The sequence below is a fragment of the Arachis hypogaea genome, chromosome 11 (assembly GCF_003086295.3).
Source record: "Arachis hypogaea cultivar Tifrunner chromosome 11, arahy.Tifrunner.gnm2.J5K5, whole genome shotgun sequence".
NCBI lineage: Eukaryota > Viridiplantae > Streptophyta > Magnoliopsida > Fabales > Fabaceae > Arachis > Arachis hypogaea.
This window is the reverse complement of record NC_092046.1, coordinates 85,556,106-85,628,194: the sequence shown is the minus strand read 5'-3', so window position 1 is coordinate 85,628,194 and position 72,089 is coordinate 85,556,106. Positions and strand designations below refer to the sequence as shown.

The following is a 72,089-nucleotide window of genomic DNA, read 5'->3' as shown; positions in this document are numbered from 1 at the left end:
GGGTTTTGTTGATTGTATGGTTGATTTTGTAAGTTGTATGGTCGATTTTGTGAGAAATTTTGCGAGTTGTTGTTCCATCTTTGACCTCCTCCATTGTTGTTGTTATCCCTATTCCCTTGTTGATGATTGTCTTTCCAATTTTGATTATTGTGTCCACTTCCTTGGTTGTAGCCTCCTCCTTGATAAGGGTGCCCTTGGTTAGGATTACCTCCTTGGTAGTACCCTTGATTGGGGCGGTCATAGAAATTATGGGTGGCCGCCAAAGTGTTGTCTTCTTGAAGGTTTGGGCACTCATCCGTGTAGTGAGAGTAGCAAGAGCAAATGCCACATACTCTTTGAGGGACCAATTGTTGTTGGTTGTGTTGTTGAGATGGTGGAGGGTGTTGTTGATATGATTGAGGTTGTTGTGGTTGTTGTTGATTCAATTGGAGTTGCCTCAAGACGGATGTCATCTCATTCAAGGATTGAGTTAGAGCGGTGGCTTCACTACTAGTTGATACCTCGTTCACGGTCCTTGGACGGTTGACTCTTCGCCTCATATGTTGATTGGATTCGGCTAAGTCAATAATAAGTTGCCATGCCTCCTCCGCGGTTTTATATTTGGACAAAGAACCATTGCTAGAAGTGTCCAAGAGGGTTCTATCTTGCTCTCGCATCCCTTGACATATGTATCCAAGCAATACTTGAGTGTCGAGCATGTGATTAGGGCACGCATCTAGTAGTTTGCGAAACCGTTCCCAATACTCATATAGTGGTTCCGTCTCACCTTGCACAATACAAGACATTTCTTTCCTTAGCCTATCCATCTTTTCCGGGGGCAAGAATTTATCCAAGAACCCTCTTCTAAGTAGGTCCCAATCGGAGGTAACTTCACTAGAGAGAGTGTAGAACCATTCTTTGGCCTTGTCCTCAAGAGAGAAAGGGAAAGCAAACAACCATATAGCAACTTCATCGGAACCTTCCCGTCTAGTGGTCGAGCATATGCGGTGGAAGTCCTTGAGATGTCGAATAGGGTCTTGTGCGGGAAGTCCGTGAAACTTGGGTAGGAGATTGATCAAAGCGGTCTTCAATTCAAAGTTCGCATTCAAATTGGGGTGAGTTACATGAAGGGGTTGAAGGACATAATCCGGTGCACCCGCTTCCTTGATGGTAACTCTCCTTGGAGCGTCCATGGTATTAGTACCTAAAACAAAAGAAGAATTGTTAGTGAGATTGATGGGAGTATGATTAATGCCTTCTTTGAGTGACGGTTCAATGTTCACTTGTAGTAAGGTGGTTGAGGTGGTGAAAACCTCTTCACCCTTTCCAAATCTTAGCCGCCTCCGAGCTTGCCTAATATGAAACAAAGTTCGTTCTATTTCCGGATCAAAAGGGGCTAAGCTCGGATTCGGTTGTGAGCGCGTCATGCAATGAAGGGGAAATGGAATTCATTGTAACGATGAGGAGTTAATCAATTGAGCAATTTACAATGAAGTGCAACTATGTACATATATACATACTTAATCCAAAACAATAACATGGCACACTAAGCAAATTCCCCGGCAACGGCGCCATTTTGACAATTGAATTTTTGCCGGTATAGAAATTATCAAATGATCAATCGTAGTATAGTCTAAACCGACGCAAAATCATTCATCAAACAAATCTACAATCTATATCCGAGAGTACTAGTCCCCCGAGTCGTTCTCCCTTGGAATTGCCAAAGTGTGCATCTTATTGATTTAGTAAGCCTTGTTGGAATTCTTTGAAGGTTTTAGCAAGTAATGAGAAACAAACAATCAATTATCAAAAGACTTGGCTTAGGGTTGGCATTAGAATTTCTATCCTTATAGTCCATTCAATATTGACAACAATTAGGCCTTACTTCATTTAGTTATCCCCTAGGTATAGAGGGAAGTCAAATGAAAGCAATCAACTTGAGTCACAAGTCCTAGCTTCACCTTATGGGAATCTAGCTTTAGTGCACTCCAAGCCAATTAGCAATCCCTAATTCCAAATCAACTATTGATACAACTATTCAACTTCTTCCAAGGAACAAACCCTATGCCAAGTGTGAACAATCTACTCCATAACTAGTGTTGTCATTTTATCAAACATGTGGTGAGCAAGAAGGAAAGTCATAGTAAAATGAGAAGAAAAGTTGAATTGAAAGTATTGCAACACAAAGATCTAACAACAAGTCTCAAAGAGTAGCAATGAAAATCTAAAATAGAGATGAAATCCAAAATTACAAAGTTGAATTCTAGATCTATGAGAATTGATCAATTGTATCTACTACTTGAAATTGGAGAAGAAAATCTATGACATGAACAAAGTGGAGTGAGAATTGTAATGGATCTCACCCAAAAAGTCATTGAAAATTCAGAAATTAGAAGAGGATGAACCCTAGTGAAGCTTGGAATCTCCCTCTTCTTCCTCCCAAAAGTGTAACTAACTTTCCTTTCTCCCCAAAAAAATCTAGATCTAGAAAATGAACTAAAAAATGTCCTTAACCCTTGTTCCTTTGGTCTTCTTAAGCTTTTCCCGCCAAGGTGTTTCTCCAAGAGTGGAATCCTTAACTGCCTCCACGCCTAAGTCACGTGACTTCTTAAAAAATCATATTCGCAAATCGGCGCGCACGCGCAAGGCACGCGCACGCGCCGTTGAGACGTCTTGTAATGTGCGCGGAGGCGTGATGTACGCGTGCGCGCCCATGAAGATCCTGGCTTAGCCGCTTCTCAAGCCGGCTCTTGGCTTCGGCTCCACGTTGCCCTATCCACGCGGGCGCGCAAGGTGCGCGCACGCGCCCGTGTGGAAATCTCCAAAGCTTAATCCTCATGCTTCCTTCCTTTGTACCCGTCTTCCTTCTCTCTTTCGGTCCATTCCTACTCTATATCCTGAAACCACTTAACACACAAGTCACGGCATCGAATGGCATCAAGAGAAGATTGGAAATGTATCTATTTTAGTGCGAAATAAGCATGTTTTCATTCATGAGGCGAAACTAGGAAAGGAATGCAAAATCTTGTATTTTCATATAGAAAGTGTGTGGAATCATTGATAAAACCCCTGAAATCAGCACAAGATAAATCAATTTTCATATTGACCCAGTTTTACTAGCCTTTTTCTTTATTTTTATTTAGTTTTATACACTTTCTTGCATCCTAAGAAATCAATTTGGAATGAAAATGCATAACTTCTCTTAATCAAACAACCACTATATAATTGATGCTAAATCATGAGGTTTAGGCCAAATTTAATTGCAGTTTTATGATTTGTAAACCTTGTGAATTTGGTGATACTTTGATTGGTTGTTTTGATTAATTGTAGGTGAAGAAAAGAAGAAAAGAAGAAAGCGTGGCCTAAGAAGTATGGCTCAAAGAAGAAAAAGCGTGGCCAAGAAAAGAGGAAGTATGGTGCAACAAAACCATGAAGCTCCCTCCAAAGCTCACTAAGTGAGCGCTACACTCACTACCAGGAGACCAAAGCATAAAGCTCAGCTCACTTTGTGAGCTGAGCACAACATGGGGTCAAGAGACAAGAAGAGAAGAACCAAGCTCTGCTCACTTTGTGAGCTGAGCACAACACAAGGCCAAGAAATAAGGAAATGAGGAACCAAGCTCAGCTCACTAAGTGAGCATTATCGAGAGCGCTAGAGGAAAAATTCAAAGGAAATGATTTGCAAATGCATGCTCCAAGGCTTTAACTCATGACCAAGGGGGATGGGGGAGGCGCTACTCACAAAGGAAAATAAGCAAAAAAATGGCCAAATGCACTCCTCAAGGTTCGAACTCACCACCATGAGGAAGCAAGGAAGCAAGGCATCACAAGAAAACCAAGGAAAAGCTCCAGCACATGCTTCCCATGGGTTTCGAACCAAGGACCTTTCCTTGGATGCCCCAAAGCTCAGCTCACTTTGTGAGCTGAGCGCTATCCATGGGCACATGAAGCACACCTTGACACGGTCCTGGGCAGCACAAGGCGCAACAAATTGGCACCAAGGCACTAGCGCTCAGCTCACAAAGTGAGCTGAGCTCTCCCCTGATGCATCCCAAGCAGCAAAGCAAGCAACAAAGGCCTCCCCACACTAAGTCTCCAAGCTCAGCTCACTTTGTGAGCTGAGCATCCCCCTGGAAGCAAATTTCTTCATGGGCTAAAATTCAAATTAAAAATCCAACTTAATTCATTTCTTCACCAAATCAAAAGCCCATCCAAATTCCAATATCCAAGAATAGAAAGTGTATAAATAGGACTTAGTTTGCTGTAATTAGAAACTTTTCTCTTGGACATTTTTTTGAGAATTCCCTTTTGAGCTGTAATTTTTGAATTGATTTCCTTAGAGAATTGGGAAGGAGAATTGATCTCTCTTCTTCCTTGTTCCTTGTTCTTACTTGAGCACTCTTTAATTTTCTTGCTTTGGATCTTGGGTGAAGAATTGAAGAACTTCTGTTTCAATCTCACCTTGAGATCTCTTGTTTACGTTTCTGCATAATTGAATTTGAATTTCACTCTCTGGTCATTGCATCTTCTTCTACTCTTCTGCAATCTATTTCTGCAATTTACTTTTCTTCATTTCTTTTGCAATTGTTCTTGTTGGATCAAGGAAGGATTTGAGATCTAGACTTGTTATCTAGTCTCTTCCACTCCTGAGATCTTGAACCATTTTTCATTTGCTGCAACTTAAGCATTGCTTTCTGTTTTAATTTCTCAAGCATTTCTACTTTGCTGTTTAGATCTACTTTGCTTTAATTCATCTTTCACTATTCTGTTTTGTTGCAATTTACTTCTGCTTGTTTAATTTCTGCAATCCCACTTCCTAATTCCCTTTTATCATTCAAGCAATTTACATTTCTTGCACTTTAAGATTCAGTCATTTACATTTCTTGCAATCTAAGTTTCTGCAATTTAATTTACTTGTTCTTTAAGATTTAGCACATTTACTTTCCTGCTCTTTAATTTACTGCACTTTACCCTTCTCCCTTTACGTTTCAAGCAATTTAGTTTCTGTTAATCACAAACCACTCAACCAACACTTGATTCGCTAGACTAAATCAACCACTAAACTAAAATTGCTCAATCCTTCAATCCCTGTGGGATCGACCTCACTCACGTGAGTTTTTATTACTTGATACGACCCGGTATACTTGCCGGTTATACATGAAAGAAATTTTTCGCGCATCAAGTTTTTGGCGCCGTTGCCGGGGATTGATTAGATTGACAATGATTAAGTGAAGTGGTGATCTAGATCTAGCATTTTTATTTTCTGTTCCTTTAATTTTTGACTAACCCACTAACTATTTGAATTTTTGCCTGAGATGACTGAAATTTTGCTTTAGCAACAAAGTAAAGTTTTTCGGGAAATTTCTGGCTCTATGCAATGCTCTTGCTTACACAAGAGAAGCAATTTCTGCCACTAATCTCCCAAGTCCATCAACTGTTTGATGCTTTGTGCCAGCTAACCTTCTGAATCACATTCTAAGCTTAAAAATATTCCATCATCACTTGAATTGGTTGTGACTGTGCAGATCATGGAAGGGAACTCAACAAATTCTAGCAATCATGAGAGTAATATCCCCACCTTGGATGATAATGTAACCCATAGTTCAAAGCAACTATCCATAGCCATGAATGATGTTGCCCAATGGTTTGAAGCTTTTCCACAAGGAAGCATTATCGGATGGGAAGAACTGATGAATGGACTCCTAGTCAAATTTAACCCATCACAGAGAGTTGTTAAGCAAGAGGCAGAAGTGCATCCATTAGAGAAAGAAATTGAAGGTGCTCGTGCAGTAATAAGCCAAAACAAGCAGATGCATCAGCAGACTCTACAACAACTAGATATGATGGCTAGAAAAATCACTGAGTTGAGACATGCTGTAGTACATACATACAACCTGACTCAAAGCTCATATGGGTGTAATCAAGCTGAACACAGCTTTGGGGCCATTAACCATGAGCAACAAAGCTATGAGCAATTACAAGCTCCAAGCAATCACTCTAGCATGCTCCAGCACAGGCCTCAGAATGATGTGTACAATCCACCTTGGAGAACTCATTCTAATGGGAGGGGGGTTGAGAACCAAAACCAAAGACCAAGGGACTTCAACTGCAACAATCCCAACTTCAAAAATCAACTTAAAACACACCCCCACAACAACAATCACATACACTTCCAACCCCGTCCTACCTCACCATTCGCTCAAAATGACCTTCATCAACCACCACAATTGACACAGCCACAACCACTTCCAACCTTTCAAAGAATCTATATTCTAGAAATGCTGATGGAGAGGTCCATAAAAATTCAAGAAATGATGGCAATAGAGCGGGAAGAAATAAAGAAACATCAAGAGATGATAAGCAAGAACCAGGAGGCTTCACTCAGAAGACTTGAAAGGCAGGTGGAACAATTAGTGCAAAACCTTGCTGAATTAGGTGAGAAAAAGGGGACTCTGAACCCAAAGAGCCATGAAAAGGATGCTGTGTTGAAAGAGAAGGGAGTCATGGAGGAAAATAAGAAGGCTATGGAAAGAGAAACAGAGGGAAGGAAGCCCATAGCAAGAGGAGGAAACCTAAGGCAACAGAAGCCTCAACTTCTATGAGCACAGAGTGAAGGATGTCAAGCTAGTGACAATAAAAGAGCGCTTGTTGGGAGGCAACCCAACCTGAGGTAGTTTTATTTTCATGACTATTTCAATAAAAAGGTCAATTAGTTTTGTCTACATTGCAAGAAGCTAAGTTTGGTGTTGCACACCAAAACAATCTAAGGGAGAGTGAAGGATTCTAAGTTTGGTGTCCCACCAAAGTCTCATCATAAAACGCATTCTCACTTTCTACATAATGCTAGCTTCAAGCATTTAGATAAACTAGTTAACTATTTACTGTTTCATAGTTTTTAGTTTTATTACCTTTAGCATGAAAAAAAAAAGATTTCACAGATAATTAATTTGCTGCATGAGAGACATTGGCAAGGAACTAAGTTTGGTGTTCACACACCAAAGTAAGTTCAAAAGCCCACAAATAAGCTTTGCATATTAACCGGGTACATTAAGGGCTTGAGAGGCAAGCCACTTTTGAGGATTATGCAGGAAATAGCCAACAAATTAAAGAACACTTGCATTATGACTCAGAAGGAGCAAACAGAAGGAAGAATGAAAAGCTGCAACCCAACAGGTTGTATTTATACTTGATCCTTGTTGTTATATAATGATTTAATTCAGAGATTCCTTTATGTCTGGCTGGAATGATTATTTAGTTGCAAGTGGAAGTACATGTTGAAAAAGAAAGCTATCTGCATAATTTTTGCTTGAAAGTTATCTGCATAATAATTGTCATCACTCATTAACTTGAATACTTTGTTTTGTTCCCCCTTGCTGTTTGAATAAAAGAGAGATGTTTGGTTTAGAAAAGTAATTGTTCAATGTCACAGAAGTTAGAATGAAAGTTAGTGGTAGTGTGTGTTTGATTAATTGTTAGCTCATAAAATAAAAGCTGCAAAATGACATGTTTCTTAAAGCCTAAGCTAGTTTGCTGCTATGATGTCTCAATCAATGAAAGTACCTTGAAAGTAAACCAAAATAGAAGAAGAAAAAGAAAGAAGAAAAGCCAAAAGTTGGCAAAGAAAAAAACAATAAGGCTAGACACCAATAGCTTGGACCCTAGGACATATGCCTGTGGTGTTTGTGTACTAGGATATGCTTGGACAAGTAAGTTCTAAGGAGTATTTTGAAACTTGGCAACTTAGATCAACTGATCTGGGATTGCCAACTGAAAGTCCACAATAAAGAGCAGCCTAGCTACAAAACATTTAGTGATCCAAAGAGATGTTGGGCATCAATGATCCTAGGAAGAACAAAGTGAGCCATGTGTCTGTGGTGAAGAAATGTTGAGTAAAATAAGGCCAAAGGCCACTGCAACATTTGACACCAAGCCTTCAATAAGAAATAAGTTCTGTAATGCAAAAGAAAGAAGAAAAGCGGACAAGGGAAATGAGCAAAAAGTGAGGATTCATAGCAGCAACCTTAATGAACCCTTAAAGGAACATTGTTTGTTTTGACAGCAAGTAATAAATGAGCTACTTTTGATCTGCATAAAGCCCCATAGACCAAGTTCAACTATCTGCTTAATAAGAACATATATACTTATCTATTTCATTCTATCTTCTCTTATGTTTGATGCTTGCTTGGGGACAAGCAAGTTTTAAGTTTGGTGTTGTGATGACAAGTCATATTGACCCAGTTTTACTAGCCTTTTTCTTTATTTTTATTTAGTTTTATACACTTTCTTGCATCCTAAGAAATCAATTTGGAATGAAAATGCATAACTTCTCTTAATCAAACAACCACTATATAATTGATGCTAAATCATGAGGTTTAGGCCAAATTTAATTGCAGTTTTATGATTTGTAAACCTTGTGAATTTGGTGATACTTTGATTGGTTGTTTTGATTAATTGTAGGTGAAGAAAAGAAGAAAAGAAGAAAGCGTGGCCTAAGAAGTATGGCTCAAAGAAGAAAAAGCGTGGCCAAGAAAAGAGGAAGTGTGGTGCAACAAAACCATGAAGCTCCCTCCAAAGCTCACTAAGTGAGCGCTACACTCACTACCAGGAGACCAAAGCATAAAGCTCAGCTCACTTTGTGAGCTGAGCACAACATGGGGTCAAGAGACAAGAAGAGAAGAACCAAGCTCTGCTCACTTTGTGAGCTGAGCACAACACAAGGCCAAGAAATAAGGAAATGAGGAACCAAGCTCAGCTCACTAAGTGAGCATTATCGAGAGCGCTAGAGGAAAAATTCAAAGGAAATGATTTGCAAATGCATGCTCCAAGGCTTTAACTCATGACCAAGGGGGATGGGGGAGGCGCTACTCACAAAGGAAAATAAGTAAAAAAATGGCCAAATGCACTCCTCAAGGTTCGAACTCACCACCATGAGGAAGAAAGGAAGCAAGGCATCACAAGAAAACCAAGGAAAAGCTCCAGCACATGCTTCCCATGGGTTTCGAACCAAGGACCTTTCCTTGGATGCCCCAAAGCTCAGCTCACTTTGTGAGCTGAGCGCTATCCATGGGCACATGAAGCAACAAATTGGCACCAAGGCACTAGCGCTCAGCTCACAAAGTGAGCTGAGCTCTCCCCTGATGCATCCCAAGCAGCAAAGCAAGCAATTAGAAAAATAGGACTTAGTTTGCTGTAATTAGAAACTTTTCTCTTGGACATTTTTTTGAGAATTCCCTTTTGAGCTGTAATTTTTGAATTGATTTCCTTAGAGAATTGGGAAGGAGAATTGATCTCTCTTCTTCCTTGTTCCTTGTTCTTACTTGAGCACTCTTTAATTTTCTTGCTTTGGATCTTGGGTGAAGAATTGAAGAACTTCTGTTTCAATCTCACCTTGAGATCTCTTGTTTACGTTTCTGCATAATTGAATTTGAATTTCACTCTCTGGTCATTGCATCTTCTTCTACTTTTCTGCAATCTATTTCTGCAATTTACTTTTCTTCATTTCTTTTGCAATTGTTCTTGTTGGATCAAGGAAGGATTTAAGATCTAGACTTGTTATCTAGTCTCTTCCACTCCTGAGATCTTGAACCATTTTTCATTTGCTGCAACTTAAGCATTGCTTTCTGTTTTAATTTCTCAAGCATTTCTACTTTGCTGTTTAGATCTACTTTGCTTTAATTCATCTTTCACTATTCTGTTTTGTTGCAATTTACTTCTGCTTGTTTAATTTCTGCAATCCCACTTCCTAATTCCCTTTTATCATTCAAGCAATTTACATTTCTTGCACTTTAAGATTCAGTCATTTACATTTCTTGCAATCTAAGTTTCTGCAATTTAATTTACTTGTTCTTTAAGATTTAGCACATTTACTTTCCTGCTCTTTAATTTACTGCACTTTACCCTTCTCCCTTTACGTTTCAAGCAATTTAGTTTCTGTTAATCACAAACCACTCAACCAACACTTGATTTGCTAGACTAAATCAACCACTAAACTAAAATTGCTCAATCCTTCAATCCCTGTGGGATCGACCTCACTCACGTGAGTTTTTATTACTTGATACGACCCGGTATACTTGCCGGTTATACGTGAAAGAAATTTTTCGCGCATCATTTTCCGACTCGGAAAAATTCACTGAATCCAAATATCATATTTGAATTATCAAATTCCAATTGCCAAATCTTCCAACCATATTCGCTCTTATTTAACTTATTATTTAATTAATTTTGGTTAGACCGGGTATTACATTCTACCCCCCTAACAGAAATTTTCGCCCTCGAAAATTCCATCCATCATTGCGAGTACGCGAGCGTAGTCTGCCTCTATATCCAACGCATAACAGTCCCAAGGTCCTTTTATTCTGCACGCTTCCGTTGCCGCGCTCTGATTTCTCTATATTCGAGGTTCTCGGTCATTTGTCCAACGCCGACCAATAGTCTCGTTCCTTACTTTTATCGTCTCATCAACTCACCCTATTAAATCTCAAATCATGTCATCAATAATATCACCATCGTCGTTAATCACAGCCATCGTCCCCCATCACTATAATCAATCAAAGATCATCACCACATCTTAATGATACTCCATCACTATCCTCTCTCTCTGCCAAGCCAATTACCACTAATCACAGCTCAACTCCAAGCATAAACTCCAAACTTACTTTCTTATTCTCAAACCCTCGAATTTCCACATGACTTGCTGTTATAAGGCCTCCGACTCATCAATCAAAAATCCCTTTCATTTCTGGAAAGCAAATGAGTTTGAAATAACAATTTAACAAAATTATAAGAATCCGCTTTCCTTTAATAATCTATAAAAGCATTCGAGACACATCTCTTTTGTTAACGTTACTCATATCAAAAATCATCCTCAAAACTATAACCAACGCTCTTTCAATTTCTTGGGAAAAATTTTCAACAGTACCTCCCCAAAAATTGGAGTTTACCACCCGTCACGGATTCCCTTAAACCAATCTCAGTACCGCATCAGCATTCCAATTTAGTGGTTTTCACATTCGTCTTTCAAAACCAATCATTATAAATCTCAATCTAATTCCAAGGTCACTATGACCAAACATCATGGTACTCATCTCTCAAACACGACAACTTGCACTCTCTCATCATCTAAATCCAATTATGCATCAATGATAATTTCCTCATCCGCTTTAGAACCATCAAAGCTCGCAGCCGCAATCAATTCCAACTATTGGGGATCATTACTTGCAGTAACCCGCTTAACCCTTCTAGTATTCAAACATAAGATACTATAGTAAACTTTTACAGCTCTTATTCGTAGCTATCCTGTGTTACTACTTCAACAAGTTTCCGCTGCTTTATTCTGATCTCTCGTCTAGTACGAGTTCTATCACTTACTTCCTCACAACCACAACTTAGCATGACTGGCATTCACTAGATTTCTATCTATGATAGCCAAAACCACATACCAACTTAATCATACTTTTAACACGTTGTTACCGATCTTTCGCTTACCAATTCCCAAACCGTCGGATCTAACGGTATCACCCGTTGTTGTAGTGAACACACGACCTTGTTGTTGGCCCTTGGTAGTATTCCGGTTGACCTTCTTAGGACATTTCCAGGACACGTGTCCAACTCCTCTACAACCATAGCAAAGTCCCAATCCACCTCGACACGGAGTTCCCGGATGATGGCTTTGACATCGCCCACCAGTCATTCCACTCTGAGGTTGCTTTCCGTTAAAGGCCTACCTAATCACTTATACTCACCAAACCTTCTATTAAGATAACTTAGGGTTATCTAGAACAGATCATAATTTTTCATTCGACCATGTATTATGAGTGAATACCAGCCTTCAGCATTATCTAAAGTGGTAAAGAATTAAGTTATCAGTTTTCTTATTACCTCAGGTACGAAAATCAGACCTGGCAGTCTCCCGGTCCTTCCGATGTGGGCAATCTCTGACCAAATGTCCTAGCTTTCCGCAATTGTAACACAAACCCGAACCATAACGACACGGTCTATTTGGGTGATGACCTCCACATCTCTGACAGCTCAAAACATCTGAAACAACCACTATTTGCTTTTCCCTACCTTTTCCTTGGGAATTCTTATTTGTCGCAAGGTCATTTCGCCTTTGGGGAAGACGTTGTGGGTATCCTCTTCTCTTAAACTCTTGACCCCTTGTTGAGTATTCCTGATTGTGCTCTCTGCGGTGGGACTCCTGACGGTCATTCTTCGTCTCAACGGCCTTCCTCACACATTCTTCAGCAATATGGCTCTTGTTCACAAGTTCGGAGAAGACCCTAATCTCCATCGGTCCAACGGAGCTCAGGATTTCACTTCGAAGTCCTCCCTCATACTTAATACACTTCCATTCCTCGAAGTCTCCCGAGATTCCTTGACACATACGAGAAAACCTGAATAACTCCTCAAATTTATTCGTATACTCAGATACGGACATTGTACCCTGCTTCACCTGCAGTAATTCAAGTTCCTTGACCGTTCTAGCAGAATTCGGGAAGTACTTCTTATAAAATTCCACTTGGAAGGTACCCCAGGTGATAGGATCATTCCCCTGCTGCAGGAGACGTCGGGCCCCTTGCCACCAATGCGATGCTTCCCCCGTGAGCAGATAGGTAGCAAATTCAACACACTGTTCTTCAGGCACCAACTGCGCTTGCAGTGCTCGCTCCATGGCCTGAAACCAGGTGTCAGCTTCAGTCGGATTAGTGGTTCCCTTGAACTTAGGTGGATTAACCTTTAAGAAAGTTGCCAGTGTCATCGGGCCCTGAGCTCCACTTCCGCCATTGCCATTATTGTTTATCTGTTGCCCAAGAGCCTCCGCAGTGGCCTGCATAGTAGCAGCCATATTCTCCAACACCGCCATAAAGTTTACCGGGTTATTCGGGTTGATTTCCGGTTCCTGAGTACTAGTACAATCTCTCTCACATCCCCGACCAGGTCCACGAGGCGCCATCTGGTTCCTATACACACCAAACAATCGATATCAAGTTGATCAGTCTCAATATCGGAAGTATAGTGCTTCAAAGTACCAAAAGTACACTCATGGACTTCATGCTAGTTGTATCGGTTAGATACCCTAACTAGCACAGGCACAGACTCAGAGTATGCATTGAAGCATAAGCAGTTCCATCCCTCAGGCTCACGAGGACGAACTGCTCTGATACCATAATGTAACACCCTAATATTCAAATCCTTATGCTCGAGTCATAAGTCAATGATATTACGGTGGTACGACTCTCAGGTAGATTTTTAATATATAAATATAGGTAATTTCGAAAAGTGTATTAATCGAGAAGCCTGAAAAGAGTAGAAATAAAATCGCAAAGACGTATCACTCACGTTTCGACAACAAAAGATAAACCGTGAAGCCGAAAATGATATACGGACAAGGCGTAGAGGAGATTAAGAGATAGATAACAGATAGATATATATAACATAAGTAAATAGCCACTAGTCGCGACCTGCGAAGTTTAGGCCGGCTAGGGTACAGTATGAAAGTAGATGACAACAGTATATCCTAATCTCTCCCAAAGGAAACATAAGAGCCTCTATAGGCAAGTTCCAAAAGAGTTCAATACATAATATAATCTTTTCAAAACATAGGTGGAGAGATTCTAATCAAACACAAAGTAGAGGAAATAAAGATCTTCGCCGTCTCTCAGATGACCCACAACTCACTTCTGAGCACCTGGACCTGTATCTGAAAAATAAGAGATATATACGGAATGAGAACCCCGGGCCCATGGGTTCCCAGTACGGTAAAAGTGCCAAATAAATACAATGCACTGCAATAAAAACTCACCAAGCATCCTAAACTCCTTTTCACCAAGTATCCAGCCTAGATTCTCACTAATCTATAAATAGGCATCTGTCGTAAGGGGATACTAAATCTAGATCACATCTCATATGACTCCCAACTCGCTGACTCTCCCACGAATCAGATTTCAGAATCATAAACAAACCCATCATCAGTCGTGCTGTCTCAGCAATTCTATATCAATATATCATGCCCTCCCTGGAACTAGTGAAACCACATCACTGCGTCTACCCAGGGAGCTCAAATCATCTCAACTAATGATCACCATCATCATGCAATCGCATCATCAATTCATCTCATCAAGAACAGCCCTCAACCTCCACCGACACCAACATGAGGGGTCTCTCAGTTGTACAAACACAAGCAATACAGGCAAGTAATACACAATTAGGGTACAAGTAGAACAAGTAGCACATAATCAGGTAACTTAGCATATATAATGTAGAAATCCAAAACAAATAGGCAAACCCAAACAATTCAAACATATGCAAATGATGAATGCCTGCCCTATGGCTGATGATATCATCTGTCGGTTATCAAGCCAACCCGACATGTCCCGTAGCTAACCCGGGCACAGTCTCTCTGTTGCGTATTAATATAATTAGAGGGAATATGTGCCCTGTCACCATTAGAGGGTATCTGTGCCCTGTCGCCATTAGAGGGTATCTGCGCCCTGTCGCCATTAGAGGGTATCGGTGCCCTGTCACCCTTACAACCAGAGAGAAAACACAAGCATGCTTACATTCAATATTTTTCATCATTATTCATTTATCATATTCGTTAATTTATCATATATGCCTTTATACTCAGCCATAATCCATAATGGCTTTGCCGTAACTCGGCAATAACTCAGCCACCCGGCTCACAATTCAATCCAGAACTAGCCAATTTATCAACATGGCTCCGCCGTATCCGGCAAGAACTCAGCCATCCGGCTCATGGTCCAATCAAGAACCAACCATTTATTAATAAATATAGCCCTTCGGCTCATGGCATACACGGTACTTCCACCGCCATCCTCCATATCTCATATAATCATATCTGATCATCATTGATCATAACCTTTTCCTTTGCTTCACTCGCAAGTTACCACATCCCCTAGCTCCTTCCTCATTGCTAGGCATACCATAATGATTTGATACATAAGGGGTGAGATCGGAGGCTTAAAAGTATGAGGTTTGGCTTTAAAAACTCAAAAATCAACTTTGGCATGAAAACAGGGCCACGCGTACGCGCACTCCACGCGCACGCGTGGATGGCCAAAAACTCATCGACGCGCAAGCGTCATACGCGCGAACGCGCGGGTTGAAAAATATCCAAACGGCGCGCAAGCGTCAGCCACGCGTACGCGTGGGTGCTCTTGCGCCCAGGCACAAAACTGGCACGACCCTGGCACAACTCTCTGGAAAATAGCTGGGCATTTGGTACAGCGCATCGACGCGCCCGTGCACACCACGAGCACGCGTGGATGGTGCTTTCTGGAAGAACGGCGTGCACGCGCCAGGTGCACCTACGCGCGTAGGGTCGTTCTGCTAAAAATTTTCTAAGTTAAAAGCTGCAGAATTTACAGATTCAACCCCCAATCTTCCGACGGACATAACTCTCTCATTTTAAATCGTTTTTCACCCGTCCTTCGAACGGCATGGACATCCCGGATCCAATTTTATTTCTAAACAGATTTGGCAGAAAACAGAGATCTGTAGTCCAGGTTATGTCCCGTCAAAGTATGCCCTAAAACCATGTTTCCATACAAAACCACAAAGTGCCATTTTCAAAACAAGCCATTTTCAACTCTTTTCAAAATCAATCAAAACATGCCAATTTCAGCCTTTTCTTTGAAATCAATCAAAATATACCAAAATCAACATCAAGCCTCCTCAACTCGCACGTTGACACTTTCTCAAACTCAAACACATTTACATATCATATACTCTTTCTCATGCCAAATTTCAACAACACTATTTCCAATCAACCATCATTATACATAATCAATATCATACTCACTATCACGTGGCTTTACCCACAAATCAACCTTAATCATTCCTCAAGCATATATCACGACAAACATATCTCTAATGCATCATCATACCATCAAGGCATCAATAATCATAATCACATATATGACCATATAATATATCTCAACCAAAACCAAACATACTTCATCTATATAATTGCACCCAAATTTACCAAATCCCACACCTCAACTCCTCAAACCTTATTATTCAATAACCAACCCAATCATTCATATATTCATTATCTGAAATTCATCCAATCACTTGTGTCATCATACAATGCACACATCAACTTACCTTTCTCACCTTTTTTCGGCCTCCGGCCCAAAATCCACGGCCTCCGGCCCAATATCATAATTTAAATGCATAAACTACAAATCAATACTCATTACCCAGTACATCAAATTCTCAATACACCAAGCATACAAGGCCACACAATTCTCAACCCAAATCATTAATTCACATTACATACCAACTATGCATATTAGCACCAACCATTTACACAATCCAAACTTAATCCTAGGGGCATCTAGCCTAGGAATTCTCATCACAACACACGGTACTTAAATGAAACTTAAACCGTACCTCTTGTAGCCAAACCAATTGAGCCTCTTCTTTGGAAGTCTTCACCAACCTTAGCTCCAAGCCTCACCAAAGCTCCTCAAGCAATACCAATCTCCCAATTGTGCACCAACATCACCAAATACACTAACATAACCAATATCACATACATACATCAACTAGGGCTCATAAAAATGACAAGTCACAAGGGTTTGAGCACTTCTTACCTCAGCCCATATGAAGTAGGGATAGAACCCACTTAGAATCCATGTTGGAGTATCCCTAAACACCCAAAATCACAAGATTTCAACACTAATTACCCAAAAACGTGTAACAGTAGAAAATTTCGAAAACTGGTCAGAGATGAATGGAATACTCACCACAAAACTTAGATAGAATTGTAGAGGATGAGAAGAGCGACGCGTGGCCGCAAACGGCTCGTCAATCGGAGCTCCGTAGCTCAAGTTATGGTGGTTTGAAGATCAAAGAGAGTTAGGTTTTCTCTCTTCTCTTCTCTCTTCCCAATTTCAGCGCCCAACACCCCTTCTTTAGGGCAAAATGAGCTGAAATGCTCATAACTAATGTTTATATATGTTGGGTCTTGGGCCCACTTAGGCCCGGTTCACTTATTTTTGCCCATTGGCCCAATTTTGGGCCAAAACCTTTAAGATTAGCGCTCTAAATTGCACTTTAAATATTTCTACCTTCCCTAATTATAGTTCCTCATTTATTAATCTTATTTACCCATAATCAATTTCCTCAACTGTAGTACCAGACAGATCTCAGCCGGTACTGCCGGTCAAAATTCCACTGCGCGCTTTTACGCAGAAAACTATGTTTTCCGACTCGGAAAAATTCACTGAATCCAAATATCATATTTGAATTATCAAATTCCAATTGCCAAATCTTCCAACCATATTCGCTCTTATTTAACTTATTATTTAATTAATTTCGGTTAGACCGGGTATTACAAGACCGGGGGGTGGGGGTGGGGTAGGGGTGGATGTTGGTGGGAAAGGGAGACCGGAGGGTGGGGGAGGGGGGAAGGAGAGACCGGAGGGTGGGGGAGGGGGGAAGGGGAGACCGGGGGGTGGGGGTGGCGGGAAGGGGAGACGGGGAGGGGAAACCGGGGGTGAGGTGGGGGTGGGGTGGGGGTGGATGGTGGTGGGAAGGGGAGACCGGAGGGGTGGGAGAGGGGAGACCGGAGGGGTGGGGGAGGGGAGAAGGGGAGACCGGAGGGTGGGGGAGGGGGGAAGGGGAGACCGGGGGTGGGGGTGGGGGTGTTTTATTTTTTTTAATTTTTTAAATTTTATTAAAAAGGAAGGGTAGTTTAGGAATAAAAATTAAAAAGGACGATTTTAATACAAAAAAAAAAACGTTAAGGATGATTCTAAATCGAAAATTAGATCGGGGACGGGTTCGATTCCGACCCTCAACGTGAGGGACCAAAACAATACTTATCCCTTCCAACTTCTACACGTGCAACTCACATGCTCAATGGGTGAATATGCCCAATTACAAATTTTAATTTTCTTCAGGGACCTAATTACAAACTTTGAAACTCTAGAGACCAATTTACAATTTCACTGAAAGTCTAGGGACTAACTGTGTAATTTAACCTATGTTAAATTGTCATATGTTATATTATATTCGGCCTGATCTAATATCTCTTTTTTTAAATGCTATAACAAAAATAATAATTCATATTTAATAAAATTTAATTTATAATTTATAATTTATAATTTATAATTTATAATTTAATCTTGATTTATTATTTAAATACTAAATTTAAAATTTATTAATATCTTTTTGTTATAAGTGTGTTTTATTTTTTATAAAATTTAAATTCTTTAATTAATAGATATATATTAAATAAAATATTTTATCTATTGTACAAAAGTTAATAGAAATTTTTATGTCATTGTTAATACATTTTGGTGCTATTTTTTACAAAAAGAAAAAAAATATGTAATTTTATGTGTATATCTATAAACGATTTTTATTAGATTCAGGTCAATTTAGTTGAATTTAATTAATAAAAATATTTAGATATGTAACTAAACTCTTTTCAAATATATGAATAAGTGATAATTTGAAAAGGGAAAAATACAAAAATAAAATGAATAAAGATTATTTATAAGTTACAATTTTATAAAAATAAATATATTTATGAATAGTTTTTATAGTATATACAACAATACATATGAAGATATAGAGCATAACTATATGAATTAAATATTAATATAAAAATTACAAAGAACAAAAAATATATAAGAAATGATAAGTATTTGTTAGAAAAAAGAATTTACATAAACAACTGATTTATAAACAACGGTGAATTTTACGGTGAAGAATGTAATTTTTTTTTACAATATAAAATTTATGTGGGAATTTTTAAAAATCGACATCTGTTGTACTGCACTACATGTTTAATTAGGTTTTGCAGTCTTTTAGCTTATTAATAGAATAGTTTGCAGGAATTTATCTTTTTATATTAAATATTAACTGAGATTAATTTTTTAATGAAAGTATTAATTAAGTGGGTTAGATTTTTTTGTAACAAGCCAATTAAAAATTAGACCATACTTTAATTTGGGTCAAAATAATCATTTTAAGTCCTTTAATATACAGAATAACTGTTCACCAAAAAAATATAAGATATAATTTTTTTAGGTTTTTTAACATAAATAAATTAATAAAGACAAAAATAAATAAATTAACAGAGCATTATTTCCAAAAGAACAATGAAATCAAATTAAATACTAACATACAATTTCGTTTTTCCTTGTTGGTTTATGAGAAACATAAGTGGCCACACCGATTTTGGTACAAATTTGAAATTATTCCAATTTAAATAAATAGTATGACCATACTTTTATTTTATTATATTTTAATCCTTATAATTATTATGCTTACGCACCAAACTTGTATGTATAATTATTTTTTATGAAAACTAAATGTTGAAATATTTTATTTTAATTTCTAAATGAATATTTTCTATCACATGATTTTATTTTTCTTAAAAAATATCTAAAATAATATTTATAATATAAGAGGAAAAGTGCAAGAAGGGAAGTTTTATTCAAAAATAAAGTCATATTGTGATTATTTTTTAAAATTAGATTTTTATTTTTTTAATATTTTATTTTATTTTATCTTTGACTAAAATAATAAAAAACGACTATTGGTATTTTTTCTTTTTTTAGTTACGGATAATTGATAAAGTTATAAACAACAAACTATAATAATTAATCAATTATAGCGATGAAAAGCAAGACTTATTTTAGCCCAAATTTAAGTATGGTCCAAATTTTTAATTGGCCTGCTACAAAAAAATTTAACCCACCTAATTAACACTTTTATTAAAAAATTAATTAAATTTAATATTTAATATAAAGAGACAAACCACCGCAAATTATCCTATTAATTAGCCAAGAGACTACGAGACTTGATTTGAGATCGGAAATATTTGGTAACTAAAAAAAATCAGTTAAAAACAGTCATAACTTACCTTATTTAGCATTCATTAATTGTTGTGACAATTAATGAATGCTAAATAAGACAAGTTCTCATTGTTTTTTTTTTTTTTTTGTCCTTAGCATTATTCATTTGAGATAGAGTGCAGTACAATAGGTGTCCATTTTTAAAAACTTCCACCTAAGTTCTATATGTGTAGAAAAAAAAATTATATTCTACACCATAGAATTTACCACAAACAAATACAACACACAGCTTATTTTATGACATATATCTACAAAAGAAATATTTTATTAGATTAAAAATTAATAATCAACTTCATTATCATGCAGTTATATATATATTTATATATGTTTCACTTTTTTTTAAATAAAATAATCAATTACTAAAACAATATCTCAGATAGCAAAATAATCAAATCTATTGCAATAAAATAATCAAATCTTTTTACAGAAATAAGATCAAATCTTTATGAACATCAATTATATATTTTTTTATATAAGTAACATTTTTTATTTTTGCATAAAATAGTTACATACATAAATGTAAATGGGTCAATAAAACAAATTGATTAGATTATTTTAAATAATCTATTATTGAAAGATATTGTAAAAATATATAACTAATTTGATTATTTATAAAAGATAAAAAATAATTTATGAATAAATATATAAAAAATAAATATTTATCACCCTAATTTACTATATATCAATATCATTTTGTGTTTTTTAAAATCCTTATATGAACTAAGGAAGCTTCTAGTATAGTGAAAGAATTTTAAGATTTTTAAAGGACTAGGACACATTATGAATTTTTTAAAATTTTGGGTATAATATAAAAATATACTAAGTTAGGATTAGGCTCATTTTTTTATGGAGAAGTATAGGATACTAGCATATTATCTGTCAATTTATTGTCAATAATAATTAATTATTATATTTTAAACATATATAAAGAGACACATTCAAAAAATATATCTATAAAGATATATATTTTTATTAAACACAATCATAAAAAAGACATTTTTATTAGACACATCCACAAAGACACTTCTATTAAACACAATTATAAATAAGAGTTGACAGAAATGTTGTTGGTAACATAACGGAATTGTTTTTTTTATTGAGATAAACAGTAAACTGCAATTGCTCAAACAAATTGCAATTAACATTAGAGAGAGAGCACGAAGACGTTAGAGAAAGAGCGGCGCCGCTTAAAGCAAGCATCTCTCTCCCAATCATAAAGTCAGCACACCACCATCCGCAACTAGCAATGGCAGAACTAGAAGGTCCTATCTAACACCCTGTTTCCAAGCCAGCAGCGGCATACTTCGAAGGAGTTCCATGCGCAGTAGTTGATCCTGTGCTTTTCTCCTCCGTCGTCAAGAATCATCATCATTGCAGATTGAAGGATCAAAGCCCCTGGTAGAATGTAATGTAGGTCTTGTACAAGTTAAATGAGTTATAAAATTACCAAGCATCTTTTGTTTGGACTTGATTGAAAAATAGGAGCCTCTATAGCATAAACATCAATTGGTCTAAATATAATTTACTTTTTTTTGAACATTTCAAAGTCATAGATGGTGGCATAAATAATCCACACAGCATAATGTATCTATGTATGTGTTTTCTGTATCACGTAAAAAAATTTACTGCTTCAGGAAAAAAAAACAACAGCTAACTCATGCATCAATTGCAATCATAAAAAATATTGAAGCAAATTCTCCAATAAAACACTATTCTGTATGAAGTTTAGCACATCCATTAACTTAACATATTCTCATACGGTCTTTAAAGGCTGATTGATTTTGATATGGAAAAGGGTTTAGTGATGTGCATTGAAATGGGTGTTTCACTAATTTTTGCACTGCTATGGGCCAGACAACAAACGCATGTTGCGTCTTTTATTTTCTACAACTAGTTTTTTTTTTTTTTTCGAAGCTAAGGAAAAACGTAAGTTGCGTTTTTTGCATGGAGGCACAACAAACGCATGTTGCATTTGTCAGATGGGCATCAAAATTTTTTTTTAACTTAAAACGCAGGATGCGTTTGTCAGACTGATGGGCTCAAATTTTTTTTTGGGCAGAGTAAATCGCATGTTACGTTTTATTTGGGCTGAAAAAAATTTTTTTGAAGTCCGTAAAACGCAGCTTGCATTTTATATGTAAAATAATATTTTAATGAAGAGCCTTGCATATAAATTGCTAACTCAGCTATATCTAACTCGTACCTCATTCCTAAATCCCTCACTTGTACTCCCTTTCACCTTTCATTCATTCATGCATCCCATAATTGTGAGATTTTTTGGGTATTAGAAGGGTAAAAAAAGTGAGATTATGAAAGGTATTGCAAATATACGAGTGTATTATAACGGTGAGGTTATACCGAACACACACGAAGGAGTGACTTTTGTTTGTGAATGTCCGTTTTTATTTGCTATTCCATACACCACGAGTTTTGTAGAGTTGCAAAATGGTCTTTGTGTCAACATACCAAGTCACATTTCGAAAAGGGTGAGCAATATTTTGTATAGGAGTGCTGTACAAGTATTTGGTGGGCTGATACAATTTCAAATAATGGCCATCACTGATGATGCAAGCATGCAGCAGATGTTCTGTATTTATCAACAAACCCGATTTCAGGTGCCGCTAATAGAGCTGTACGTTGAGTTTGAACAGCATACGGGGGTGGACGAGTTTAACGAGGAGGTCAACGTTAACGAGTTTGGGGATATAGGCTGGGAAGAAGATAACGACGACAGTGAAGAGGAGTTCGAAGCCAACTATGAAGTCGATGACGAAAACGATGATGGAGATTTGGCAGGCAATCCGGCGGTGCCAAATAAAGCGCATGCTGTTATAAGCCAGCAGCCGTTTGGTGTTCCGTCTTTTATGCGGACTCTGGATCTCGAAGCCATGCATGCCCCAGAATTTCTTGAGTATGCGAATATGGGTATGTTATATTATGGCTATTAATTCACGTTACCACTAGTGTCCATTTTATTTGCCTTGTCTGACTGATGGTGGTGCACTTGTCGTAGGTGAAGGCAACGTTGCGGCCGAAGATGGTGAATTCAGTGTCGGAATGGAATTTGGCTCTAGAGAGTCGGTGATATCTGCAATCAAAAGCTACACTATCTCTAGAGGAGTTGATTACACTGTGTTTGAGTCTGAGCCGCAAACATTCTATGCGAAATGCAAGGGTTATGGTGCCGGGTGCGATTGGCTTATCCGAGCTAGCTTGATTCGAAAGAAAGCTTGTTGGGAGATCAGGAGATACAATGGCAAACAACACGTGCACCATGGGAATGATCTCGCAAGATCATGCCAAGTTGGACTCAGACACAATTGCAGATGCCATTAGGCTGTTGGTCGAAGCAGATCCGTCGATAAAGGTGAAGTCTATTATTGCAGAAGTTCAGTCAAGGTTCAACTACACTATCAGTTACCGCAAGGCTTGGTTAGCAAAGCAGAAATCTGTCGCAAAAGTTTTTGGTGGTTGGGAAGTTTTTTACCAGACTCTGCCAGTTTGGTTAAAAGCAATGACTGCAAAGATGCCAAAGTCTCGTGTTCAAATAAAGACGCTCCCTGTTTACCGTGAGAGTGAGGAGGTTCAAGGTGTAAGAGTTCTTCATTGCGTTTTTTGGAGCTTCTATCCGTGTATAGTAGCATTCCGATACTTCAAGCCACTGGTGCAGGTTGATGGCACACACCTGTACGGAAAATATAAAGGTGCGCTTCTAGTTGCCGTTGCACAGGATGGGAACCAAAACATTGTGCCTATTGCGTTTGCAATAGTCGAGGGTGAGACGGCAGACGCGTAGGAGTTTTTCCTAAGCAACATGCGGAGATATGTTGTTACCATCGATGGTGTCGGCATTATTTCTGACCGCCATAACTCCATCGACGCAGCAATAGCTCGCAGCAACGGTGCATGGTCACCGCCAAGAGCGTGGCACATGTACTGCATCAGGCACATCGGTTCCAACTTCTTAAGAAGGTTCAAGCCTCCGTATTTGCATAAACTCGTGGTTAACACATGTATTTGATTTCGTTGTTATGGTTCTGTTCGTATTAATTTCGTGGAACTTGCTTATGATTAAATGGTTTCTCCAACAGGATATTCTAGGACGGAGCAAGAGTACAACAAAAACTACCAAAGGCTGAGAGAGCGGGGTGAGGCGTATACGCAGTGGTGTGATGAGATCGGTGTTCAGAGATGGGTGTTGGCATTCGACGGGGGTCATCATTGAGGACATATGACGACAAACTTGGTAGAGTGCATAAATTCTGTCCTTAAGGGTGCACGCAACCTTCCTGTGACTGCCATTGTTAGGTCTACTTTCTATCGGCTGAACGAATTGTTCACTCGGAAGAGCGCCGAGGCTCATGAGCGTGTCCACAACGGATTCACATATTCAGAATTTGCCACCAAAAGAGTCTAAGAAAGTTTTCGACGTGCAGGCAACATTGTGGTCAATATGTTTGACAGGCGCAACAAGATGTTTGAGGTTCACGAAATGCAAGATGGTTCCATTCACACCGTTAATCTCGCGCAACGACACTGAGATTATGGTCATTTCCAGGTCGAGCGACTCCCATGTCGCCACGTCCTTGCATGTTGCGCCAACCAACGTCTTGATTGGCAAAAATATGTGCATGACGTGTACAAGATGTCCGAAATTTGCAAGGTCTACAGAGGCGAATTTGTCCCAATGGGTGACCCATCTACGTGGGCTCCGTATGAAGGAGCGAAGGTGATCGCGAATTGGACATTGAGGCGCGCGACGAAAGGAAGACCCAAGTCAACCCGCTACTTGAATGAGATGGATTCGCGGGACATGCGTCGTCTTCGCCGGTGTACTATATGTGGACGGGAGGGACATAGCCAGAGTCGATGTCCGCAGCGCGCAGGTCCAAGCTCCGCCGGGGATCAATCATGATTAAGACTTTTTATGTAACTTTTTATGTAACTTTTTATGGACCTTTATATGTAACTTTTTATGTAAGCTTTTTTATGTCTTTGTGCGTTTTATTTATGTATGCAGTAAATAACTGGTGCGCAGAAATTGTGATTACACTTTAATTATGTAAAATTCATCGCTCTTTCTTTCCCTGGTAATGGCGCCAAAAATATGATGCCAATACCATGGTTCACAACTTCGCACAACTAACCAGCAAGTGCACTGGGTCGTCCAAGTAATACCTTACGTGAGTAAGGGTCGAATCCCACGGAGATTGTTGGTATGAAGCAAGCTATGATCACCTTGTAAATCTCAGTCAGGCGGATATTAAAATAGTAATGGAGTTTTCGAAAATAATTAATAAAATAGGGATAAAAATACCTATGTAAATCATTGGTGAGAATTTCAGATAAGCGAATAGAGATGCTTTCGTTCCTCTGAACCTCTGCTTTCCTGCTGTCTTCATCCAATCAGTCTTACTCCTTTCCATGGCTGGCTTTATGTGATACATCACCATTGTCAATGGCTACTTTCGGTCTTCTCTCGGGAAAATGATCCAAATGCCCTGTCATGGCACGGCTAATCATCTAGAGGCATCACCCTTGTCAATGACTTCATCTTATCCTCTCAGTGAAAATGGTCAACGCACCCTGTCACGGCACGCTATTCATCTGTCGGTTCTCGATCCTGCTGGAATAGGATTTACTATCCTTTTGCGTCTGTCACTACGCCCCGCAATCGCGAGTTTGAAGCTCGTCACAGTCATTCAATCATTGAATCCTACTCGGAATACCACAGACAAGGTTTAGACCTTCCGGATTCTCTTGAATGCCGCCATCATTCTAGCTTACACCACGAAGATTCCGATTAAGAAATCTAAGAGATACTCATTCAATTCTAATGTAGAACGGAAGTGGTTGTCAGGCACGCGTTCATAGGGAATGATGATGATTGTCACGTTCATCACATTCAGGTTGAAGTGCGAATGAATATCTTAGAAGCAAAATAAGATGAATTGAATAGAAAACAGTAGTACTTTGCATTAATCCTTGAGGAACAGCAGAGCTCCACACCTTAATCTATGGAGTGTAGAAACTCTACCGTTAAAAATACATAAGTGAAAGGTCCAGGCATGGCCGAATGGCCAGCCCTCCTGATCTAAGAACCAGGCGTCCAGAGATATAACTCAGGATCAAAAGATAATCCAAAGATGTCTAATACAATAGTAAGAGGTCCTATTTATAATAAACTAGCTACTAGGGTTTACAGAAGTAAGTAATTGATGCATAAATCCACTTCCGGGGCCCACTTAGTGTGTGCTTGGGCTGAGCTTTAACTTTTCATGTGCAGAGGCCATTTGTGGAGTTGAACGCCAGGTTTTGATCCATTTCTGGCGTTCAACTCTGGTTTTTGATCCTTTTCTGGCGCTGGACACCAGAATTGGGCAGAGAGCTGGCGTTGAACGCCAGTTTGCGTCATCTATTCTTGGCCAAAGTATAGACTATTATATATTGCTGGAAAGTCGTGGATGTCTACTTTCCAATGCAATTGGAAGCGCGCCATTTCGAGTTCTGTAGCTCCAGAAAATCCACTTTAAGTGCAGGGAGGTCAGAATCCAACAGCATCAGCAGTCCTTCTTCAACCTCTGAATCTGATTTCTGCTCAAGTCCCTCAATTTCAGCCAGAAAATACCTGAAATCACAGAAAAACACACAAACTCATAGTAAAGTCCAGAAATGTGAATTTAACATAAAAACTAATGAAAACATCCCTAAAAGTAACTAGATTCTACTAAAAACATACTAAAAACAATGCCAAAAAGCGTATAAATTATCTGCTCATCACAACACCAAACTTAAATTGTTGCTTGTCCCCAAGCAACTGAAAATCAAATAGGATAAAAAGAAGAGAATATACTGTAAATTCCAAACTATCAATGAAACAGAGCTTCAATCATATGAGCGGGACTTATAGCTTTTTGCCTCTTGAATAGTTTTGGCATCTCACTTTATCCATTGAAGTTCAGAATGATTGGCATCTATAGGAACTCAGAGTTCAGATAGTGTTATTGATTCTCCTAGTTCAGTATGATGATTCTTGAACACAGCTTCTTTATGAGTCTTGGCCGTGGCCCTAAGCACTTTATTTTCCAGTATTACCACCGGATACATAAATGCCACAGACACGTAATTGGGTGAACCTTTTCAGATTGTGACTCAGCTTTGCTAAAGTCCCCAATTAGAGGTGTCCAGGGTTCTTAAGCACACTCTTTTTTTGCTTTGGACCTTGACTTTAACCGCTCAGTCTCAAGTTTTCACTTGACACCTACACGCCACAAGCACATGGTTAGGGACAGCTTGGTTTAGCCACTTAGGCCAGGATTTTATTCCTTTAGGCCCTCCTATCCACTGATGCTCAAAGCCTTGGGATCCTTTTTATTTGCCCTTGCCTTTTGGTTTTAAGGGTTATTGGCTTTTTCTGCTTGCTTTTTCTTTCTTTTTTTTTCGCCCATTTTTTTTTTCCGCAAGCTTTGTTCTTTGCTGCTTTTTTTTGCTTCAAGAATCATTTTTATGATTTTTCAGATTATCAGATAACATGTCTCCTAATCATCATTCTTTCAAGAGCCAACATATTTAACATTCTTAAACAACAACTTCAAAAGACATATGCACTGTTCAAGCATACATTCAGAAAACAAGAAGCATTGTCACCACATCAATATAATTAAGCTAAGTTTAAGGATAAATTCAAAACTCATGTACTTCTTGTTCTTTTGAATTAAAACATTTTTCATTTAAGAGAGGTGATGAATTCATAGGACATTCATAACTTTAAGACAAAGTTACTAACTACTAATGATCATGTAATGAAGACACAAACATAGATAAGCGCATAACATAGAAAACAAAAAGCAGAAGAAATAAGAACAAGGAATGAATCCACCTTAGTGATGGTGGCATTTCCTTCTTGAGGAACCAATTATGTCCTTGAGCTCTTCTATGTCTCTTCCTTGTCTTTGTTGCTCATCCCTCATTGCTTTTTGATCTTCTCTTATTTCATGGAGCATGATGGAGTGCTCTTGATGTTCCACCCTTAATTGTCCCATGTTGGCACTTAATTCTCCTAGGAAGGTGTTGATTTGCTCCCAATAGTTTTGTGGAGGAAAATGCATTTGAGGCATCTCCGGGATCTCATGGTGATGAGCTTCCTGCGCCTCTTGAGCTCCATGAATGGGCTCTCTTGCTTGCTCCATCTTTTTCTTAGTGATGGGCTTCTCTTCCTTAATAGGAGTGTCTCCTTCTATGAAAGCTTCAGCTGAGTAACATAGATGGCAGATAAGATGAGGAAAAGCTAGCTTTGCCATGGGGGATGACTTTTCGGCTATTTTGTAGAGTTCATTAGAGATGATTTCATGAACTTCTATTTCCTCTCCAATCATGATGCTATGAATCATGATGGCCCGATCCACGGTAACTTCAGATCGGTTGCTAGTGGGAATGATTGAGCATTGAATGAACTCCAACCATCCTCTAGCCACAGGCTTGAGGTCCAATCTTCTTAGTTGAACCGGCTTGCCTTTGGAGTCAATCTTCCATTGAGCTCCTTCCAAACATATGTCCATAAGGACTTGGTCCAACCTTTGATTAAAGTTGACCCTTCTAGTGTAGGGGCGTTCATCTCCTTGCATCATGGGCAAGTTAAACGCCAACCTCACATTCTCCGGACTAAAATCTAAGTATTTCCCTCGAACCATTGTAACGTAGTTCTTTGGATCCGGGTTCTTACTTTGATCATGGTTCTTGGTGATCCATGCATTGGCATAGAACTCTTGAACCATTAGGATGCCGACTTGTTGGATGGGATTTGTTAGAACTTCCCAACCTCTTCTTTGAATTTCATGTCGGATCTCCGGATACTCATTTCTTTTGAGTTTGAAAGGGACCTTGGGGATCACCTTCTTCTTGGCCACAACATCATAGAAGTGGTCTTGATGGGCTTTGGAGATGAACCTTTCCATCTCCCATGACTCAGAGGTGGAAGCTTTTGTCTTCCCTTTCCCCTTTCTAGAGGATTCTCCGGTCTTAGGTGCCATCAATGGTAATGGAAAAACAAAAAGCTTATGCTTTTACCACACCAAACTTAGAATATTGCTCGCCCTCAAGCAAGAAAAGAAAGAATAGAGGAAGAAGAAGAAGAAAATATGGAGAAGAGGGGTGAAGTGTGTTTCGGCCAAGTAGAAAGGAGAGGGTTGTGTTGTGTGAAAATGAGGAAGAATGGAGGGCTATATATAGGGGAGGGAGGAGGGTTAAGGTTCGGCCATTTAGGGTGGGTTTGGGTGGGAAATTGGTTTTGAATTTTGAAGGTAGGTGGAGTTTATGAGGTAGGTTTATGGGGAAGAGTGGATGGATGTGAGTGGTGAAGAGGTGATGGGGAAGAGAGATTGAGGTGATTGGTGAAGGGTTTTTGGGAAAGAGTGTTTATGGGATTATGTGAAAGAGAGGTGAGAAGAAGTGAGTGGAGGTAGGTAGGGATCTTGTGGGGTCCACGGATCCTGAGATGATCCTGTGGGGTCCACAGATCCTGAGGTGTCAAGGCATTTACATCCCTGCACCAATTTAGGCATGCAAAATGCCCTTGCACACAACTCTGGGCGTTCAGCGCCAGGTTGGTGCCCATTTTGGCGTTCAACGCCCATTTGTTGGCCATTTCTGGCGTTGAACGCCAGAACCATGCCTGTTCTGGGCGTTCAGCGCCCAGACACTGCCCATTTTGGGCGTTCAGCACCAGAACCATGCTCTGTTCTGGCGTTGAACGCCAGACAGATGCTCCTCTAGGGTGTGATTTTTCTTCTGCTGTTTTTTATTCTGTTTTTGATTTTTTTGTTTATTTTGTGACTCCACATGATCATGAACCTATAAAGACATATAACTAAGAAAAATATAGTTAGATAAATAAAAATTGGGTTGCCTCCCAACAAGCGCTTCTTTAATGTCAATAGCTTGACAGTGGGCTCTCATGGAGCCTCACAGATGTTCAGAGCATTGTTGAGACTCTCCAACACCAAACTTAGAGTTTGGATATGGGAGTTCAACACCAAACTTAGAGTTTGACTGTGGGGGCTTTGTTTGACTCTACGTTGAGAGAAGCTTTTTATGCTTCCTCTCCATGGATGCAGAGAGAGATCCTTGAGTTGTAAACACAAGGTTGTCCTCATTCAATTGAAGGATTAATTCTCCTCTGTCCACATCAATCACAGCTCTTGATGTGGCGAGGAAAGGTCTTCCTAGGATGATGGATTCATCCTCTTCCTTTCCAGTATCCAGGACTATGAAATCAGCAGGGATGTAAAGGCCTTCAACCTTTACTAACACGTCCTCTACTTGTCCATAAGCCTGTTTTCTTGAGTTGTCTGCCATCTCTAATGAGATTCTAGCAGCTTGCACCCCATAGATTCCCAGTTTCTCTATTACAGAGAGGGGCATGAGGTTTATTCCTGAACCAAGGTCACACAGAGCCTTAAAGATCATGGTGCCTATGGTACAAGGTATTATGAACTTTCCAGGATCCTGTCTCTTCTGAGGCAATGTCAGTTGATCCAGATCACTTAGTTCATTGATGAACAAGGGAGGTTCATCTTCCCAAGTTTCAATACCAAATAATTTAGCATTCAGCTTCATGATTGCACCAAGAAACTTGGCAGTTTGCTCTTCGGTAACATCCTCATTCTCTTCAGAAGAGGAATACTCATCAGAGCTCATGAATGGCATAAGGAGGTTCAATGGAATCTCTATGGTCTCTAGGTGAGCCTCAGAGTCCTTTGGTTCCTCAGAGGGAAGCTCCTTATTGATCACTGGACGTCCCAGGAGGTCTTCCTCCTTGGGATTCACGTCCTCCTCTCCCTCATTGGGTTCGGCCATTTTGGTTATGTCAATGGCCTTGCACTCTCCTTTTGGATTCTCTTTTGTATTGCTTGGGAGAGTACTAGAAGGGATTTCAGTGATCCTTTTACTCAGCTGGCCCACTTGTACTTCCAAATTTCTAATGGAAGACCTTGTTTCATTCATGAAACTTGCAGTGACCTTGGATAGATCAGAGACTAAGTTTGCTAAATTAAAAGTATTTTGTTCAGAGTTCTCTGTCTGTTGCTGAATGGATGATGGAAAAGGCTTGCTATTGCTAAACCTATTTCTTCCACCATTATTAAAGCCTTGTTGAGGCCTTTGATCCTTCCATGAGAAATTTGGATGATTTCTCCATGATGAGTTATAGGTTTTTCCATAAGGTTCACCTAAGTAATTCACCTCTGCTATTGCAGGGTTCTCAGGATCATAAGCTTCTTCTACATAAGAAGCCTCTTGAGCACTGTTGGATGCAGCTTGAATTCCATTCAGACTCTGAGAAATCATATTGACTTGCTGAGTCAATATTTTGTTCTGAGCCAATATGGCATTCAGAGTATCAACTTCAAGAACTCCCTTCTTCATAGGCGTCCCATTACTCATAGGATTCCTCTCAGAAGTGTACATGAACTGGTTGTTAGCAACCATGTCAATGAGTTCTTGAGCTTCTGCAGGCGTTTTCTTTAGGTGAATGGATCCACCTGCAGAGGTATCCAATGACATCTTTGATAGCTCAGATAAACCATCATAGAATATATCCAGGATGGTCCACTCTGAAAGCATGTCAGAAGGACACTTTTTGGTCAGCTGCTTGTATATTTCCCAAGCTTCATAGAGGGATTCACCTTCTTTCTGTTTGAAGGTTTGAACATCCACTCTAAGCTTGCTCAGCTTTTGAGGAGGAAAGAACTTGGCTAAGAAAGTCGTGACCAGCTTATCCCAAGAGTTCAGGCTGTCTTTGGGTTGAGAGTCCAACCATATTCTAGCTCTGTCTCTTACAGCAAAAGGGAAAAGCATGAGTTTTTAGACTTTAGGATCTACTCCATTAGTCTTAACAGTATCACATATCTGCAAGAATTCAGTTAAGAACTGAAAAGGATCTTCAGATGGAAGTCCATGAAACTTGCAGTTCTGCTGCATCAGAGAAACTAATTGAGGTTTCAGCTCAAAGTTGTTTGCTCCAATGGCAGGAATGGAGATGCTTCTTCCATGTAAATTGGAATTAGGTGCAGTAAAGTCACCAAGCATCCTCCTTGCATTATTATTATTTTCGGCTACCATCTCCTTTACTTGTTCGAAATTTTCAATAAGGTTGTCTCTGGATTGTTGTAATTTAGCTTCTCTTAGTTTTCTTTTCAGAGTCCTTTCAGGTTCTGGATCAGCTTCAACAAGAATGCCTTTTTCTCTGTCCCTGCTCATAAGAAAGAGAAGAGAAAAAGAAAAGAAGAGGAATCCTTTATGTCACAGTAAAGAGGTTCCTTATTGTTAGTAGAAAAAGAAGAAGAAGAAAAATTCGAACACAGATAGAGAGAGGGCACTACAAAAAATTCTGGTTAAAACGGCGGTGTTTTTGGGTATTTACGGCGGTTTGAACCGCCATTATTACCAAGAACGGCGGTTTTAGGAAGTGACGTAATTCTGGGCGCCATTCTGGTTATTACGGCGGTTTTCAGAAAACCGCCACAATTTCCTGGGTTAAAACGGCGGTTTTTGGATAGGTTAAAACGGTGGTTCGAACCGCCATTATTTCCAAATAAAACGGCGGTTTTTTTGGTTGGTTAAAACGGCGGTTCAAACCGTCGTTATTTCCAGGGTAAAATGGCATTTTTGGTTGGTTAAAATGGCGTTTATGAACCGCCGTTTTTACCCTAACAGAGTAGTGTTTTGTTGGTTAAAATGGCTTTGAAACCGCCATTTTTACTGGATTAAAATGGCATTTTTAGTTGGTTAAAATGGCATTTTGAACCGCCATTTTTACCCTGACAGTGGCATTTTTATTGGTTAAAACGGCGTTTAAAACCGCCATTTTTACCGTGTTTAAAAGACGTTTCATGTTGTTTAAAATGGCAGTTACAAGCCGCCATTTTTACCGGATGAAAGTGACATTTTTTATCGTTTAAAAATGTAGTTTTAACCGTCGTTTTTACCGTATTAAACAAATAAATTTTTGGCCTGCACGGGCAAGAAATTAAATTTCCTTTGGTAGTGTTGGTAGATGGGATTGCCTCTAATAACACCATGCATCATTCATATGATGATTATGCTTTCATTATAACAAATATGACAAATCACGCATGTTAATAAAGGGGCCCAACAACATAATCAAAGTCAGGATACACTAACTGCACAATATTATCTCAGTCTAGATACATAACCTATAGTGGGCTGCAAAGTGCAAAACCCGTGTGAATCTACACTAATACATCTCCTACCATTAAGGACAAGAACACATGACTTGTGTTCCCATTTTCATAAGGAAAGAGTTTAACAAGTGCTTTTGCATCTCTTAACAAAACAAACACATTACAAGAAGAAAATAGTACTCGATAGCTTTGCAGAAAAAGACAAAAGACTAACTGAAAGACACATTCTTATATTTGTATGTAGGGAACTTAACATACCCTCATAGATATTGGGTGTTCCTCATGGAAGCTCCAAGATTCGCTATGGCATCTGAAACTTTCTCCTTGGCAGCTTCGTAACGATCCTTGGCCTCCCTGGACATGGTATCCTTTGCTGACTGGTATGCCTGATCAACTTCTTACTTAGCTTGGTCAAAAGTTTCTGCCATTTTTTGTCTTCCATATTCCATTGCCCCACCCATCTTGTCTCAAGCATCATAGGCCCTATCTCCAACCACGTTCATTTGCTCCTTGGCTCCATAATAGGCATCACCTGCGTTATCTCTTCCATACTCCATTGCTCCTTTTACTTTATTCTTTACATCATAGGTTCTCTGTGAAGCCATCTTCATTCTCTCTCTGGTTCCATCATAAGCATTGTTTGCTTTGTCCTTGGCATATTCCATCGCCCCACCCATCGAGTCCTTGGCATCATACAATTTTTCTGACATCATATCTGAAGCCATGTTTATTTTCTGCTTACCCTCCTCATAAGCATTGGCTGCTCTATCTCTTCCGTAACTCATGGACTCGGCCATGTTATCTTTAGCATTTTGTGCCATGGTTGAAGCCTTGTCCGACGCGGAGGACATCGTCTGCTTAGTATTCTCATAGGTATCTGCCATTCTTTCTCTAGCATTACCCATGGCTTATTGCATCATGATTTTTGCATCAGTTTCTCTATCTGTTGGCATTCTGATGATCTTGCCATCTCCGTCATAAGCCTGGCCAGCATTTTCCCTTCCATACCCCATGGCTCCTGAAACTGCTTCCCTAGCATCTGCTACCCTTTGAGATGCATACTCTGAAGCTCCTAAATAAACAAGACAAAGGCCATTCTAGGATTAAGTGTGAGAGACTTAACCATATATACTGTATACTATGTAACACAATATGATGATTGCATCAAAGTTGAATTCACAATAGAATCATAAATAGAAAGTGCAAAGATCGAGCAAATACCGGATGCCGTAGATTTGAATGACTCTGTAGCCCTCGAGGCAGCATCTTTAGCTTTATACTTCATGTCATTAGCCACTTGTCCAAGATCATTTTGACCACTTGATTTGAATTCCTGCCATGGCACGAAGTGCCCATGCCCGGACCAATGGATTTGTGTCCCCCAGGTCCTTCTGGAAACAATTAATTGATAGCTATTCTTCATTTGGATGCCTAAAGAATGAAACAGAAAAAGCAAGAGAATGATGGCCTCATAACAACAATTCATTATCTAACAAAATTTAACATTCTATAATACTACATCTCATGAACTGGGGTATAATTACTTGAGGGTCAATAGGACATTTTTCTAGGGTCAATAGGACTATTGATCAATAGGGTCAATAGTACATGTGCTTCTTCACTTCCAATGATTGAGAAGCAACATTTTTAACAACCTGCAATTTTTCATTCAATGGTAAATGGAGGGAGAACAGAACGTGAGAAAGAGTAAATGATTGGAAAAAAATGAATAATGGAAATTACGTTATTGTGCTTATTTTCCTTCCCCTACCAAAACAAGAAGATTATAGTGCCACTTTAAAAGCCTCAAACTTCATCTAATTGGCTTGGCTAAAAGAGATTAGAACAGAACCAATAGGAACATATGTGACATGTAACAATGAATCAAAGAAAAATTCTCCCTATAATTTATATTTACATTGCAGTTGAAGAGGCATAGCTTTCTAGTGATAAGGATTAATCCCCTCACCAAAGACTAATAAAAGCCTTTCTAGTGACAAGAAATATAATATGATACTTTTCATATACCAAACACATAAGAAACATTCAATCAAGAGGATCTCCAAACAAAATGAAAAGGCTTTTATTTGGTATTATTTAATAGATTGATACAACAGATATAGAAAAGATAAAGATCAAATTTGCATCAAGTTGAATCAAACAAAGTTAGGGAAACATAAAACTTAGTCTCCACCAATGGGTAATTTATAATACGAACATTCCTTTAGAATATAGGTTGAGGAACAAGTCAGACCCTATAGAATAACTGTCTTACTCAAATTTACATAGTTTATTAAGCACCTGATAGAAGTGTTCGTGCTTTGATACCACATCACATGAAGTAAGTTTTTCTGCTGAAAAAAAGAAGATAAATTGAGAATCATTAAAATGAAAAATCAGGGAGAGGAACAAACATAAAATAGGAAGTGTAAGTAACAAAAACAAACCTAGATCGGAGAATCCCCAACCGAGAATGTCAAAGGCCCAACCTAGGAAGAGTAAATAGGATATATTAGAGAAGCAGATGAGACCTGTGTGCAAATGTCAAGATTAGTTTCAAACTTGAAAATATTAAAACTTGAAACTTTCAAAGTAAAGTAGCTAGCAACAAGCGTTGAAGAAGATCTAAAGCTTATTTCACATGAAAAATTATCACCAACACATTCATTAAAATCAATATAATCACTCAACAGTTTTATCAAAGGGTATATATTACTAGCATTAACTAACACCCAATAATCAGCTATCAAAGGAGTAGAAGAAAATTATTAAACAATAACAACATTAAAAGCCAATTCCTTCTTGATGCCGTAACAAGTTTAATGTCTTCCAAACAAACCATACACTAAAATATCTCTTCATTATCCCACTCGGTAATGCTATCATCAAACACTTTCTTATAGTGATAACTCAAAATCTGCCCAATAACTCAAATGGAACTCAGAGATTTACAATAACGTTGCTAACCTTAGAATTCAATGCTTCGTTGGCTTCGATTCTATCATGCTCTGCAGAATGGAAACCAAAAAATAAATAAATAAAATGAAAGAAGAACAAAGTTGAGCAATAGATCAAGAATTTGAAAGAACCAAAGTATGTACCCAACTACAATCAAACATAAATGTAAATCAAAGTGCAAACTTATGTTGTAATTAAACAATTCTATTTTATTATGAATCTATTTTATCAAAATCCTCAGTCCACTTTCAGAACCTAACCTGATTAAACGCATGCAATTTGCCTTTAATGGCAGCAGCACCAGTTGTCACTTGTGTCATCCTCTGCCATTTGTTGATTGACTTGTCTCTGAAAGATGCTATTCTACAAGATACAATACAATAATGAACAGAATCAGCCAAATAAACATGCATGAAGATTGTATCACAATGTTGTGAGAAAAATTCAAAATACTAAAACTTTTCAATTATATATACATGAAAAAAAGAGCTAAGAATCTTAATAATGCACCAAATTGAAAAAAAATATGGGATAACCTCTAGCTAGATTTTTAATTTGGATTTTAGAATTGAATTACTTATTATTACTCTCAATATTCTAATAATTAAAATAAAATTTGTAATCTTCTAAAATAGTTTATTTGATCTAGGTATATATAGGGGATCCATTTTTTATACATAAAATCAGTCACACTCAATATTCTAATAATTAAAATAAAATTGAAATCTTATAAAATAGTGTATTCTTAATAATTATTATTAGATCTAGTTATAGGATCTATTTTTGTATACATAAATAAAGTCACTGATCATCAATTCATGAAACTATAAATACACACTTGTTGATGGAGTCTCTTTTTGTCTTTTTCAGCATTGTTGGAAGCAAAAAAAGAAAACCAGAGGAGGCATGATGACACACACAAGTGAAAATTTATGAGCATGATGAATTGAAAGCCAATATAGAATCTAAAGTTGTATTCTTTTTTATCTTTCATATGTAAGTTCCAAGTCAAGAAACACACCTCTTGGAGTTCCAATATAGAATCTAACATTTTCATCTGCTTCACAAAATGAAGACTTGACTGGATCCTACAGGCAATATTCCGTGTTACCATCAGTCATGAAACTCAAATCTGCATGAAAATCTCTCAATCATTGAACAGAATTCAAAATTGACTATTATTTTCTTTCTTGTGATAAAAAAATTATGCATTAAGTGGCCTCAAATGTTCTGGTACTAGACTAAACAAACCTCTCATTTTGCAGTGTATTGTAAGTGTAATGCTCTTTCCACAGCTAACCGGACCATCTAACACAACTTGCTTCCTAACTTTAACACCTAAAAAAAGAAACAGACACGCAAATCACACTGAACCTCACTTTAAAAAAATCAAGCCAAAGACACATCACCATCAGCCTCAAGCATGCACCGATTTGAAAGATTTAAGCTATAATTTATAAACTGAAGCTGGAAAAAGAAGAAATAGTACTCACATATATGAAGCTATTCTCCTGCACTTGGTTTCCATCATCAATCACTGTCATTATCAAAATTTACATCACATTTATCAAACATAATAAGTATTCATTCACACAGCAACGAGTTAAATAAAGAAAATCTAAATAATGTACTTCTTGTTCAATTTAACTATATTCGTATTCAAGAAGAGACTCATCACAGTATCAAAGAGCAGAGAATCGCACTTTTGAACCCTAGAATGTAGAAAGATAGAAAATTGACCTGCCGATCTAGAACTAAAGGGAGGCACTGAGGATTTTGGCGGAGAAGACACAGAAGATGGCAAGGAGGAAGCTGGAGGAGGAATCACCGGAAAAGATCGCGACTGGAGATGTCGTCGAAGGAGATTGCCGCTGGAGGAGGTGTTGCCGGAGAAGATCGTCAGGAGGAGATGTCGCGGAGAAGATCGTCATTAGAGGATATCGTCACAGGAGGCGAATGCAGAAAGAGATCGCCGCTGGAGAAGCTGTCGCTGGAGGAGATGTCACCGGAAGATCGTCGAGATCGTTGAAAAATGCAAGATGTCATACCTTCGTTTTGGAGAACGCCGCTGAAGATCGTCGGAGAACGCCGCTAAGAAGATCGTCATCGGAGCAGTCGTTGGAGCAGTCACTGGAGAGTGCCGTTGAGAAGATCGCTGGAGCAGCTTCACTTTTTCGGGTTTCACTTTCACCAGATAAGATAAGTGTTAGGGTTTCCTTGCTTTTGGGCTTTTGGCTCTTTTTTTTTTAAAATACTGGCTTCGATAATGGCGGTTGAAAACCGCCAAAATCACCAACAAAATGCCATTTTAAAAAAATTAATTATGGCAACATCATAAAATGCCATAATATCCGAATATAATGGCAGTTCTTTAAAGTTGCCATAATATAAATGCCATTTTAAACTCTTTTTTTTGTAGTGGGGTTCGGATTTTTGGTGGTGTGAGGAAGAGATGTTAGTAGATAAATAAATAAATAGAAGGGGATGAGAGAGAAGGAATTTTCGAAAATAATTTTTGAAAAAGAGTTAGTGATTTTCGAAAATAGTTTTGAAAAAGGTTAGTAGTTTTTCGAAAATTCAAACAAAAAAATAATTAGTTAATTAAAAAGAAATTTTTGAAAAAGGGGGAAGATATTTTCGAAAATAAGAGAGAGTTAGTTAGGTGGTTTTGAAAAAGATAAGAAACAAACAAAAAGTTAGTTAGTTAGTTGAAACGAATTTTGAAAATCAATTTTGAGAAGATAAGGAGTTAGGAAGTTAGAAAAGATATTTTGAAATCATATTTTTGAAAAAGATAAGATAAGAAGATATTTTTGAAAAGATGTGATTGAAATTAGTTTTTGAAAAAGATTTAATTTTTAAAATCTCAATTAATGACTTGATTCACAAGAAATCACAAGATATGATTCTAGAACTTGAAGTTTGAATCTTTCTTAACAAGTAAGTAACAAACTTGAAATTTTTGAATCAAAACATTAATTGGTGATGTTATTTTCGAAAATATGATGTAAAATTAAGAAAAAGATTTTTGAAAAATATTTTTGAAATTTTCGAAAATAACTAAAAAAATTGAAAAAGATTTTGAAACAGATAAGATTTTCAAATTGAAAATTTGATTTGACTCATAAAAACAACTAGATTTTAAAAATTTTTGAAAAGGTCAAATCTAATTTTCAAAATTTTGAGAGAGAAAAAGGGAAAGATATTTTTTTGATTTTTTAATTTTTTATGATGAGAGAGAAAAACACTAAAAAGATGCAATGCATGAAATTTTTAGATCAAAACATATGATGCATGCAAGAATGCTATGAATGTCAAGATGAACACCAAGAACACTATGAAGATCATGATAAACACCAAGAACATATTTTTGAAAAATTTTTAATGCAAAGAAAACATGAAAGACACCAAACTTAGAATTCTTTAATGCTTAGACACTAAGAATTCAAGAATGCATATGAAAAACAAGAAAAGACTCAAAACATGCAAATGCAAAGATCAAACAAGAAGACTTACTAAGAACAACTTGAAGATCATGAAGAACACTATGAATGCATGAAAATTTTCGAAAAATGCAAGATGCACATGCAATTAACACCAAACTTATAACATGACTCAAGACTCAAACAAAAAAACACAAAAAATATTTTTGATTTTTTATGATTTTCTAAATTTTTTTTTGGAATTTTATTTTTCGAAAATTATTTGAAAAACAAAAATGAGGATTTCAAAATCTTTAATATGAATTCCAGGAATCTTGTGCTCTTTAGTCTAAAGCTCCAATCAAAGGGTCAGACATGGCTTAATAGCCAGTCAAGCTTTAGAATAGATTTACATCCATTGAGGTGATTAGTTGAAGACCAATCCCAAAGGAGTTTGGGTATGGCTTTTCAGCCAGATAGGATTCAACATGTTACCATGAAACTCTAGAATTCATTCTTGAAAGTTTTGAAGCCATAGAATAATTTATTTTTGAAAACATTTTTATTTTAAATTTTTTTTTTCGAAAACAAAGGGGAAAATTTTGAAAGATTCTTGAAAAATTTTTGAAGAGAAAACAAAAAGAAAATTACCTAATCTGAGCAACAAGATGAACCGTCAGTTGTCCATACTCGAACAATCCCCGGCAACGGCGCCCAAAAACTTGGTGTTGTTGCCGGATCAAACTTGGCACTGATGTTACCGGACCAAAAGCTTGCCGAAAACTCGAACAATCCCCGGCAACGGCGCCAAAAACTTGGTGCGCAGAAATTGTGATTACACTTTAATTATGTAAAATTCATCGCTCTTTCTTTCCCTGGTAATGGCGCCAAAAATATGATGCCAATACCATGGTTCACAACTTCGCACAACTAACCAGCAAGTGCACTGGGTCGTCCAAGTAATACCTTACGTGAGTAAGGGTCGAATCCCACGGAGATTGTTGGTATGAAGCAAGCTATGATCACCTTGTAAATCTCAGTCAGGCGGATATTAAAATAGTAATGGAGTTTTCGAAAATAATTAATAAAATAGGGATAGAAATACTTATGTAAATCATTGGTGAGAATTTCAGATAAGTGAATAGAGATGCTTTCATTCCTCTGAACCTCTGCTTTCCTGCTGTCTTCATCCAATCAGTCTTACTCCTTTCCATGGCTGGCTTTATGTGATACATCACCATTGTCAATGGCTACTTTCGGTCTTCTCTCGGGAAAATGATCCAAATGCCCTGTCACGGCACGGCTAATCGTCTGGAGGCATCACCCTTGTCAATGGCTTCATCTTATCCTCTCAGTGAAAATGGTCAACGCACCCTGTCACGGCACGGCTATTCATCTGTCGGTTCTCGATCCTGCTGGAATAGGATTTACTATCCTTTTGCGTCTGTCACTACGCCCGGCAATCGCGAGTTTGAAGCTCGTCACAGTCATTCAATCATTGAATCCTACTCGGAATACCACAGACAAGGTTTAGACCTTCCGGATTCTCTTGAATGCCACCATCATTCTAGCTTACACCATGAAGATTCCGATTAAGAAATCTAAGAGATACTCATTCAATTCTAATGTAGAACGGAAGTGGTTGTCAGGCACGCGTTCATAAGGAATGATGATGATTGTCACGTTCATCACATTCAGGTTGAAGTGCGAATGAATATCTTGGAAGCGAAATAAGATGAATTGAATAGAAAATAGTAGTACTTTGCATTAATCCTTGAGGAACAGCAGAGCTCCACACCTTAATCTATGAAGTGTAGAAACTCTACCGTTAAAAATACATAAGTGAAAGGTCCAGGCATGGCCGAATGGCCAGCCCCTCTGATCTAAGAACCAGGCGTCCAAAGATATAACTCAGGATCAAAAGATAATCCAAAGATGTCTAATACAATAGTAAGAGGTCCTATTTATAATAAACTAGCTACTAGGATTTACAGAAGTAAGTAATTGCTGCATAAATCCACTTCCTGGGTCCACTTGGTGTGTGCTTGGGCTGAACTTTAACTTTCCATGTGCAGAGGCCATTTGTGGAGTTGAACGCCAGGTTTTGATCCATTTCTGGCGTTCAGCTCTGGTTTTTTATCCCTTTCTGGCGCTGAACTCCAGAATTGGGTAGAGAGCTGGCGTTGAATGTCAGTTTGCGTCATCTATTCTTGGCCAAAGTATGGACTATTATATATTGCTGGAAAGCCCTGGATATCTACTTTTCAACGCAATTCGAAGCGCGCCATTTTGAGTTCTGTAGCTCCAGAAAATCTACTTTGAGTGCAGGGAGGTCAGAATCCAACAGCATCAGCAGTCCTTCTTCAACCTCTGAATCTGATTTCTGCTCAAGTCCCTCAATTTCAGCTAGAAAATACCTGAAATTCCAGAAAAACACACAAACTCATAGTAAAGTCCAGAAATGTGAATTTAACATAAAAACTAATGAAAACATCCCTAAAAGTAACTAGATCCTACTAAAAACAATGTCAAAAAGCGTATAAATTATCCGCTCATCAATGAACAAGGGAGGTTCATCTTCCCGAGTTTCAATACCAAATAATTTGGCATTCAGCTTCATGATTGCACCAAGAAACTTGGCAGTTTGCTCTTTAGTAACATCCTTATTCTCTTCCGAAGAGGAATACTCATCAGAGCTCATGAATGGCATAAGGAGGTTCAATGGAATCTCTATGGTCTCTAGATGAGCCTCAGAGTCCTTTGGTTCCTCAGAGGGAAACTCCTTATTGATCACTGGGCGTCCCAAAAGGTCTTCCTCTTTGGGATTCACGTCCTCTCCTTCCCTTACAGGTTCGGCCATGGTGCTTATGTCAATGGCCTTGCACTCTCCTTTTGGATTCTCTTTTGTATTGCTTGGGAGAGCACTAGGAGGGATTTCAGTGATCCTTTTACTCAGCTGGCCCACTTGTGCTTCCAGATTTCTAATGGAAGACCTTGTTTCATTCATGAAACTTGCAGTGGCCTTGGATAGATCATAGACTAAGTTTGCTAAATTAAAAGTATTTTGTTCAGAGTTCTCTGTCTGTTGCTGAGTGGATGATGGAAAAGGCTTGCTATTGCTAAACCTGTTTCTTCCACCATTATTAAAGCCTTGTTGAGGCCTTTGATCCTTCCATGAGAAATTTGGATGATTTCTCCATGATGAGTTATAGGTGTTTCCATAAGGTTCACCTAAGTAATTCACCTCTGCTATTGCAGGGTTCTCAGGATCATAAGCCTCTTCTGCATAAGAAGCCTCTTGAGTACTGTTGGATGCAGCTTGCATTCCATTCAGACTCTGAGAAATCATATTGACTTGCTGAGTCAATATTTTGTTCTAAGCCAATATGGTATTCAGAGTATCAACTTCAAGAACTCCCTTCTTCATAGGCGTCCCATTACTCACAGGATTCCTCTCAGAAGTGTACATGAACTGGTTATTAGCAACCATGTCAATGAGTTCTTGAGCTTCTGCAGGCGTTTTCTTTAGGTGAATAGATCCACCTGCAGAGGTATCCAATGACATCTTTGATAGCTCAGATAAACCATCATAGAATATATCCAGGATGGTCCATTCTGAAAGCATGTCAGAAGGACACTTTTTGGTCAGCTGCTTGTATCTTTCCCAAGCTTCATAGAGGGATTCACCTTCTTTCTGTTTGAAGGTTTGAACATCCACTCTAAGCTTGCTCAGCTTTTGAGGAGGAAAGAACTTGGCTAAGAAAGCCGTGACCAGCTTATCCCAAGAGTTCAGGCTATCTCTAGGTTGAGAGTCCAACCACACTCTAGCTCTGTCTCTTACAGCAAAAGGGAAAAGCATGAGCCTGTAGACTTCAGGATCTACTCCATTAGTCTTAACAGTATCACAGATCTGCAAGAATTCAGTTAAGAACTGAAAAGGATCTTCAGATGGAAGTCCATGAAACTTGCAGTTCTGCTGCATCAGAGAAACTAATTGAGATTTCAGCTCAAAGTTGTTTGCTCCAATGGCAGGAATGGAGATGCTTCTTCCATGTAAATTGGAATTAGGTGCCGTAAAGTCACCAAGCATCCTCCTTGCATTATTATTATTTCCGGCTGCCATCTCCTCTTCCTGTTCGAAAATTTCTGAAAGGTTATCTCTGAATTGTTGTAATTTAGCTTCTCTTAATTTTCTCTTCAGAGTCCTTTCAGGTTCTGGATCTGCTTCAACAAGAATGTTCTTGTCCTTGCTCCTGCTCATATGACAAAGAAGAGGGCACAGAGAAAATAATAATAATAATATGGATCCTTTATATCACAGTATAGAGGTCCTTGTGTTAGTAGAAGAAAAGAAGAAGAAAATCTGAACTCAGAGAGAGAGAGAGGGTTCGGATTTTTGGTGATGTGAGGAAGAGATGTTAGTAGATGAATAAATAAATAGAAGGAGATGAGAGAGAAGGATTTTCGAAAATAATTTTTGAAAAAAAGAGTTAGTGATTTTCGAAAATAGTTTTGAAAAAGGTTAGTAGTTTTTCGAAAATTCAAATAAAAAAATAATTAGTTAATTAAAAAGAAATTTTTGAAAAAGGGGGAAGATATTTTCGAAAATTAGAGAGAGAGAGAGAGAGTTAGTTAGGTAGTTTTGAAAAAGGTAAGAAGCAAACAAAAAGTTAGTTAGTTAGTTGAAACAAATTTTGAAAAGATAAGAGGTTAGGAAGTTAGAAAAGATATTTTGAAATCAAATTTTTGAAAAAGATAAGATAAGAAGATATTTTTGAAAAGATGTGATAGAAATTAGTTTTTGAGAAAGATTTGATTTTTAAAATCACAATTAAAGACTTGATTCACAAGAAATCACAAGATATGATTCTATAACTTAAAGTTTGAATCTTTCTTAACAAGCAAGTAACAAACTTCAAATTTTTGAATCAAAATATTAATTGTTATTGTTATTTTCGAAAATTTTGTGATAAAGATAAGAAAAAGATTTTTTTGAAAAACATTTTTATAATTTTCGAAAATAACTAAGAAAAATGAAAAAGGTTTGATTTTTGAAAAAGATTTTGAAAAAGATAAGATTTTCAAATTGAAAATTTGATTTGACTCATAAGAAACAACTAGATTTTAAAAATTTTGAAAAAGTCAATTCAAATTTTCGAATTTGATGAGGAGAAAAAGGGGAAAAATATTTTTTTTGATTTTTGAAATTTTTATGATGAGAGAGAAAAATAATGAAAATGATGCAATGCATGAAAATTTTAGATCAAAACAATGAATGCATGCAAGAATGCTATGAATGTCAAGATGAACACCAAGAACACTTTGAAGGTCATGATGAACATCAAGAACATATTTTTGAAAAATTTTTAATGCAAGAAAAACATGCAAGACACCAAACTTAGAATTCTTTAATGCTTAGACACTAAGAGTTCAAGAATGCATATGAAAAACAAGAAAAGACACAAAACATGCAAATGCAAAGATCAAACAAGAAGACTTACCAAGAACAACTTGAAGATCATGAAGAACACTTATGAATGCATGAATTTTCGAAAAATGCAGGATGAATATGCAATTGACACCAAACTTATAACATGACTCAAGACTCAAACAAGAAACACAAAATATTTTTTTGATTTTTATGATTTTATAAATTTTTTTTGTATTTTCTTTTAATTTTTTTCGAAAATATTTGGGAAAAAGGAAGCAATGAATTCATAGTCCTCAATCAAAATCCTGGGAGTTAGACATGGCTTAATAGCCAGCCAAGCTAAAACATGTTATATGAAACACTAGAATTCATTCTTAAAAATTTTGAAGAAAAATATATTTTTGAAAACAATTTTTTTTTTTGAAATTTTTCGAAAACAAAGGAGAAATTTTTGAAAGATTTTGAAAAATTTTTGAAAGATTTTGAAAAATTTTTGAAAATAAAACAAAAAGAAAATTACCTAATCTGAGCAACAAGATGAACCGTCAGTTGTCCAAACTCGAACAATCCCCGGCAACGGCGCCAAAAACTTGGTGCGCAGAAATTGTGATTACACTTTAATTATGTAAAATTCATCGCTCTTTCTTTCCTTGGTAATGGCGCCAAAAATATGATGTCAATACCATGGTTCACAACTTCGCACAACTAACCAGCAAGTGCACTGGGTCGTCCAAGTAATACCTTACGTGAGTAAGGGTCGAATCCCACGGAGATTGTTGGTATGAAGCAAGCTATGGTCACCTTGTAAATCTCAGTCAGGCGGATATTAAAATAGTAATGGAGTTTTCAAAAATAATTAATAAAATAGGGATAGAAATACTTATGTAAATCATTGGTGAGAATTTCAGATAAGCGAATAGAGATGCTTTCGTTCCTCTGAACCTCTGCTTTCTTGTTGTCTTCATCCAATCAGTCTTACTCCTTTCCATGGCTGGCTTTATGTGATACATCACCATTGTCAATGGCTACTTTCGATCTTCTCTCGGGAAAATGATCCAAATGCCTTGTCACGGCACGGCTAATCGTCTGGAGGCATCACCCTTGTCAATGGCTTCATCTTATCCTCTCAGTGAAAATGGTCAACGCACCCTGTCACGGCACGGCTATTCATCTGTCGGTTCTTGATCCTGCTGGAATAGGATTTACTATCCTTTTGCGTCTGTCACTACGCCCGGCAATCGCGAGTTTGAAGCTCGTCACAGTCATTCACTCATTGAATCCTACTCGGAATACCACAGACAAGGTTTAGACCTTCCAGATTCTCTTGAATGCCGCTATCATTCTAGCTTACACCACGAAGATTCCGATTAAGAAACCTAAGAAATACTCATTCAATTCTAATGTAGAACGGAAGTGGTTGTCAAGCACGCGTTCATAGGGAATGATGATGATTGTCACGTTCATCACATTCAGGTTGAACTGCGAATGAATATCTTAGAAGCGAAATAAGATGAATTGAATAGAAAACAGTAGTTCTTTGCATTAATCCTTGAGGAACAGCAGAGCTCCACACCTTAATCTATGGAGTGTAGTAACTCTACCGTTAAAAATACATAAGTGAAAGGTCCAGGCATGGCCAAATGGCCAGCCCCTCTGATCTAAGAACCAGGCATCCAGAGATATAACTCAGGATCAAAAGATAATCCAAAGATCTCTAATACAATAGTAAGAGGTCCTATTTATAATAAACTAGCTACTAGGGTTTACAGAAGTAAGTAATTGATGCATAAATCCACTTCCGGGGCCCACTTAGTGTGTGCTTGGGCTGAGCTTTAACTTTCCACGTGCAGAGGCCATTTGTGGAGTTGAACGCCAGGATTTGATCCATTTCTGGCATTCAACTCTGGTTTTTTATCCTTTTCTGGCGCTGGACGCCAGAATTGGGCAGAGAGCTGGCGTTGAACACCAGTTTGCGTCATCTATTCTTGGCCAAAGTATGGACTATTATATAGTGCCGGAAAGCCCTGGATGTCTACTTTCCAACGCAATTGGAAGCGCGCCATTTCAAGTTCTGTAACTCTAGAACATCTACTTTGAGTGCAGGGAGGTCAGAATCCAACAGCATCAGCAGTCCTTCTTCAACCTCTGAATCTGATTTCTGCTCAAGTCCCTCAATTTCAGCCAGAAAATACCTGAAATCACAGAAAAACACACAAACTCATAGTAAAGTCCAGAAATGTGAATTTAACATAAAAACTAATGAAAACATCCCTAAAAGTAACTAGATTCTACTAAAAACATACTAAAAACAATGTCAAAAAGCATATAAATTATCCGCTTATCAATAACGAATAATAACTACGAATATAGATAGTAATAGAGACGATTACAAATAGAAACATCTAAAAATACTATACGATATCCATCACTGAATAAAAACATCTAAACATTTAAACATAGTAACAGAGACGATTACAAATAGAAACATCTAAACATATAGTAATTGAGACGATTACTAATACAAACATCTAAACACATAGTAATAGAGAAGGTGACTAACAGAGACATCTAAACATACTATACGATCTACATCACTGAATAAAAACATAAACTCAAACGGACTGAACTAAACTGCATCAACCTACTTCCTAGGCACCTTCTTCGCGTACTGAGATGGGGTGTATTTGTCCGGAGGCGCAATCTGTGTCCGTAAATTATACGGATGACCTTGAGTACTACTGGAGTCACCAACACCGACATCTGGCATGCTGGCACCTCCAGTGTCATAAGCACTGGATCTACTCATGCCCCGAGCACTATATCCACCAGAATGAGACTTATGCTGGAGGGCATCTCCCAGAAATCCCTCTTCCGGCTGTGGGCATTCATTCAAGTCGAACAACGCAGTGCGTGGTGGTGCGGACAGACGAGTAGGACCTACATGACCCGGCGATCGATCCATACTGAAGTCACTAGCATGACCTGACGTGGTCCGACGACCAACAGACGGCTCACTACCAACAGGCCCTTGCTGCTCTCGCGCTGGAAATAGCTGAGATGTCTCTCTCATGAGTCGAGAGAAGCTTATCGAATCAAGCCCAACAAATGGAATTAACTGACTATCTGTTGGAATGAGCAACTGTGGTATGTAGGGCTCAGCTGCCTGATGTTGTTGTGGTTCCTGAACGTGCTGCTCATATGCCGGCACCTGATAATGCTGCTCATACCCTGGCATCATGAACTGGGGGTCATATGCCAGCGCCTGGAACTGGGCTCATATGCAGGCGCCTGGAACTGGGGCTCATGTGGCGGCACCTAATTGTAAATGAATGACGCTAATCAATAACGGTAACATTAAAGCTTATAATTAACAACGGTAATATTAACACCAATAAACCTTAACGATACCTGAAACCCTTGATTATAGGCCGGTTCCTGATGCTGAGGTCCAGCTGGTTGTGGTGGACCTTCTTGCTGTGTGTTCGCGTCGGCCTCTTCACCTGCAACTCTATCTGACAGTCGTAGGTGACCCCCATATTGCTGTGTGTACCAGTCATAGTACAATGGGAGGGGATGGAAGTTGACAATCTCCTCCCCTACCTGCAGTGTATCATAGCGGCCAGAACATCACATGTCAAGACATTCCTTGGTCCGGTCTCTCCAGTCATGATGCTGGGCACCGCTCAAACACCTGCAATAAGAACTACCGATCTAAAATGCCGGGTCTGGTGGAAGCTGCTGCAACCCGAATTGTCGATGAACTCGATCTGTTGGGTGCCATTCTATACATTCGAACGACACTAACGGCGACTTCGTGGAGCACATAAACAAATTTAGGCCGAGGTCGACCGGAACATCCACTTCAATATACGGCCACCATGTAAACTGCACACCAGTAACCACGAGACCTATTAGTAACATTATTTTTCTTAACAAAGACGCTAACCTAAATGGTTAAAATTTACATCGTTGACTCCCATGTCATCGAGTCCTCGCCTAAACTGCGCCGTAGACCTCCGTGTATATCGTGTATGCCGGCGCCAATGACTCCACCTAAGCACAAGTAGGATGACCTCAACAACAACAACAACAACTACAACAACAACAATTATAATAATAATAATAACAGTAAAGTACAATACCATCGCGCAAGTAGAACACCAATATCGAGAAGCTGATTGCGCGGTATAGGGGCCATGAACGGCATACACTCCCACGCCCAAATAAAAAGCAAAATCAGTGGCCCATCCATCTCTTTACAGTTGTACCGCGATGCACGACACAACAATCTGTATAGATGTGCCAGACTAGCTGCCCCCCAACTGTATCGTGAGATCTGATGAAAATCCTGAAGTAGAGGCAAAAAATTCAAGTTCAAAGACGTGGTGGACTTATCTGGAAACACCACTGTACCAAGCACGCAAAAAATGTGAGCCCTGACGTACCGCTCAATAGACTCCTGCGTGTCACACGGTTCACTGTCTCTGCACTGCCGGACCCAATGGAGATTTACCTTGCCCAACACGTGATCGTCCGGACCCGGTTGCCGACCAAAACAAGCAACACAGTTATCTACCAAAAACTGGTAACTGCTATCCGATCTAACCGTGACGGGTTCTCCGTTAACCTGGAGGCCAAGTATATGTATCACGTCTTCCAGCGTCACCATCACTTCACCCACTGGAAGGTGGAACGTGTGGGTTTCTGGCCTCCATCGTTCCACCAAGGCACTTAAGAGTACAGAATGACCTCTCATTTCACCAATTCGCAAAACGTGTTGAAACCCAGTTAATGCTAGTGCCTCTGCAGCTCTCTCATTAAAGGTATCCGGCGGATCAAGTTTTCTAGGCAACAAATTTATGATCTCCTGCAAAAAAAAAGATAATATTCATTGAAATTAACAACAACTAACACAATAATATTAATCCAACAACAACAACAACAACAACAACAACAACAACAAGAATAATAATAATAATAATAATAATCCGGTTACTACTACTACTACTACTACTACTACTACTACTACTACTACTACTACTACTACTACTAATAATAATAATAATAATAATAATAATAATAATAATAATAATAATAATAATAATAATACAGTTATTACTACTACTACTATATTGATAACAACAAAAATAATAATCATCATAATAATAATAACTATCATTATTATTATTATTATTATTACTACTACTACTACTACTAATAATAATAATAATAATAATAATAATAATAATAATAATAATAATAATAATAATAATCCGGTTATTACTACTACTACTACTATATTGATAACAATAATAATAATAATCATCATAATAATAATAACTACTATTATTATAATTAGGGGAAATATAAGGTAAAGAGCAAAATTTAAAGATGTGCTTAGGTGGCAAAATCCAAACCACACATTCTAAAACCTCACTTTTCACTTAAAACCGTAACTCTTCACAAAAGCGTCACCTAATGGAAAAAAATAAATTAGAAGATTTAAGAGAAGAAATAATTAAGTTATCAAAATTAATAGATCAAAAATTAATGATTTTAACTAATGTTAACTGTAATGACACTGAATTCTTAAAATCAATACAAAATGATTTTTCTCAAAATCTTTATTTTACTATAAGTTTTATTGAAGGATTTCAAAAACCTGAAAAAACTTATTTTTCACATGGAATTTCTAAAAAATGTTACCATGGAAATGATTCACCACATCTTCATCATACCTTTAACCCACAATTAAATTCTATAGTAGACATGCTTGAAGAAATATTAGTATCTATAAAATTTCAAATAAATAAGGAAAAAGAGAACCCCAAAGAAGAAAAATTTCACAATATAATCAACATAACAGATTTAAAAGTAAAACCACCACTAAAATTATGAATATTGAAGAAAAATTAGAAGAAGTTACAATGCTTTTTAAACAATTAAAGATGGCTCAAGAAAATAATATTATGGAACAAGGATTTCAAATAGCAGAAGAATTAGTAAACCCTGAAAATATAAAAAATGAAGAACACATCCTAGATTATTCAAGCGACGAAGAACCAGCAATTCCAATACAAGTAAAAAATGAAGCTGGAACATCTAAGGATAATCAATCTCAATTTAAATGGGAAACAGGTTTTGATAATTATGCTTTTAAAAAAGGGTTTATAAATAAAGATTCAAAATATACAAAAATACCATCAAAATACGTTCCTAAAATCCAGGAAATGGAAGGAGATAGAATGCTCGATTTAGACTGTAAAAAGAATGAAAAAGAAATTTTCGAAAATTGGTTGAATTCCTTTTTATTAGAAGCTTTTACTAATCCAAAGCTTAGTGAATTGTCTGGAAGAGATATTTGGAATTACATAGGGTTTCATACTAAAGGAACTATAAGAGATTATATGACATCAATAGAAAACCAAATAATAGAAGATTTAGCAATAAAAACAACAGCTTATGATAAGATATTATATATAATGATGATTCTATATAAAGAATTTTTTGGGAAAAATATTATAGATCATAGACAAGAAGTCTATAATAAAGAATATCAAGAAGCAAAAAACCATTTAGCTAATATTCAGATATATGATCTATGTAATGTGGAATCTTATATATGTGAATATAGAATACATTATTACAAATTAAAAGAAGAAGATAAAAATCATTATCTTAGTATGTATATAACAAAACTTCCATATCCTGCTAATGAATTTATAATGGGAAGATTTATAAGAGAAATAAATAGAGGAACAATTGAAAATAACTTTGGTGGAGCAACCTCTGCAATAAGAGAGGAAATAAAAGAACGTTGTATGCAAGAAGCAACTCAAAAAAGATTTGCAAACATAATTAGAATTTGCTGTCAAGATAATGAAGAGATACCTCAAAAATATGGTCTTAATAAAAATTTTCAAAGAAAAAGAAAATATCAATTTAGAAAAAGAAAATACTATCCAAACTGGAGAAAAAAGAGATATTTTAGAAAGGAAAATAATAATAAAAACAAAAGACAAAGAAATAACTATTGCCCGAATAAAAAAGAAAATTGTAAATGTTGGTATTGCCAAGAAGAAGGACACTATGCAAATGAATGTCCGAAAAAGAAGGATAAAAAGGATCTTACTAAACAAATAGAAATTGCCAAGTCTTGTTTCATGGAACCTTTAGAGGAATCTGATGATAACTTAGACTATATTTTTGAATATGTCTCGGAAACAGACTCAGAGACTGAGTAATAATGCTATATTTATTACTATAAAAATAACAGAAAAGATTATAAATGCTTTCATAGATTCTGGAGCAACACAATGCTTTGCTAGTTCAAATATAAAATTTGATTGGAAAAAATTAAAGAAACCATTAAGAGTTAGAATAGCTGACAAATCAATACATAAAATTAACCAAAAAGCAGAGATGGTTGAAATTTTTATTCAAAATTATAGGTTCATTGTTCCATCTATATATAAGTTAGATTCTGGAATGGATTTTATCATAGGAAATAATTTTTTAAAGCTATATCATCCATTCATTCAAGAATTAACATATATAATTTTAAAAGCTCCACACGATTCTTCAATAAATCAAAAATCAAAACGTATAAAAATACCGACTACTACTATAGATAAGATCTTAAAATTTAAAATATTTTCTATATTAGAGACATGTTATTTAAATTTATACTTTCAGATAAATATCCCAAAAAATAATCTTGAAATAAAGATAGAAAAACTTTTGGATGAAATTTGTGCTGAAAATCCTTTAGATATTAAAAATACAAATAACGAATTAGTAAGTATTAAATTAAAAGATCCTACAAAAGAGATAAATGTTCCAAATAAAATTCCTTATTCCGCAAGAGATAGAGAAGAGTTTTCACTAGAATGTAGAGATCTTTTGGAAAAAGGAATTATAAGATTAAGTAAAAGTCCTCATGCGGCTCCAGCCTTTTATGTCAAAAACAATAATGAAATTAAAAGGGGAAAACGAAGAATGGTTATTAACTATAAGAAGATGAATGAAGCAACTATTGGTGATGCTCATAAACTTCCAAGAAAAGATTCTATTTTAGAAAAAATCAAAGGAGCAACTTGGTTTTCATCTCTTGATGCAAAATCAGGATATTGGCAACTTCGTTTAGACGAAGAAACAAAGAAATTAACTACTTTTACTTGCCCAACAAAAGAATCAACAAGTGTGTTGCTCTATGAATGGAATGTATTACCATTCGGATTAAAACAAGCCCCAGGTATTTATCAAAGATTTATGGAAGAAAATCTAAAAGAGTTAAATGAATTTGTTTTAGTATACATTGATGATATACTAATTTTTACAAAACAGGATAGAGAAGATCATCTTCAAAAATTATTAATAGTTTTAGAAAGAGGTAAAGAAAAAGGATTAGTTCTTAGCAAAAAGAAAGCAAGAATAGCAAAACAAGAAATAGAGTTTCTTGGATTAATTCTATCCACTCAGGGAAAGCTAAAACTTCAGCCAAATGTCCTAGAAAAGGTAAATTTATTTCCTAATAAAATAGAAGATAGAAAACAATTACAAAGATTTTTAGGGTGTATAAATTATATTTCTGATCAAGGATTTTTAAAAAATATAACAGAATACACTAAAAGCTTATTTCCAAAAATAAGTACTAAAAAAGAATGGAAATGGGATGAAAAAGATAGTATGCAAATTCAAAGGATTAAAGAATTATGTGAAAATCTTCTAGAACTTTATATTTCAGAAGAAAATGACTACTTAATAGTAGAAACAGATGCTTCAGACATAACCTGGTCAGGATGTCTAAAAGCTAAGAAAGCTATAAAAAGTTTGGAACAAGAAAAAGAATCACTAGATTCTAAAGATTCCCCAAAGGAATTACTTTGCAGGTATATTTCAGGGACTTTTACTCCAACAGAATAGAGATATACCACTCATGAAAAGGAAACTCTAGCAGCAATTAAATCTCTTAAGAAATGGAAAATTGATTTACTACCCAGAGAATTTACATTAAGAACAGATTCAAGTTACCTAACAGGTTTCATACGATATAATTTAAAAGTTGATTATAACCATGGACGATTGGTAAGATGGCAATTATTTTTGTTACAATATCCAATAAAAATTGAATATATTAAGGGTGACAAAAATGTTATTGCAGATATATTAACAAAAGAATGGAGTTCGTCTACAACATATTAGATCAAGAAATTCAAAAGTATGAGCAAGAACTCGAAAAATGCAAGCATTGTCAGCAAATAAGGACACAGATCCAATCTCTCAAGAAGGCCATCGAAGCAATGAAATCAACACAACAAGCAAAACCATCAGAGTTCAGCCAGCTAAGCATGGTGGACAAATCAGGTGAAGAAAAAATTTCAGAAAATAAAACAATTGCTGAAATCATTAAAAAATCCACCCAAGATAAAAAATATTATGTAATTTATAATGGCCCCATGAAAGGAGTATATGATGCCTGGGAAAAAGCAGCACCATTCACACATCAATCAAGGATAATTCATAAAGGAGGGTTTCTAACACTGGAAGAGGCAAAGGAATCCTTCAGGGAATATGAAGCTCTCCATCCAGAGCAAACCTTAAAAAGAGCAGATAAAGCTCCAGTTCAAACCCAGAGAACAGGGATAATAAGAAACATTCCTACAAGGGCTGAAATCAAGGAAAAGAAAAGGGTCTGTAGATCAAATCTCAGAGAAACCCTTAATATAGTCCTGAATTGAACTGAAGAAAAAAGGACAATTTTGGAATATTATCCTATTGCCAAAGAACAGCTAACAAAGCTGGTTATATTCCCAGATGCTTCCCCATCTGATACCTATTAGTTTTTCCAATATGGATTAATTGATACAATTTTAATTTTTAATGATCTAAAAATTATTAGTGAGTTTCCTGCAGGATTCATTGATGCAGTAAAGAGATTTAAAAATAAGATTGACAATGTAAATCCAAGGGATATATCCTTAAAATTTACAAACAGTCAACCTATTTTTAATAAAGAAGAAGAATGCTTGGTTCCAGCACACCAAGTAATATTCATGTCCGTCTTCCCAGGAAATTTTCAACCAATTGATCAGATTCAAGATTTAACGATTTACAGTCATGAAGGAAGGTTAGCCAGCACATTAGCTAGGGTCTTTGAAAGAACTCAAAAAATAACGAAGGAATCTCACACAAGGATTAATTATAAAAGTAGAAATACTCTGCTTGTGTCCAGTAAAAGAAATGAAATTGAAGAAAGAGAGATGAGACTCTTGGTGGAATTTGAATCAGCATTCTACAACTTATCTGGACTTTTAGAAAAGCTCCCTGAAGGGATAAAGAGGAATCTCTGCTATTTAATAAAAGACAGAGAAGACCACAAGTGCCAGCTATGTGCCTCAGAGATATCTGAAGAAAGCAATAATGAAACGGAATCAACTCACATAATGAAGGAAGGAGACAATGCATCTGAGGGTCACATGATAAAAGAGGAGGACAGTGCATCTGAAGCATCTCTCAACATTATTGCATAGTGACGTAAGCACTTAGGTCATAGAGCACCAACAATGTAGCTGGTGCAAAAGAACAAACAATGACGTAAGCAATAACGTCATAAGAAGGGTAAGGATGGGAATTGTCCATTAAACCCAACTATTATAAATAGGTTGCTTAGGCAATTATAGAAGCATCAGACAATAGAAAGCAGGAGGCTAAGAGTACTCATATGCTAGGAGAGCAAGGAGGAAGCTGCCAAGGTGATTCTATAGTCTGAGGAAGAATTCCCTTTGGGAAAAATAATTCTAAACTCCCCTCTGGAGTTAGCATCTACAATCTCCCCTCTGGAGATAAAAACACCCTATGTAAAATATACTAAATAAAGGAAGTTTTTCTCCAGAAAGGTACATCTTCATCTTAATCTTTAAATTATGAATTATTTAGAAAGTTTAGAATTAACAGAAGAATCTGATTATTATAGATTAACTGCTTTATTAGATAATGAAAAATAGGCTATTCTAAAAACAGAATTAAATCTCAAATCAAATGAAAACTTTAATAAACAAAATCTCTTAAAAGAAGTTTTTAATAGAAAAAATATAATATACTATGGAAAAATTCAACTTGAAGTCCCTATAAAGATAAAATCCGCCAATGGAGAACTTGAAATAGCTTTGATAAATGATGAAGAATTGAGTAAACAGATTGAGAAAATTAAGGATCAACAAAAAAGATCTAAAATTGGATGGATTCATATTAGTACTATACAAGTCTTAATCAAATCTACATATATGAAAGGAATTAATTCACCAATAAGCTTAGCAATCTGTGACAAAAGAATTACTGATGATCCGATAGATCAAATATTTGGAATTGTTCATGGAAACTTGGCAAATGTAAATGTTAAATTCAATGCTCATCTTGGATATGCTATACCTTTATCAACTGAAAATCTTGGAAGATCTATAAGTTTAGCTTATAAATTTCACAGAAAGAATCTAATGGAACAAGACGATGAACCATTTTCAATTACATATGCAATAAATTATGCTTTAACAAATAGCCATCATAGTATAATATTTAAAAACAAAGAAAGAATTTATGTCGATGAATTATTTCAGAAAATTGTAAAAACAGAAATACCAAAATATAAAGCTATTGAAAACCCAGTTCTATTATTAAAAGAACCATTAGGAAAATTAGTTTCATCGAATTTCCAAATAAGAGAATCTAAAATTAATAGTCCTTTAAGTTTATCTAAGTTAAAAATTAAAGAAGAAAATTCTGAAATAAAAGATTAACAAAAAAGGTCGAAAAGTTAAATGAAACCCTAAACACTAAATTATGACAATAAATAAAGAAGAAATATATGTAACTTATCAAGACAAGAAACAAGAGCTCTTTGAAAGAGAAAATCGTTTAAATTATTTACAGTTTTCTGGAATAAATCAAAGGGCATTTGAAGCTCTAAAAATAATTTATGACAAGTTGAAAAGAGAAGTTGAAGAGTTAGAGAAATTAATAGAATCTCTGGAAAATAGTGATGAATCGATGATAGAGTTTGCAGAAATTCTAAAATAAATAATGAAGCATAAAAAGATTGAAAAACCAGAAAATAAAATAAAAAGAAAAAGGGCGGAAAAATTAAAAAGTAAAATAAAGGAATATAAAAGGGAATTAAATAATCTTCAGATCGAAATTGATGACCTTATAATAAAAAGGATAGAAATAAGAATAAATATAAACAAGTTGGAATTAAACTTAAAAAATTTATAAATGCCTGAAAAACCATATTATGACTTAAAAGAATTAAAACTGTTGAAAGAAAAAATGGAGAATGAAGTTGAAAAATTAAAAAGATATTTAGAAACAACAGAAAGTGTAGAAATAAAAGAAGTTCTTGAGGATTTGAGAAATTATATTAAAGAAAAAGACAAACAGATAAAAGATTTTATATACAATAATCCATGCAAAAAAGAATATTATAAACTAAAACAAGATTGAAAAACTATAAAAATCAGAATCAAGGACTAATAATAAAGAAAAATAATAGAAATGGTCAATACCTTAGATTATAAATTTGCACCACCAATTGAATCTATACAAATTATAATCTTATTTGAAGTAAAATATGAAGAATTAAATTCGAAAAAGAAAGAAAAGTCGAATGTTAAAAATTGGTATCAGAGCCAAGTTAACAATTAAGGGTAACACTTTCTCTTTAAGCAACACTTTTTAGTGACACGCTATTCTGTCACAAAAGACAAAAATCTATAAAGATGCATCTTTACAGTAGATGGCACCTTATAATAATAATAATAATAATAATAATAATAATAATAATAATAATAATAATAATAATAATAATAATAATAATAATAATAATGCAACTAACTAACAATAATAATAATAATAATAATAATAATAATGTTGTTACTAACTAACAGTAATAATAACAATAACACTATTTAAATAAAAAAATAAATTAAAAATAAATATATTTATTTATCATAAAATTAAAAGAAAAAATATTACCTATTGAGGATGATCCAAATACTCAATAATGTGTTCTTCAGGTAACGTAAAATCACGAACCATTTTTTTTTACTCATAAACTTAAATCCAGTCTATTATTTCTTCTTCTTCCTCCCACAACGACACTGCTATGCTCCTCTACCGCAGCTTCAACTCTCTTCGTTACACTCTCCCTCCTCTCCATCTGCGTTTGGAATTTTGCATTTTTAAAGCCCTCTCCAAACCCATTCAACGAACATGCGTCGAACATGCAGCAAGGGTCACTGACAATCGCAAGTTGCGATTATGGAGTGCAGCTTGCAGGTTGACCAAGACACGTACCATCCATGCATTGGTTTCATTTCTGTTCATGAATAAAACGCAACTTGTATTTTTCAGTGTGCAGCAGATACACGTCTCATCCATGCATTGGTTTCATTTTTGTTCATGAATAAAACACAAGTTGCGTTTTTCAGAGCCTGTTTTTGGCAGATCCACATTTCGGGATAACACGCCATGTTACAATAACCTTGCATAACACTATTTTTGGTTCCATTCATAAATTATTTTCTGGTCTTTAAAGGACTAGATATATAACTTTTTTCACGATAGACGATTCCATAAAATAAATTAAATTAAAAATAAAATATAACATTTTGGTGCTCGATAAACAATTTCTTGTTCGACCAAGTTCTCAAGTACATATTTCAAAAGAACATACAAAAAATATTAAAAAAATAGCCGCATTACAATTCTTCTACTTTTCATTTTGTGATATGCATTATGCTCTTTTTTTTTCTCTTCTTTCTTCTTCTTATTCTTCTTATTGTGATGTAGAGAAGTAAAGAGATAAAAATTATAAAATTTGTGTTTCTAAAAAATTGTTACATTTTCCCCCTGTTTTATGTTTTTTTTTCTATTTTTTGTCCTTCTTGTTCTTGAGAGCAAAAACATAGAATAGAAAAAAATACAAAAAAAAATCAAAAATAAAAAATAAAAGAGAAAAAAAAGACTAAATTTTTTTAAAGTAAAAAATAATAAAATAAGAGTAAAAATTTTATCATTTTTAAATTAAGGTAGTAAAGGCCAATTAGTTATAACTCAAATGGCATAGTCTCTTCATATTCAACTAGAGGTTGCGGGTTCGCGTTTCACTCCTAACTTTAGAATTATATTATCGTCGTCGTCGTCTTCTTCACTCAGAAATTAACCGAAATCACAAATTGATTGCAACACAATTAACTCAGAAATAAAGCGAAATTACATAATAAAGAAGAAAAAGAAGAAGCAATAGAAGATGAGGAGGAAGAGGAGAAAGAGTTTTGAATTGTGTAGGACAACGAGTCCAAATACAGCTTAATTCACTCAGAAATGAACCGAAATTATAAGAAATTGTGTTAAATTTGAGTAAATGAAGAAGAATTTTAAAAAAATGAAATAAAAAAAAAGAGAAGATGAAGAAGAAAAAGAAGAAGAAGAAACAGTAGAAGACGAGGAGGAAGAGGAGAAAGAGTTTTGAATTGTGTCGGACAACGAGTCCAAATGCACCTTAATTCACTCAGAAATGAACCAAAATTATATAATGGATTGCGACATAATTGACTCAGAAATAAACCGAAAATTACATTACAATTGCGACACAATTAACTCAGAAATAAACTGAAATTTACTATAATGATTGTGAAAAATAAACTCAGTTCGAAAACAAGCACACAAACAAGATTGAATCATGAAAAAAATACATCCAAAATCAATTTTGGATCAGACGTCAGTAATATGTTTCTTTTTCTTTTTGGTTTGATATTTTCTTCTCTTTTTTGATTTTATTCTTCTCAAGATAGTAAATCAAAAAGAATTTTGAGAAAATGAAATAAGAAGGTGAAGATGAAGAAGAAAAAGATGAAAAAGAAGAAAAAGAAGCAGTAGAAGATGAGGAGAAAGAGTTTTGAATTGTGCAGGACAACGAATCCAAATGCACCATAATTTACTCAGAAATGAACCGAAATTATATAATGATTGTGACACAATTAACTCAGAAATGAACCGAAATTACATAACAATTGCGACACAATTAACTCAGTTCAAAAACAATCACACAAACAAGACTGAATCATGAACAAAAACACATCGAAAATCAATTTTGGATCAGACAACATCATCAACATGACATAAATTCAACAATAACAATAACAATAACGACGATAACGATAACAACGATATGTACAAAAAGAAGATAATGATAACGATAACGATGATGATCATAATGTTGGAGGAGGAGAAGAAAAAGAAAAAAGAAGAAATTCAAATTAGAAAAGAAGGAGGATGAGGTGGTGGTGGTGTTGATGATGACCATAAAAAAAGAAGAAGAAGAACCATGCATCCAAAGATTGTATTTTTTTTACCAAAAATAGAAAAACTAAAACTCGTAACCTCTAAGTAAGTAGGAGAAGACTATACCATTTGAGTTATAGCACATGCACTTCCAAAGATTGTATTTGGTTTTATAAAAATTCTTGTTTATATTATTGAAAAAAATAGATTAAATATTTGGTTTTTTTAAGAGCTTAACACAATCGAGGGTATAGTACATCGGCGGAACTTGAAACAAAATTTTGGGAGGGTCAGATAGAAAATAATTGTCAAAATGTTTTTGATATGGACTCCATTTAAGATAAGCTCGTCTAATCTTATCTCTCTGGTTTAGGTGATATTGCCAAATTTAAAGCCGTTTTTCAAGATTTCGTTCCAAAAAGTTAAGGTTAAAGTCATCAGATGTAACTTTTTGAACTTTTGAAGGTTATATCTCACTTTCTTTGTGATTCATTAAAGTAGAAGAACTATTTACAGGTGTTGATATTGTAAAAGTTATATGTTCTCCTTCTTAAATATTAGCATTCCTCTTAAAAAATGTATCAATTCTTTGATTTTTCATTATTATTTTATATAAAAATTTGAATATATATCCTGTAAAATATGTAAAAAATAAGTTAGAAGGACAAATATTAAAATTTATAATATTTAGTGAATTTTTTTATCAATTTATACAAATACAATAATATTAATACTTATTGAATATTTTATTATTTTTTATCATATAAAAAATTAAATTAAATAAATAGTAAAATATAAAATAATATTAAATTAAATAAATAAAAAATATCTAATTTTTATATTTGAACTTAAAGATAGAGAGAGTGTTATTTATTGAACTTATTAGATATTTTAAGTCATAGTAAAATATTTAAGTCAATTGAACTATTTTTTATCTTTTAAAAAAGTACTACTAAATTTTTTATAATCCGCCACTGGTATAGTATATAATATAGGAAACTTTTCACATGTTCCAATTACTTTATTGGTATACCGATATGACATGTACGGTTTGGTTGATGGTCATTATTTTGTCGTGGTGTGTGTTTGAAAATACCAAAAACATCCCTATTTTGCAAGTTAAAATTACATAAAGGGTTAGATTCCGTGAACAACTTGTTTTAGCCAAGTGTAGCCAATAATGGTGAAAGTGGCTTGAGCTAATGGTTACTGGTTAGAGTGGATGGGCCATTTGTTCTTTTAGGCTATGTGTTTCTTAAAATAAGATAAAACAACATAATAAGAACAAAATATAAAAGACAGAAATATAAAATTTTATATTTTTATTTTTTATTTAAAAAAGTTGAGAAGAAAAATATAATTATAAAAAATTTATAAGAATAATAAAAAATAAAAAATAAGTTGTATCTTTTGTTATTGTCTTCATATTTTTTCTGTCAGGATGGACAAAAAATACACTAATTCAATGTTTTTAAATATAATATTTCTATCCATGTCTCTTCTATCAAACACAATTTTATATCTATTTTATCAATTTTTAGCAAATCAAAGGTGATTCGATATCTATTATCTGGGAGCAAAACCTACTCATCTTTGTGAGTACCAGTTTTCTTAAAGTGCATCAAAAACCTTTTGATTGAATAGAAACTTAAGAAAATATGAAAAAATAAATAAAAGACTTTGAAAATAAATTGACTGAATTTGAAATGAATTGCATTGAATTTAAATAAAACAGTAAAATGTCCTCGATTAGATCAAAGGACTTTTGAAATGAAAAATAAAAATACTGGAATGTAAAGTTTGAACAGAGAAAATAAATATTGCTTGAATGATAAACTTGCAAGAAAAGTAAAATTTGCAGAAAGTGTAAATGAAAAAGTTAAAATAGTGGAAAGAATCCTACAGAAAAGTAACTCGAACCCAAACTCAGTAAGTCGCTGGGATATGAGTGTGCTTGAGTATTTTCTGAAGCAAAATTCCAACATTTATTCCTTCTATTCTTCTCTTATTTATAAGAATCTTCCACCAATTGGGTTGAAATGTAACCTCCATGTTCATTAATTCATCAGTAAACGTTCTTGCTTCTTTTGCTTGACAAAAGTAACCACCAGGAATAGCTTTCGAAACTTGGACCCTTTGATTTAACATTTCGAGCAGCTTGCTGAACAAACGTGATAGTTCTGACTTCTGACTCTTGTCTCGCATTCCTAGCCATAAACTTTTTCGATGCAAACCTTTCTTTGAAGACACGTGCTTACTGACTCTCAAATACACCTTTTTTCGAAATAAATTATTTTCGACTAACTATTTTAGTATCTCTATCCCAGTATTATGTCTCTCTAAACAAACACAATAATAGATTTTTACTAAATCTTGCAAAAGATCAAAGTGGGTAATAGACAAACTTTGAGTATTTTTCATCACTATGTGCTCTTGTCAAGGGAACGTACAATATAAAATTAAAGACGACTTAGGATAAAATATGGTATAACTGTAATCGATTATATATATGTGTATTTTTTAAGATTGATAGTAATGATTGATGAATATTATTAAATATTAAAAAAAGTACTGCTACACATATAATAAGTCTTTTTGGTATATAAGTCATACAAGCATAGTTGTCAGAACCGAACCGGTGATCGAACCGGTCAGGTCACTGGGTCATTGGGTTACTGGTTCAACTGCTGGGTTACTGGTTCAACTGGTTGACCCAGTCCTATGTAAATAAAAAATAAAAAAAAAATAGTCAAAAGTTTAAAATTAAAATTTAAAATACATATTTTTACTAACATTTTAAAAATATCAAGTTATTTTAAAACAATATGGAACATGAACAATAAATATTTTATTATTTTTACTCTATCATAAATATTTTTATTTTGTTTTTATATTAAAATAACTATTATTTTAAAATTTTAATAATTTATTAATTAGTTTATATCTTTTATACTACAAGTATTTATTAAAAAATAATATTAATAGATATTATATAATTATAAAAAAAATAAGTGAGTTTATAATTATTGTTAAATAAAAATATAATTAATTTAAGAATGAGTGAATTTATAATTAAAATTAAAATAAATTAAATAAAAGTAAACTATTTGATGAAAGATATCTATATGTATTATAATTTGCATATATTTTAATAGGAAACATAGTGGTTTGGTGGTTGTGGAGTGTTTTTATTTCCATGAGGGCAGGAATTCAAACCGGTTTACACTGGTTCATTCTGGATTTGACCGGTTCACACCGGTTCGATTCCTTTTACAGTTTGAACACCGGACCGGATCAGTATAGGGTCCGATTCACTGGTTTTCTGGTCGAATCGGCCGATCCGGTCCATTTTTACAACTATGCATACAAGTTAATTCTAATTCGAGTACTGCTAGGGAGCCAATGGTCTAAGTATACAATGTGTACAATGACCTAAATCTTTGGTCCAAACCTTTCGGATCTAGAGCTCTAATACCATGTAATGGAACCACTCATCCCAAAAGCTTAACCTGATAGAAAAATGTAACACTAATGGTTATATCTCTAATACTTCATAAACCTCTATTGTACACATTGTACAAAATTTCCATTGACTCCCTATACTTTCTCTTCTAATTCAACAAGATTCACTTACATAATGCGTATCTTTGTATCGTATGTTCCTCCTCCTGCTCCTCTTCTTTCTTCTCTTTTTTTTTTTTCGTTTCTCATCCTTTTGCAATTTGATGTGGCTGAAGTCATTGGACACAAATATAGTAAGAGGACTTGACCAAAATAAAAAGGCGTTATTGTTAATTATATTTATTTTGTATTCAAATAAAATAAAATATGTGACAAAAATATAATTATTATATATTTGTGTATATTACACGCAAAAATATTTTATAAAGATAAATAATCAACTACTATATATATTTATGTATAAATATATATGTTATTTTACTCAAATTTTTAATGAAATTATGGACAAATCACTATATTAAGCCAAGAGAAGCAAAAAATTACACAAATCTGCCAAACCAAAAATTATTTCGTGAATCAACCAATGCACATTTCTATATAGTTTGAATTAGATTGTTTCGAACTTGATTTGCATGTAATTCGAATCACATTGATTCGAATTACACACACATACACACACCCACTAATTCAAATCAACCTTATTCGAATTACATGCATACTATAATTCGAATCAGGGTGATTCAAATTACATCCTGATTTATTAAAAAAATTAATAATTTTTTAAAAAATTTATTTAAAAAAATAATAATTTAAAATTAAAAAAATATATATTTTATTTCATGCATTAAAAAAAAGATAACAAAATATTTAATTATGAGACTTTTTTAAAATATTAATGAGCTATCAATTCGAATTCCATACAATACTCTTTTGTCCTTTTTTTTTTAAAGAATTTTGTCCATTTTTAATAGCTCATGAATATTTTTTAATAAATTTTTTAAATTATATGGTGAAATATTACATGATTCGAATTACGCATGGGGAAGTTCAATCACTCTTATTCGAATTATATGGTGAGTAATTCGAATTCTATACAATACTCTTCTGCTCATTCTTGATAGCTCATGAATATTTTTTAATAAAATTTTTTAAATTATATGGTGAGATATTACATGATTCGAATTACGCATGGGGAAGTTCAATCTCTCTGATTCAAATTATATGGTGAGCAACTCAAATTCTATACAATACTCTTCTGCCCATTCTTGATAGCTCATGAATATATTTTAATAAATTTATTTTAATTATACCACAAAAAATAATTTTATTCTATGCAAAATAATTTTAAAAATGGCTTAAAAGATGTTAGGAGTACTATACAAATTTGTAATGACTTAAGACATTAAAGAAATACTCTACATAGTCGATAATAATTTAGAAATTAAAGAAAATATATTTTTATCATGTATTTACCTAAATCACTAGAATATTACAAACTTTTATAGTACTCATAACATCTTTTAAGCTATTTTTTTAAATTATTTTGTATAGAATAAAATATATTTTTTAATTATTTTGGATGAAATAAAATATTTTCTTTAATTTCTAAATTATTATTGACTATGTAGAGTATTTTATTTAAAATTTGTGTACATGCATGTATTTACCTAAGTCATTAGAACATTACAAAATTCCCTTAGCTTATTACAAAATTACATGTAAACCAAATTCAAAACAACCTAATTCGAACTATATAGAAATGTGTATTGGTTGATTCATGAAATAATTTTTGGTTTGGCGGATTTGTATAATTTTTTGCCCCCTTAGCTTATTTAAGTGATTTGCCCTGAAATTATTATCTTCTGAATAATTAAATTTAGCATAAAAAAAATCAAATTTGTTATAATAACCAAGTAATTAAATTTTTTCATAAATACTAAATATGTATTCTTATATAACTAGTGGCTGATTTTTTATTTTTGTATTTATGTAATATAGTTAAAAATAATTTGACATACTTTTTTTATATATCAAAATTAATATCAGTATACAAGTTTATAACTTATATGAATTTAAGCCGAATATAAAGCACATGGATACAAAAATAAATTTATGTATACAAATATTCTTTTATTTGAATAGAGATTTTTTTTTTCACTTCAAAATACTCATTTTATCTTAATATGCATTATCTGTATTATTTTATTTTATTTTTATGTCTTTAGTAAATATTTTCTTAACAATGAATAATATTAATAATTTAAAATTATTGTTTATACTATTGTTATTTAAATATTCTCTTACTAATGAATACTAAAATTCAATGCTACAATTTATATAAGAAAAATTAGACACAGATGTATTAAATTTAATTTATAAAAATTGTATAATTATATATTTATTTTTATTTTTATTTTTATTTTATTTTATTTAAATAAAAGAATTCATTAACCAATAACTCAAGCTCAATTGACATCTACTTCTAACACTATATTTAGCCGGTCCAAGTCCAACACTAAACTTTCCACAACACCACAATATGAGCTGCTTTGAATGTACAACAAGGGCATCAAGCCACATTTTAAAAAAATCCATTTTTCGGTTAACAAAATGGCTGGTACTCATCTCACGGTGTTCAACATCTACGCATATACACATCAAAAAATGTCTTTATAATCTTCACCACCAACTTATTTTATTCATTATATCCACGGTGAAAAATTAAAGAATACTAGTATGCCAGTAAAGTACAATGGCATATGTGAAAGTCTTCCTATAATATAAGATAAGATGCGGGGCAGGTGTTGATGGAAGTGACCATGATATTTTCTTTCTAATTTCCTTTTCTTATTGTCTTGTTTCTCATTCCCCGTTTCTCTTTGCGTTGTTGTTCCGCTTTGTGTCCGAATCACACATCCCCCTCTCTCTTCTCTTCTCTGCTGTCACCCTTTCGTTACTCGATAGTCATTACTCATTATAACATAAAAGCCCTTCCCTACTTCTCCCTCCTCTATCTCATTCTCATTCATTCCTCTCTTTCTCTTCGGAACCTTCTAGTGCTGTCTTTGATGGGAATCAGCTTCTCTTCCTCTCACTCGTCACCACCGTCACCGTCACCGACGTGCGGCATGGATGAGTTGCCGGAGAGCTGCGTGGCGCTGATCATGGAGTACCTGGACCCTCCCCAGATTTGCAAGCTCGCCACCTTGACCCGCACTTTCAGGGCTGCCTCCTCCGCCGATTTCGTTTGGGAATCCAAGCTTCCTTCCAATTACCACGTTCTTGTTCGCCAAATCTTCAATGGTTTACCCACCGATTTCGAAAATGGAAAGAGAGGCATCTACTCTGCACTCTGCAGAACCAATACCTTCGATGGAGGCACCAAGGTAATCAACCTTCTTTCACTTTCATTATTCTCTTTTGCTGCACAAAAAAGCTTTTTTACTTTATTATTGTTATTGTTATTATTTATTTATTTATTTATTTTGGTGAATCACTTCTTTACTCCTTTGTTGTAGAAACCACTACTTTAGCACAAGAAAAATATTGAAACGTTGTTCTTTCTCTGGTTTACTGGTTAAATGGTCATGATTTGCAACCAACTTGGTTGGTGGAGTGGGTAGCACACTAGTTGGCTTAAACAAGGGTTGGGGTTTGAATACCAGCGACTTATTGGCTAGCCGCAAATTCTTAAATGTAGCACTGATCCACTGCCGTGGGAAAATAAAAAGTGATCATGATTTGGTTGCTTTTTCCTTAATGTAAAAGAAGAGTAAATAAAAAAAAGATAATTCTAGTTCTTAATTTTTTCCTTTTTAAGTCTTAGATCCCTAAGAGTGAGAGGGTTTTGCATCTTTTTCGGTTTGTCAAATGAGGTTTTGTGTTTGCTACCATGCTCGTCACGCTGGATTGCTGGAAGATAATTTTTTTTTTCTTGATGGAAGCAGAAACTTTGGCTGGACAAGAACATAGGGAAGCTTTGTATGTGTATAGCAGCTAAAGGACTGTCAATAACGGGTATCAGTGACCGAAGATATTGGAATTATATACCAACTGAAGAATCTAGGTAAGCTTCTTCACACTCATCGATCTTCTTACCTTGAAAGATTTTTTGTATCAAATGGGAACAGCTCTTTCTTATGCTTGCTATGTAGTTGATGGCTTATGAAAAGCTTTCAAGTTTCAAACCGTTGCAGAGGATGCAAAACGTCAGAGTATGTTATATGGTTCTTATATTATAATTCCCATTCTTTTTCTTCTTTTTTTATTATTATTGTTTTAAAAAAGAAATTTAGTGTTACATATAGATAAGTCAGGGGTGTTGAGGTTATGTCTCACTGTGTTTCGAGGGAGTAAAGTGAAAAAGAAAGAGGCCACAAAAGAAAGTTATAGAAGAAATAAATTTCTAGTGAAGGATGCTTTTAAGTTTTAAAAAATGGTAAATTCTCATAGAAGAAATGAGTTTTTTGATGATTTCTATGTATTTGAATTGACAGAAAATTTGAACTTTTACCATTTAGCAAAACACAAGAGGGAGTGGGATAGTAGACTGAGGACAGAGAAACTGGAATTGAGGGATTATTTCACTTCTTATTTTAAATCCAAAGTTTTGCTTGGTTGAAAAGGTGAACCAACAAGAAGGTCAAACATTTTGGTGAAGATCCGATTATACTTGGTGTGACAACTTCAGTTGAAAGTCGTTTTCACTTTGTCCTGAATGTTCCACCTTCCCATGTTCTCCCTACTTAAACCAAGAAGACTTATAATAGGGATCCAGAACCCAGAACATAGCAATCCTTAGGAAAACCAAAACCCAGCTTTGATACCAAGCAATTTTAGGTGGTGGTTGAACTAGTAGTTTGTTTTATTTTGTAGCAATCCAAACAACACGGCAACATGGTTTGTGGCCTTGCGTAGATCAGGCAGCGCTTTAGTGAAATCTGCTGATGTAAATATTCTATATTTGTCCTTTCAGTAGAGTTTATTAGTACTTTTATATGTAATGCTATTATTTAGAGTAAAGACCCAATCCGGCCCCTGTCTATTTTCACGAAGGACAAGACGCCCCTTGTCCAAAAAAAAAAGAGACACTTCAGTCCTCAACCTTTTCATTTTAGGACAATACGACCATTCTATTAAAAAATCTATTAAATAGTAACGAAAATTAATTTTGTGGGAGGATTATTTGTAATTCGTGGGGGTTTTAAACCTTCACAAAGTTTTTTTTAACAATATAACCAATTTATTCTCATCATTATCACTGCTATCTCTATTATTTCTATTGTGTAACCATACTTTATCACCATCGTTATATCCTTCATTGTCATCATCACCAATACAAATATCATCAACATTAATGTTATCTTATTTCATTTCTTGTTCTATGCTATTTTTTCCCTTTAAAAGGTCTTCGTACTGCAATTATTTGCTTTTCCTGCAATATCATTTCCAACAATGGTCTTTCTCTATTTAACCACCGCCGGTGAAGGAATTTTTCGAAAGTAAACATACTAATAGTTTGTGGGAGTTTAAAACCCCCACAAATTACAAATAAAACCCTCACAACACTAATTTTCATTACTATTTTACAGATTTTTTAATAAAGGGGTCGTATTGTCCTAAAATGAGAAAGTTGAGGGCTGAAATGTCCCCTTTTTTTTTGGACAAGGGGCTCCTTGTCATTCGTTAAAATGGACAAAGGGCGGGTTGGGTCTTTACTCTATTATTTATGTTTCATATAAACATTGGATCTGATATATATGTGTGACTTTCTGGATTAGCTTCAATTTTCTGTGCAATCTTCTTGTTAAGGAAGAACATGCATATTGGTGAAAATAGTTGAATCGTTCCCCTTTTGTTATTCTCGTTGATGATGAAATTAAAGTAATGAACCTCAAAATCATCTAGTTTAACTGTCAAAATAGTAGGTCTTGTTTTAAATGGTTAATCACTTCAATGCACTTTTGAGTAAATCTTGGGATTTTGTCCATCATTTTTGCAGATTCAGTACCGTCGCATTCCTTCAGCAAATCTGGTGGTTTGAAGTGGACGGAGAAGTGGAGTTCCCATTCCCAGCCGGAACATACAGCTTGTTCTTCAGACTACATCTAGGGCAACCCTCCAAGAGATTTGGCCGACGGGTCTGCAACACTGAACATGTTCATGGTTGGGATGTAAAGCCTGTAAGGTTCCAGCTATGTACTTCGGATGGCCAGTTTGTTACATCCCAGTGTTTTCTGAGAGAACCTGGCAAATGGAGCTTCTACCATGGTGGCAATTTTGTTGTGGAGGATGGAAATACATCAACAAAAATTAAATTCTCCATGACTCAAATTGATTGCACACACACCAAAGGGGGGCTATGTGTAGATTCTGTGCTGGTGTATCCAAGTGAAGTCAGAAAGGTTAAATCGTTTTTAAGCTGCTCTTAACCTTTATAGTGAAAGTATATGTAGTAGTTAAAAATATGGGGACATATATTTAGATAGAACTTAGGTTGGGGTCAGGAGGTATAAAGAATCAAGTTTTTAGTATGGTTCTTTAAGGGGTTAGAATTTTTGAAGCTGATGTATATAAATGTGGAATCTGGTGATGAGTCTGTAACATTCTATCATAGTCTTTCTTGTAAAATGCAGAATATTGTATTTTGTGGCAGATGAAGTGAAGAATGAATATTAGCGAGGAGGGAAATGAATGAAGTTAACCTTTCTAGTCATATTTTATTTTTATGATAAGAAAAATTTAAGTGATGAATTAAATTTAAGTGATGAATTTAGCATTAGTCAGCCCATCAAAATTAAAGCATTATTTTGTTTATTTATCTTTTTCAATACAATGATTATTGTTTTAATTCTGTAAAATTTGTCTATTTAAAATAAACGATTGTTTTGTTTATTTTCAAGAAATTCTTATCTTTATCTTTTTAGTGCAGGTTTAAATAATTATTAGTTAATTTTTTTCTAAACAAAGGATTTAGTTAATTTTTGTCTTAAGAACATATTTTAAAAATATAATAATAAATCTGTTTTAATAGTTTGAATATATTTAATATATTAAAAATATATATTTTTTATTAATTTTATAAAATAATTGTTTATAATATTTTTAAGACATAAATCAGCAAAATTTTTAAATAAAAGATACCCTGAGAGACTTCCAAAAGAAAAATAGTTTATAATTTTGTGAAATTTTTAATTAAAATACTCTGAGAGACTTCCAAAAGAAAAATAGTTTATAATTTTGTGAAATTTTTAATTAGATTTTATATTTTTTTTAATTAAATTTTTGTATCATTTTTTTTAGTTGAGTCCTTATATAATTAAACCAATTATTTCTTAGAGGAATCTAATTAAAAAAAGAAGAATTTGGTGTAAAAACTTAATTAAAAAAAATATATATAGGGATCTAATTTAAAATTTTACAAAACTATAGATACCAACAAAGTAATTAAACCAAAAAAATACTATTATTCTTTTAAAATTAGGAGAAGTGCTAGGGGTCAACAATTTTTGTGATTTGTAGCCATCAAATAGTTATTAATGATAATTTTAATAGTGTGTAATTGATGTGAAATTTTATTCAATGGCTCACTTTTCTTTGTTGGTTACATGCTGTCCAGAATTTAAAAAAATTACTGGCCTATACTTTCCCTAAAATTAGTTGTATCGAAGAAATCACCGTATCTTAAACTTTTCTATGATAACTTTTGTATTCAGATTAAACTAGGACAAAAAATGAGACATAAGTTGTGATCTAAGAATTAGACAATGCATCCCTCTTACGTATTATAATTAAAAATCAATGACGGATTATAAAAGTCACTGTCTTTTCTTATGCTAACTAAATTAAGCTAATTAAACACAACATAGCCTCCTCTACAGTGATTTAGAGCCACTTCTTTTCCTTGCACTTGGTTTTACCAAATTTCTTCTTTGCACGTGTTCATTGTATATTTGGTGTCTTAAACTAAATATAAGAGAATATAACATTGGGATCAGATGATAAATTAATAAGATTTGCTCATGGCGGTTCAAGGTCTTTGTTTGTTTGTCTGTTTGTTATTTTAAGTTTTTTTGACGCAGGGATTTTGTTTGTTCTATTTATTTGGTGTCAATACGTATATAAGGTTAGTGTACTGATGAGGATGAGGATGTTTACTGGAAAGTTGGTTTGGGCCATGTGTTTGTTGCTGGTTTTATACAATTGATAACATGAACTATGTTGATTAAATAGTAGTATAGGTAATCAATTTAAACTGATCCAATATGATCTAATAGTTAATTCATTAATTTGTTTAAACAAATATCAAAAATATAAATTTTGTGTTTTTGTATGTAACAATTTATTGATCAATAACAAATCAATAAAAGATGCTGTAAAAAAAAAAATATTAAGCATATGTACAAGA

General features: G+C 35.3%; 3 protein-coding genes and 1 non-coding gene across 26 annotated transcripts; 3 read left to right on the top strand and 1 right to left on the bottom strand.

Moving 5' to 3' along the window:
- The first annotated feature begins 23,124 nt into the window (after positions 1-23,124).
- Positions 23,125-23,667, top strand: LOC112721530 (uncharacterized). Its single transcript, XM_025772584.1, has one exon. It carries the CDS (start codon positions 23,125-23,127, stop codon positions 23,665-23,667), a length of 543 nt encoding a protein of 180 aa, XP_025628369.1.
- Positions 23,668-33,026: 9,359 nt separating this feature from the next.
- LOC112722278 (uncharacterized) lies at positions 33,027-38,297 on the bottom strand. Of its 23 annotated transcripts, none has more exons than XM_072207009.1 (11): positions 37,769-38,245; positions 37,522-37,565; positions 37,280-37,366; positions 37,050-37,160; positions 36,289-36,391; positions 36,038-36,078; positions 35,518-35,601; positions 35,372-35,421; positions 34,615-34,725; positions 34,292-34,501; positions 33,027-34,142 (listed from the first exon to the last, which is right to left on the bottom strand). In XM_072207009.1, exon 11 carries the CDS (start codon positions 33,973-33,975, stop codon positions 33,538-33,540), a length of 438 nt encoding a protein of 145 aa, XP_072063110.1. In that variant the 5' UTR covers positions 33,976-34,142; positions 34,292-34,501; positions 34,615-34,725; positions 35,372-35,421; positions 35,518-35,601; positions 36,038-36,078; positions 36,289-36,391; positions 37,050-37,160; positions 37,280-37,366; positions 37,522-37,565; positions 37,769-38,245; the 3' UTR covers positions 33,027-33,537. The 23 variants fall into 23 exon arrangements, with proteins under 23 accessions (XP_072063110.1, XP_072063113.1, XP_072063116.1 ...); XM_072207012.1 differs by having other exon boundaries at positions 37,050-37,116; positions 37,769-38,243; XM_072207015.1 differs by having other exon boundaries at positions 35,372-35,424; positions 35,518-35,559; positions 37,769-38,239.
- A 4,772-nt stretch (positions 38,298-43,069) lies between these two features.
- On the top strand, positions 43,070-43,177 carry LOC112725018 (small nucleolar RNA R71). Its single transcript, XR_003164150.1, has one exon. It is a non-coding gene; the product is annotated as a small nucleolar RNA R71 (small nucleolar RNA).
- A 23,308-nt stretch (positions 43,178-66,485) lies between these two features.
- Positions 66,486-70,397, top strand: LOC112722277 (F-box protein PP2-A12). Its single transcript, XM_025773265.3, has 3 exons — positions 66,486-67,068; positions 67,630-67,748; positions 69,684-70,397. Exons 1-3 carry the CDS (start codon positions 66,751-66,753, stop codon positions 70,111-70,113), a joined length of 867 nt encoding a protein of 288 aa, XP_025629050.1. The 5' UTR covers positions 66,486-66,750; the 3' UTR covers positions 70,114-70,397.
- The last annotated feature ends 1,692 nt before the right edge of the window (positions 70,398-72,089 follow it).

Coding starts and splice junctions, on each gene's coding strand:
- LOC112722277 (XM_025773265.3), top strand. CDS start 66,751: ATGGGAATCAGCTTCTCTTCCTCTCACTCGTCACCACCGTCACCGTCA. Junction 67,069..67,629: donor CCTTCGATGGAGGCACCAAG/GTAATCAACCTT, acceptor TGATGGAAGCAG/AAACTTTGGCTGGACAAGAA. Junction 67,749..69,683: donor ATACCAACTGAAGAATCTAG/GTAAGCTTCTTC, acceptor TCATTTTTGCAG/ATTCAGTACCGTCGCATTCC.
- LOC112722278 (XM_072207014.1), bottom strand. CDS start 33,975: ATGGGTAATGCTAGAGAAAGAATGGCAGATACCTATGAGAATACTAAG.
- LOC112721530 (XM_025772584.1), top strand. CDS start 23,125: ATGGCAAACAACACGTGCACCATGGGAATGATCTCGCAAGATCATGCC.